We start from the raw sequence: 72,089 nt of genomic DNA on the forward strand, positions 1-72,089 counted from the left end.
TTGTGTCTTTGATCTTCATTTATTGTCCAATAAGCCATATGTTTAGAAGAAAGAGTTGTTGAAGCTTGTCATACTTTGTTCAGTGAAATATTTCAAAATGTCATCATTAGTTTACTTGGAACTCCCTCTTCTTAAAAAAATAATGTCCTCAGCTTTAAATCCCATGTATTAGTTAAGACTGTTTGCAGAAACCCACTCAAACTAGTTTAGGCAAGAAAGATATGTATAGGCTCACTTCATATGGGGAGTTCGGTGAAGAGTCATGTTTTATACATGTGGTCGAATGGTGTTTTTAAGAATCTTTCTTCATACCATTATTTATTGCCTCTTGACTTAGCTTTGGCTGCTATAACAAAATACCATAGATGGGGTACCTTAAACAACAAGCATTTATTTCTCCCAGTTTTGGAGGCTGGGAAGTCCAATATCATGGTGACAGCTGATACGGTTCCTCATGAGAGCCTCTTGCTGGATTGCAGATGGAATCCTTCTTGCTGTGTCCTCACATGGAGGAGAAAGAAAGCTCTGGTGTCTCTCCTATTCTTATAAGGGCAGTAATCCCATTATGGGGGCTCCAATCTCATCTGAACCAATTACCTCCCCAAAACCCCACATCCTAACACCATCACTTTTGAGATTAGGGCTTCAACATATGAATTAAAGGGAAATAAACTTTCAATCCATAACACCTCTCCTTGCTTTCTTCTCTCGGATCCCTATTGTAGACAAGCTTCCTTAATGGGGCATGGCATGATGACCAGTGGCCTATGTGTATGTATCTATAGCTTTTAAACTGTCCTGTAGAAATGATGCTGACACATAACTTTACTAATGTCATATAGTGTAAATATAAAATAGGGTTTATTGGAAAATTATAAATTATACCCAACTCCCTTAACTCTCTTTATGCCAAGCATATCTGAGAATAAGACAAGCTCTAACCAAAGGATCCCACCTCCTGAACCACTCTATATTTATAAGGAAAGGGAGGCAGGACACATCTAGTTGAATGTATTAACTGGGAACTTACTGGTCAAGGAGAACCTTTGGAACTGAAATCCTGAAATGATCTGCTCCTCACTTGAGATAGCTGAGACTTGTTGAGAGACAGCTTCTTCTTGATGAACTTTCAGATTCATCTTATCTCATAAACCAAAAGGAAGAGCTTTGTCTCCATGCCAATTATTTAGTTCTTGTCTCTCAGCAGTTCCAACCTTACCCTTCTGTATTCTGCTTTGTGGGGCTGAGACTCTGCAAACCACATTTTTGCTTTGTCAGCTGGCTCCCTGTTAAGCTCTGTCAATGACGGGCACCAGAGAGAGACAGCAGAGCTGGAAGACAAAGGACTTACTCTTTTCTGTTTGTTCCTTGTGGGCTCCTGGGCTACTTCCTGTTCCTGTAAGCATCATCCCAACAGTACTTCCCAGCAGTAGCAAGCCTTTCCCATTGCAGCAGCTAAATCCAGTTTGCAGTTTTCTCAACACTTGCAAACCCAGCTTCATCACCTGCCTCTCGTAAATATTGATATCATCTGCCAGTGCCCTTTCCTCAGAGGCCCCATCTTAGACCCAAGGACATTCATCCAAACTCAGAGATACCAGCACCAGTGGGGAGAAGCCTCCTTTTCAGTAGTGCAAGTTTCAACTCTTGGGCTCCTCCTATAAGTTTTTATGTTTTAATAATTCCAGACTCTTCCTTTTGTTCCTTTGGCCCTAAGGGTGATAGCTGCTTTCTCTGTCATTACATCCATGATACCTTAGAGCTATCTTTTTACCCTTTCAGTTACTTAGTTAACAATATTTTTTACAGGAAATGCTCCTATCTGATGACCAGCATGGCTTTTTCTTTTGACTGGATTCTGTCTGATACAGTCTCTAAAATAAATTCATAAAAGCTCAGAATAGGATTCTAGGTGCTCAGGCACAGGTCATGTTTCTCCCTCTATGCCTTTGGCTGTGTGTGATACAGTGGGACTATGACTGACCTATTCTGGGTCAAATATTCAAACCTGTTTCTGAGATGAGGGGACACCATGGCCAATAGTCTCAGCAGGACCATATGGCGGTATAGAGAAATTCTCCAAAGAAACAGATTACTACCACTAAAATAATGGGAAGGGGAATGCCTGCTGGAGTGGAGTGAAGAGTTTTAGCTACCACAGATAGATAGCATAACACTGCTCATCCACTTATAAGTGTACTAGTTTATTAAGTGTTCAAAATTAATAAATCATAAACATGACATTTTATTTGTTTGTTTATTTATTTTACTCCAGTCATTTCAAACATATTCTGCAAAACATTTTGTTAGCCCTAAAACAATATTGGGTGGATTTCAGAACTTCCTGTCACTTTCAATTACTACAAATCTATGTGGTTTTAGTTTTGAACTTCATCTTCAATTCAAGTTTCCCCCTCCTCTGCCATCTGAAAATATTGTTTCTCTTCCCTTCAAATCCAGAGCTGAAAGAGAGAGATACATCTGTCTTTGAGACATGTCATCTCCCTATCTCCTCTAAATTCTGTGTCCTGCAGTGTATCAGGATGCACCGATGGGAGAGCAAAAGTTACACATGCTTTTTTATTAACAGGTTCTATTGTAGATTTCTTTCTTGGTTGGTCGCAACAGCTTTTCTGGCCAACAGACATATTCTCTGTGTGGTGAGTGTGCCAGTGATCTGGAGCACATGTATAAGTTCTGGAGGCGCTATGGGTCCTCCTCATGGCACAGTTCCCTGATTCGTGAGATCTAGCTCAGACATTCTTGGTAGTATAACCTACTGTGCCTATTACAGTGATATTTTACATAGTGAGACAATTTCTCATGAGGATACCACAAAGTGGTTCAAATACAACTACTTCTAATTTCCCTTTACTGACAGGAAATTCACACATACATTTGGAGTGAACATAGTCAATGCTACTGCTTCCTCCTCCTGGCATCCAAATGGAGAAGACTTGACCGTACCCTTCATTATTGTGGTAAGAAGTTTGATGGTCAATTTTATGTGCCAACTTGGCTGCCCAGATATATAGTCAAACATTACTCTGCATGTTTCTGTGAGAGTGTTTTTGGATGAGATTTGCATTTAAATCCATGGACTTTGAGTAAAGCAGATTGCTCTTCGTAATGTGGGGAGACCTCATCCAATCAGTTAAAGACCTGAAAAGAATAAAAGATTGGCCTCCCACCGGAAGAAGGAATTCTGCAGCAGATGGCCTTTGGGCTTGAACTACAGCATCAGCTCTTCCCTGGGTCTCTAGCTAGGCTGCCTATCCTACAGATTTTAGACATACCAGCCTCCAAAAATCATGTAATCTAATTCCTTAAAAATCCCCCCCATCTAACTCTGTCTATGTGTGTGTGTATTCTTTATACACATTATTAATTCTGTTTCTCTGGAGAGCCTGACTAATACAGAAATATTAATAAGCTGAGATTACTCTCCTGCAAGTCTACAATAATGGTCTTGGTTACTAGGAGGTGGGGTAGATCTTTTACCCTTGTGGTCTACATTAGCAAATGCATAAATCCTCTTGTTTCCTCGACTTTGGTCCCAAAGACATTTTTCTTTTCCTCTGCTCAGGCCAGATCAGTATATTTGGGGCATGTTCAGTAGAATAATGAAATGCCAGTTATTGTGTTTGTTAGACACCCTTAATCTCTACAAGCTAATATTTTAGATACCTCCTCACTTGTCTTAGAGCTAGGTGAGTAGGAACACGGTGATGCCAGGGAGTATTCACCTCACATACACTCCTCCTGACCATTTCCAGGCTAAAAATCAGAATGTTGAGGAGATTCCTTGTGATAGCATGACTGGTTATGCCCCCCTTTTAGCAAGCCGTAAAGGAGTTTTTTGCCTCCAACTGTTCCCATTTTTCATTAGAAAGTGGGGTATTTTGCATCTCTTTGATCTGGGTTTTGGTGATTTATGCAACAGAAAAAGTTCCATTCAACCTCCTTTTACCCACAACTGTTTTAATTTTGTAGTCCTGTAGAGAGTAATTTCATTTTACTGGAATATCTTACCATTTAGATGAAATTTTTATAGCTGATTCTTCTCTATTTGGATACTACACCTGTCATAATGGCTACCTGGATTCCTGCCCATGGAAACATGCATGCATTTCCCTCATTGTGAAAGCAGAGCAGAAAAATGTGGGTAGCTGCCTGGCTAAAAAGCTGGCTTGACCTTTGATACAGGAGCAAACGTTAGCAGGATTATTGGCTTCCATATGTTTCTGGGGAAAACTCAACCTGTGTAATTTCTTCCTTTGCTATGTGGGCAGCTACTAGGAAACAGGAGGTTGGCACAATGACTGATGTGGGCATAAGGGCAAATAGAGGCCATGCTGATGCTTTAGAAATACAAACTCCTCCATAGACTTTTTTTCAGCAGATTTCTGCATTTGGACAACACACATATACAACCATTAATATACCACTATTAGAAAGGTTGAGGAATCTATTCAGTGTTGTATTTCTTAAAGTCTTTAATCGATGTATACCTTTGTTTAAGAGAATCACATATCAGGATAGCTCAAATAACCTTATCTGATGCTTTTAAAAAGTGTAAAACGTATTGATAAACTAATGAGAAAATTTTGAAGTAGCAAAATTGATTGTATACTTCATTGCTTGGCATATAGGTTGTGGAGTGTTCATAATTAACTTCAAAATTATATCCTGTAGGAAGTTATATAAGGGCATGAAAATTATGAATTACGAAAAAATCAGTAAAATAGGTATGATTTTGGAAAATGAATTAAAATTATTCCTAGCATTTTCAAAAACAAATGAAATGTATATATGTCTTCATCAAAGAGTAGGAGTGCATTTGGAACTATTATCCTTACATGCCAAATGACATAAATCAAGATGTATTGAAAAAATTCACAAGATGGCAGAGGAGAAGACCTTGAGCTCACCTCCTCCCTGCAGAATACCCAAATCACAGCTAACTGCTAAACAACCATCAATAAAAGAGATTGGCATCTACAAAGAAAAGATATTCTATATCCAAAGACAAAGAAGAAATCACAACCAGATGGTAGGAGGGATGCACTCTTGCGATATAATCAAATCCCATACCCCCTGGGGCAGGTGACCCACAAACTGGAGAATTATTATACTGCAGAAGTTCTCTCATGAGAGTGAGAGTTCTGAGCCCCATGTCAGGCTTGCCAGTCTAAAGGTCTGACATTGGGAGGAGGAGCCCCCAGATCATTTGGTTTTGAAGGCCAGAGGGTCTTGATTGCAGGAGTACCACAGGACTGGAGGAAACAGAGACTCCACTCTTGGAGGGTGAACACAAGTTCCTGTGCACACTGGGTCCCAGCGCAAAAGCAGTGACTCCATAAGATCCGGGACCAGATCTACCTGCTGGTCTTGGAGGGCCTCCTAGGGAGGCTGGGGTGGGGGTGATGTGGCTCTCTCTTTGGATATAAAAGCTGGTAGGGAACATATCCAGGAGTACTCATCTGAAGACTAATATCTTGCTTGGGACATTAGCACCAAGAGCTCACCTAACAGCCTGTAGGCTCCAGTGCTGGGATGCTTCAGGCCAAACAACCAACAGGGCAGGAACATAGTCCCACCCATCAACAGACAGGCTGCCTAAAGACTTTCTGAGCCCACTTTTGCCTTGAGACATGACCGTTGACATGGCCTGGCACACCAGAGGGCCAAGACCCAACCCCACCCACCAGTGGGCAGGCACTGGCCCTTCCCACAAGGAAGCCTGCACAAACCTCTAGACCACACTCATCCATGAAGGGACAGACACGAGAAGGAAGGAAACTACAGTCCTGAAGCTTGCAATACTGAGTCTGCAAACACAGGTCAGAACCAACCCTGGGACCAGCTGGATCCTGGTCCTTGGGTGATGAGAGGGGAGTGTACTGTTGGGACACATAGGACATCCCAAAATAAAGGCCACTTCTCCAAGGTCAAGAAATGTAAATAAGCTATTACGTAAAAATACAGATAGAAACTTAAACAAAATGAGATGGCAAAGGAATATGTTCCAGACGAAGGAACAAGAAAGCCTCAGTAAATTTAAGAAAACTGAAATTTTATCAAGAACCTTTGCTGACAACAATGCTATGAAATTAGATATCAACTACAAGAAAAATCTGCAAAACCCACAAACACAGGGAGGCTAAACAATATGCTACTAAACAATCAGTGGATCACTGAAGTCAAAGACAAAATAAAAAAAAAAAAACCTAGAGAAATATGAAAACAAAAACAAGAGGATCCAAAACTTATGGGATGCAGCAAAAGCTGTTCTAAGAGGAAAGTTTATAGCAATACAATCTTAACTCAGGAAACAAGAAAAACCTCAAATAAACAACCTAACCTTACACCTAAAGCAACTAAAGAAAGAACGAACAAAACCCAAATTAGAAGAAGGAAAGAAATCATAAAGATCAAAGCAGAAATAAATGAGATAGAGACTAAGAAAACAATAGAAAAGATCAATGGAACTAAAAGCTGGTTCTTTGAAAAGATAAACAGAATTGATAAACCTTTAGCCAGACTCATCAAGAAAAAAAGGGAGAGCACTCAAATCAATAAAATTAGAAATGAAAAAGGAAAAGTTACAGCCAACACCACAAAGATACAGAGGACCATAAGAGACTACTACAAGCAAATATATGCCAATAAAATTGAAAACCTAGAAGAAATGGACAAATTCTTAGAAAGGTACAATCTCCTACGACTAAATCAGAAAGTAATAGAAAATACAAGCAGACCAATTACAAGCACTGAAATTGAATCTGTGATTAAAAAACTCCCCAAAAACAAAACTACAGGACCAGATGGCCTCACAGGTGAATTCTATCAAACATTTAGAGAAGAGGTAACACTTATCCTTCTGAAACTATTCCAGAAAATTGCAGAGGAATGAACACTTCCAAACTCATTCTATGAGGCTACCATCATCTTGATACCAAAACCAGACAAAGATACCACACAAAAAGAAAATTATAGTCCAATATCACCGATGAACACACACATAAAAATCCTCATCAAAATACTAGCAAACTGAATCCAACAATATATTAAAAGGATCATACACCATGATCAAGTGGGATTTATCCCAGGGATGCAAGGATTTTTGAATATCAGCAAATCAATCAGTGTGATACACAATATTAACAAACTGAATAAAAACCATATGATCATCTCAGTAGATGCAGAAAAAACTTTTGATAAAATTCAACATCCATTTATGTTAAAAACTCTCCAGAATGTGGGCATAGAGGGAACCTAACTCAACATAATAAAGCCCATATATGACAAACCCACTGCTAACCTCATACTCAGTGGTGAAAAGCTGAAAGCATTTCCTATAAGATCAGGAACAAGACAAGGATGTCCACTCTCACCGCCTTTATTCAACATAGTTTTGGAAGTCCTAGCTATAGCAATCAGAGAAGAAAAATAGATAAAGGAATTCAAATTGGAAAAGAAGAAGGAAAACTGTCACTGTTTGCAGATAACATGATACTATACATAGAAAATTCTAAAGATGCTACCAGAAAACTACTAGAGCTCATCAATGAATTTGGTAACGTTGCTGGATACAAAATTAATACACAGAAATCTGTTGCATTTCTATACACTAACAACAAAAGGTCAGAAAGAGAAATTAAGGAAACAATCCCATTTACCATTGCATCCAAAGAATAAAATACCTAGGAATAAATCTACCTGAGAAGGCAAAACACCTGTACTCAGAAACTATAAGATACTGATGAAAGAAATCGAAAAGACACAAACACATGGATAGATATACCATATTCTTGTATTTGAAGAACCTATTGTTAAAATGACTATGCTACCCAAAGCAATCTACAGATTCATTGCAATTCATATCAAATCACCAATGGCATGTCTCAGAGAACTAGGACAAAATATTTAAAATGTGTATAGAAACCCAAAAGACATTGAATAGCCAAGCAATCTTGAGAAAGGAAAAGAGCACTGGAGGAATCAGGCTCCCTGACTTCAGACTATATTACAAAGCTACAATAATCAAAACAGTATGGTATGGGCACAAAAACAAAAATATGGATCTATGGAACAGGCTAGAAAGCGGAAATAAACCCATGCACTTACGGTCAATTAATCTATGACAAAGGAGGCAAGAATATACAATGGAAAAAAGAGAGTCTCTTCAATAAATGGTGCTGGGAATACTGGACAGCTACATGTAAAAGAATGAAATTAGAACATTCTCTGATAGCATACACAAAAATAAACTCAAAATAGATTAAAGACCTAAATGTAAGACAGCATAGAGGGAAAAAATAGGCAGAACACTCTTTGACATAAATTTCAGCAATATCTATCTGGATCTGTCTCCTAGATTGATGGAAATAAAAACAAAAATAAACATATGGGACCTAATTAAACTTAAAAGCTTTTGCACAGAAAAGGAAACCATAAACAAGACAAAAGGACAACCTACAGAAAGGGAGAAAATATTTGCAAATGATACAACCAACAAAGCATTAATCTCTAAAATCTACAAATAACTCATACAGTGCAATATCAAAAAAATAAATATCCCAATCAAAAAATGGGCAGAAGATCTAAATAGACATTTCGCCAGTGAAGGCATAGAGTTGGCCAGTGTATACATGAAAAGATGCTCAACATTGCTAATTATTAGAGAAATGCAAATCAAAACTACAATGAGGTATCATCTCACCCCAGTCAGAATGGGCATGATCAAAAAGTCTACAAATAAGAAATGCTGAAGAGGGTGTGGAGAAAAAGGAACTCTCCTAAACTATTGTTGGGAATGTGAATTGGTACAGCCACTATGGAGAACAGTATGGAGGTTCCTTAGAAAACTGAAAATAGAATTACCATATGATCCAGCAATCTCACTCCTGGGCATGTATTCAGAGAAAACTCTAACTCAAAAAGATACATGCACCCCAATGTTCATGGCAGCACTATTTACAATAGCCAAGACATGGAAGTGGCCTATGTGTCCATCGAAAGATGAATGGGTAAAGAAGATGTAGTATATATACATAATGGAATTTTAGTCAGCCATAAAAATCAATGGAATAATGCCATTTGCAGCAACATGGATGGACCTAGAGATTATCATACTAAGTGAAGTAAACCAGACAGAAAAAGGCAAATATCATATGATACCACTTCTATGTGGACTCTAAAAAGAGGATATAAATGAACTTATTTTCAAAACTGAAATAGACTCACAGACATAGAAAACAAACTTATGGTTACCAAAGGGAAGGAGAAAGAGGGATAAATTAGGAGTTTGGTATTAAAATATACACGCTACTATATATAAAATAGATAACCAACAAGGACCTACTGTATAGCACAGGGAACTAAATATCTTGCAATAACCTATAATAGAAGGGAATGTAAAAAATGAATATATATGTGTGTGTGTGTGTGTGTGTGTGTGTGTGTATATATATATATATATATATATCTGAATCACTTTACACCTGAAACTAACACAACATTGTAAATCAACTATATTTCAATAAAGATTAAAAAAATAAAACAAGATACGTTAATGCCAAAGAGTTTAACAGTAGTTAAAATAATCTGTAGCGACTATTAATACCCTTCCTGTTAATGTTGTGAGAGTTGTGAAAATGAAGTACCGCTCTCAAAATTGTTTCTCTCGAAATATGTATTTTCTTCAGAAAAATATATGTACAAAGAAAAATAATGTAAATATAAATATCTGGAGTCATAAATTTCGAGGATATTTACATTAATGTTCCAGCTTTCTGTTACTACTATATTACATTGAGAAAGACCTATTTTAGAACATTTTAATTGTTGGCGTAATAAGATTAGGTAACTGGATAAAGTGTCCTACAGAATAGTAAGATATTTAAACATATAGCAATAACCAAGGGGGAAAATATCTGATTAGTGTCTCAATTCTGTGATCTTTTCAGTGGTACATGAGTTAGTTGATTCTGGGTTTTAACAAGAAACAGAGAGGGCTATTCAAATATAGATGCTGATATTGTATATTGCATTATTATTTGAAAAGGTAGATTTTTAGGTTAAATTAAATGATTTTTTGTAGGCTAGTAAAACACAATATAAATTTGAGAACATAGGAAGTTTTAAAAATTTAACAAACAAAAATGGTTTATAAATTATTATCTTAGTGAGAAAATCTACAAAAACATTCAGCAATGATATGCTTTTTAACATATTAATAAATAAGTTAGTGGTCTGATATATGTGTGGACAACTTTATTACAATTCTTGGAACTCTGCATTCCCCAAAATTGTACCGAAGTAATTTGTTGGTAACTTACTTTAATCGACATTTTGCATTATGCACTGAAAGGGCCAGAATACTTTTGCAAACATATTTTAAAAACAGGTCTGATGGAAAATGCACAACTTTAAGAGTCAGAATCCTGATGTCGCTCTTTGCCTCTTGTCACCTTAAGCAAGTGCCATTTAATTTCTTGGAGCCAGTTTATTGCTCCAGAACAAATGAAATAATATATGTAAAGTGCTTTGTGCATTATAAAATGCAATATAGGATTAAGTTGAACATAGGATTTTAGCTTCTCTTCTGGAAAATATGCCCAACCAAGGGGGTTATTAGAATATGGGTGGGGGGAGGATGAAGGGAATGTCTGCAAATATTAGAATATGACTTGATTAGAAAAAAAGTACCATATTTTATAATAAAAACATTAGAGTGTGGATTTTATATTCTCATGAAAGGTCATGAGTTTAACTCTTTGAGCATCATGGATTTAATATTTAATGTTATATTCTAATTTTTAGAAAAAAATGTACATTTATAGAGTAAAATTCATTCAGTTAGGTAACACAAGTTAATCAACATATTATATTCTACACTAATGATTGTTTTCTATAGGTAAACATTTAACTTCAGAGAAAAGAACACTGAATATTTATCTGATAATTCAATGGACACATTAATTCAGTCATCTAATTAACATGTTTTATGTTATAATATTAGAAATCAGGACAGTGATCTTGGGCTATCTTAAACTGTAATAAGAGGGAGAAATATGTTTAGCAGAATTCCAGGTGTGGGCTGCTCCCTGTGAGAAGAGCTGTGACAGAGAGATAAGGACGGTATTTCAGAGGGCTCTGTTTGGCAGGGACAGTCCATTTTCCAGAACGTGGGTTTTGGCATACGTGTAAGGAAAGGGGTGCTTGAACAGCAGTGCTGAGATTTCAGGCGAATGCAAGAGAGGAACATTTTAGTGAGTGACTGCAAGGGAAAAGAAAAATGAAGACTTTGGCAGATTTCATGACAGACTGTTCTACTCAGGGTGACGTCTAAAGAGAAATTTTAGTCAGGTTCACTAGAATATGCAGTGGGAGATACCCACCATGTCTATAAGAAATCTAGTATGAAGATATATACTATAATTCTTTAAGGATTTTGGATTTAAATTTAGGGAAATGATGATTTGTTTTAAAGCAGTAGAAATATCAGACTGGCCCCAAAGTGACCCACATTATATTTAAAGTCAAAAAAGAAAAATAGGTGTATATTTCACAGCACACTACTTAATTGCAGTATAATATACGTCTTTTCTGTAGTTAACACAGTTGAAAGCAGTTCCATTAACTGTATGTGTCCACTCCTACAGGACACTAAATACTGGGTTTAACATCCAAGTATATATATAACGGGTTGGCCAAAAAGTTTGTTTAGGTTTTCCATAACATCTTATGGAATACATTTAATAATTTTCTATGTTTAATCATATCTTCCTCAAAGTTATAATATCACACCAATATTTGTTGCATAGGAAATATGTCTTATGAAAATTTTCTGTTTTTCAATTTTCAGTTTATCTAGCCGTTATAAAAGTTTTACAAGTAGTTTTATCTTGTTCATAGCACATTTTTTGATCAACTAATCAATATTTTTTAAAACACCGTGTGTGTTTTTGGTATATTAAAAAATAAATTTCAATAATATTTACTTAATCAATGGTAGATTATACAGAAAGATTGAGGCAAAAATCTTCTGTAGTAAACCTTAACAAAAGATCTATGAATTAATTTTTAATCTGTATTATAATTACAAAATCATCTTTAAATTATTATTGTTTTTTCCATTAACAGGCTTTATTTATTTAGAGCAGTTTTAAGTTCACAGAGTACCATATTGTACAGAGATTTTGCATATGCCCAGCACATGCATAGCCTTCCTAATTATCACTATTCCCCCACCAGAATGGTACATTTGTTACAACTGATGAACCTACATTGATACAGCATTATCGCTCACAGTTCACAGTTTACATTACAGTTCACTTTTGGTCTTTTACGTTCTAAGAGTTTAGACAAACATATAATGGCTTCACACATAGTAGTTTCACTGCCCTAAAAATCCTCTCTGCTCTGTCTATTCCTGCCTCCCTCTCCCCAACTCCTGGCAACCACTCATCTTTTCACTCTCCATAGTTTGCCTTTTCCAGAATGTCATGTAGTTGGAATGATGAAGTATGTAACCTTTTCAAATTGGCTTCCTTCATTTAATAATATGCATTTAAGTTTCTTCCCTGTCTTTTCATGGCTTGATAACTTTGGTTTCTTTTTAATGCTGAATGATATTCCATTGTCAGGATGTACCACAATTAATTTATCCATTGACATACTAAAGGAAATCTTTGTTGATTCCAAGTTTTGGCAAATATGAATAAAGCTGCTATCAAAATTGTGAGTTTTTGTGTGGACATACATTTTCAACACCTTTGGGTATATACCAAGGAGTGTTTTTGCTGGATTTTATGGTAAGTGTATGTTTAATTTTGTAAGTAACTGCCAAACTGCCTTTCCAAGTGGCTGTACCATTTTGCGTTCCTACCTGCAATGAATGAGAGTTCCTGTTGCTCTTACACCTCAACAACATTTGATGTTGTAATGTTCTGGATTTTGACCATTCTAATAGGTGTATTGGTATCTAACTGCTGTTATATTTTGAATTTCCCTGATGATCTACATGCTGTGGAGCACCCTTTCTTTTGCTTGTTTGCATTTGTATATCTTCTTTGGTGAGGTGTCTGTTCAGGGCTTTCTCCCATTTTTAAATCAGATTTTTTTTTTTTATTGTTTAGTTTAAGAGTTTTTTGTATATTTTGCATAACAGTTCTTTTTCAGATGTGTGTTTTGCAAACATTATCTTCCAGTACCTGGCTTGTCTTTTCATTTTCTTGACAATGTCTTACAAAAGGCAGAAATTTTTAATTTTAATAAAGCCCAGCTTATCAATTCTTTCATAAATTGTGCTTTTAGTGTGTAATTATTTTTATACATTGTTGGATTTTATTTGCTAATATTTTGTTGAGGGATATGTTTTGAGAGATATTGGTCTTCAATTTTCTTTTAATGCCATTGTCTAGGGTAATGCTGGCCTCACAGAATGACTTAGGATAGTCCCTTGGCTTCTATTTTCTGAAAAAGATTTATGGTAATTATTATGATTTCTTCCTTAAATATTTGGTAGAATTCACCAGAGAACCCATCTGGGTCTGGTGCTTTCTATCTTGGAAGGTTATTAATTGTTGATTAAGTTTCTTTAATAGGCCTATTCAGATTGGCTACTTTTATGTGAGTTTTTGCAGATTGTATCTTTCAAGAGATTGGTCCATTTCACTGAGGCTGTCAAATCTGTGAACATTGCATTGTTCATAGTATTCCTTTATTATCCTTTTACTGTAAATGGAAAGTGTGGTGATCTCAATTTCATTTCTGATATTAGTAGTTTTTTGTCCTTTCTCTTTTTCCTTAGCATGACTAGAGGCTTATCAATTTTATTGATCTTTTCTAACTCTCAGTTTTTGGTTTCATTGATATCTTAATATTGATTTTTTATTTTCAATTTCACTCATTTCTGCTCTAATTCTTTTTTTTTTCTTTTGTTTACTTCAGATTTAATTTTCTCTTCTTGTTCTGACTTCCTAAAATGGAAGCTTAGATGATTGATTTTAGTTCTTTTTTTTCTTTTCTAACATGTGCATTCAGTGCTATAAATTCTCTATAAGTACTGTTTTTGCTGCATCTCACAAATTTTGATGTTGTGGTTTCATTTTTATTTAGTTCAGATACTTCAAAATTTTTCTTGATTTTTTTTTTTTTTTGACCCATGTGTTATTCATAAATGTGTTGTTTGATCTCCAAGTATTTTGGAATTTTCCAGCTATCTCTCTGCTATTGACTGCTAGTTAATTCCATTGTAGTCTGTGGCAGGTGTGTTTTTGATGTGTTTTATGGCCCAGAAATTGGTCTATCTTGGTTCCATGTGAGTTTGAGAAGAACGTGTATTCTGCTCTTCTTGGGTGGAGTAGTCTCTAGATATCCATTATATCTGGTAGGTTAATGGTGTTGTTGAGGTCAACTATGTCCTTACTGATTTTCTGTCCATTTCTGATAAAAAGGTGTTGAGATCTCCAACAATAATATTGTATTCATCTATTTCTCCTTTGTAGTTCTATCAGCTTTTGCCTCACATATTTTGATGCTCTGTTTTTAGGCACCTACACCTTGAGGATTATTATGTCTTCTTGGAGAACTGATCTCTTTTACAGTACCTAATGCCCCTTTTTATCCTTGATAACTTTCCTTTCTGTGAAGTCTGCTCTGTCTGAAATTAATATAGCTATTCCCACTTTATTTTGATAAATGTCAGCATGGTATATCTTTCTCCCTTCCTTTACTTTTAATTCAAATCTTTAGAGGGTTTTTTATAGACAACATAGAGTTGGGTCCTGTTTTTTGATCCATCTTTGTCTTTTAATTGGTACATTTAGACCATTGGCATTTGAAGCCATGATTGATATACTGGTTTAATATCTACCATATTGGTTACTGTTTTCTATTTGTTGCCATTGTTCTTTGTTTTTATTTTAACTTTCCAGTCTTTTCTGCCTTTTGTTATTTTAATTGAGCATTTTATATAATTCCATTTTCTCCTTTCTTAGCTTGTCAGTTATACTTTTTTTAAAAAAAGTGGTTACCCTAGAGCTTGCAGTATACATTTATGAAACTAATACAAGTCCACTTTCAAATAACACAGTATCACTTCACAGGTAGAGCAAGTACCTTATAATAATACAGAATTTCTAATTCTTCCCTCCCTTTCCTTGTATCATTGCTGTTATTCATTTCACTTATATATAAGAAAATATAAACATATAATTATAAAAAAAATATTAAAATATAAATATATATAAATATAAGGTATATATATATTTATACATATATAAAACTATATACAATTAAAATTCACTGTCATTATTTTGAACATACAATTTTCTCTTTGATCAATTAAGTATTTTACCTTAATTTATTCCTTCTCTGATGATTTTTCTTTCTTTATGTAGATCTTAGTTTTTACTGGCAACAAATTTCCTAAATTTTTGTTTGTTTGAGAAAATTTTATTGATCCTTTACTTTTGAAGGATTATTTTGCAGGGTATAGAATTCTAGGTTGGTGGGTTTTTTCTCTCAACACTTTAAATATTTCAGTGCATTCTCTTCTTTTTTTAAAAATTTTTATTGGAGTATAGTTGATTTACAATGTTGTATTAGTTTCAGGTGTAAATCAAAGTGAATCAGTTATACATATGTATTCTTTTCTTGATTCCATGGTTTCTGAGGAGAAGTTGGATGTAATTATTATCTTTGCTCCCGTATATGTAAGGGGTTTTTTTCCTCTAGCTTTTTTTCAGAAATCTTATTATATTTTATTTTCTGTATTTTGAAAATGATAGGTTTTGCTGTACTTTATTTGGTTTTTTAATTTTTTTTATTTTTTGGGGGGACATTTATCCTGCTTGATGTTCTCTGAGTTTCTGTGATGTTCTCTGGGTCTGGTGGATTGGTGTCTGACATTAATTTGTGGAAATTCTCGGTCATTATTATTTCAAACATTTCTTTCATTCCTTTCTTTCTTATCCTTCTGGTATTCCCATTATGCAAATGTTTTACCATTTATAGTTGTCCCACAGTTTTTGGATATTCTATTCTCTTTTTGTCAGTCTTTTTTATTTTTTCTCTTTGCATTTCAGGTATCCTCAAACTCAGAAATTTTTTCCTCAGCCATGACCAGTTACTAATAAACCCATCAAAGGCATTCTTCATTTCTGTTACAGTGTTTTTTTATCTCTATCATTTATTTTTTGTTTTTTTCTTAGAATTTTCATCTTTCTGCTTATATTGCCCATCAATTGTTGCATGCTGCCTACTTTATCTATTAAAGCCCTTGGCATATTAATCCTAGTTATTTTAAATTCTTGTTCTGCTAATTCCAACATCCCTGTCATATCTGTGTCTTGTTCTGGTGCTTGCTATGTCTCTTCAAACTGTGTTTTTTGCCTTTTAGTATGCCTTGTAATTTTTTGTTGATGGTGAATATGATGTACTGGATAAAAGAAACTGCAGTAAATGGGTCGTTAGTAATGTAGTGTTAAGGTGTGTGGGAAGGGAAAGTGACTGTAGTCCTATGATTAGGTCTCAGTCTTTTAATAGCCTGTGCTTCTTGATTGTGAATTTCATACATACTTCTCAGTCTCCCCCTTCTCCCTTTATATGGGGCAGGATACCTAGAGTGGACTGGAGTTGGATATTTCCCTTATTTTACATGAAAGGTGAGAGTTGTCTAGGGGTGGGCATTTCCTTTCCTTCAGGTAAGTTGGGCTCTGATAAGACCCCCGAAGGTTATGCTCCAGTTAAATAGTTTCACATGAGGGCAGACCATGTTAAGAAGAACAGAACAATCTGGCATATTTCAGAATGGTTCCTTTTTTCCTCACCCTGATGAAAGCACAAGGGGATTTCTCTCTGATATTCACTGTAATAATTTGTTAGAGCTTCAGAAGGTAAAACTCACAGAAGTGTGGATGTCTCCCAAACTACTGTGCCCTCCTGGAGTTTTTCTCTCTCAGGGTTTTCCACACTGAGCCTCCAGTAATTCATTACTTACAGTTCAGGATTCCCTGCCCTAGCACTGGCTTCCATGAAAATTTCCTGTCCTGATTTCTGCTTCAGTAAGTTGTGATTCTCTTGGTTTGTCTGTTAATCTCTCCAGTTTTGAGGCAGCAGTTTGTCCTGTGACCTTATTTCTCTGAGGAATGTAAGAAAAGTTTATTTTTCAGTTGTTCAGCTTATCTCCTGTTGTTAGGTGGAGTGACAACTTCCAAGCCTGTTATATGCTGGGCCATAATCAAAATCATTTTTATAAGGCAAAATTGATTTCTTGATTCCAGAAAAGTCATCCCTTTTTCTTTACCTGTAAAACCATACTACCTTGTTTTCATCATTGTACAACTACTAATCCTTTTCCTTCCAAATTATGATAAACATTTGTAAAGAGTAATATCTTCATAATACTGAAGGCAAAATTAGTTTTGGTAAGTTTTGAAATATTGCATTTTGGCTTGAAAATAAATTTAAGCAAAATATTATTTAGTCATACCAATTCCATGCTTAATATTCTCAGCTGACCTCTCTTACCAGTATTTTGGCAACGGTTTTAAGCACTTACCAACCTTGAGTAGCTGTGACGAAGATACCAAGAAAACTAATTTAATTAATTTCACAAATATGCTCTGCCTTTTTTCTTCCATATATTTATACATGGTAGCTTTTCTGGCTTTACTGCCTTTCCAAACTATAACTTCCTGTTACCTGTTTTAATTATGCATTATGGTTTAGTTTAAATGCTACCTCCTACATGACTCTTTTTTGTTATTTCAGTCTGCATTGATTGACTTTGCCCTCATAATGTTATGTAAGTAGTCTTTTCAGTCATGTTCAACAGTTTACAATCTTACCTTCTCTACTTGATTATGCATAGACCTTTGAATATAAGTATCAATTTTTGTTGAAAAAAAATAAACCATATGGAGAGGCAAAAGTGAAATTTCACTAAGGTATCAGTATAAGGAAGATCTGTCATTCCTATGAGCATTGGGTATATTTTTAATTCATAGACGTTAACCCTTATAATAGACACTATTTTCTTTTGTTAGAAGCTCAGCACCAAATCTGCACCTCATATCTTGGAATTGTAGAGCATCTTATGGCCTTTTTAAAAAATGAATCTATTAACTTCCTATTGTTTTCATTTTTTATTCTAATTCCCTTTGTCCTGATAGCTTTTATTTATTTTTTAATCTTGATATTCTTAAAACATCTATGTAAACCACCTCAAAATATCTTTATATCAAAGAGTAGCATAAATAAATAAATGAACAATAAACTGTGTGAAAATAGTTCGCTTTATCTGGAGAATTAATTCCAAAATAGAAGTGCACAAGAAGTAATTTGAATCATTTTTTATTTTTAAAAGTAAGCAAAGGATAACTTCAGAAATATTTAATATACAAATTAAAGAAGTACATGTATGTCATTTAAAAATACACACACTATGTGTGTGTCTGTGTCTCCCTCTTTCAGCACTGAAGGTCCTATACCACCACATGCTAGGACCATGACCAATCGACAACAGAGGGCTCTCAGACTATTGCTGGAATTGCCCTTAGCTGAAGAATAGGTTCACTTGCTCCAACTCAGTACAACTCTGCAGTACCATCCCAGCCTTAGAGTTCCCTGTGGAGTAAGTTGGTACTTTTGCCATGACTGCCTCATAGTCCACTTCTTCTGCTCAGTCCTACTTCTTCACATCTCTTATAGTTGTATATCCTGAGAACACTTTCTGATAAACATCCTGCCAACTAATCTCCATCTCAGAATCTGCTTCTCAAGGAGGTCAACCTGTAGAGATGGCTGAATACACAAATAGATAGATGATAGATGAATCATGGACAGACAGATAAAGTAAATAGATCAATGAATCATAAATAGATAGACTCATAGATCAATTGATTGATACATGAATCATTGATACATAGACAGATAGATAATAGATACATACATACATGTATACATAGAGTGATTGACAGAGTGGCCTGACATCTGCCTACAGTACAAGGTAAATAACTACAACTGAACAAAGTGGACAAATCTCCATGACACTTGGAAATAACCTAAAAATCTCCAGTTCTAAGCTATTGGTTCTTATTTTCATAGGAATACATTTAATCTTTTCATGTTACTTTGTGGTTGAGGGCTAAATTTCATCCAGCTGATAAAAGAGCTGATCTTTCTAACTGGGAGGAAACAGTTATGGCCCCTAGAGCCAGCTGTTTGCGTTGAATCTCAGTTCCTCCACTTATTAAATGTGTGACCATGGGGCAGTTATTTACACTCTCTGGGCCTCAGTTTCCTTATTTGTAACATGATCATAATAAGAATGTGTCACAGGATTGTTGGGACAGTACAGTGACATAGTTTAAAGTGCTTGGAAAAAAGTCTAACAAATATAAGTGTTAGCTATAATCATAATAAAAAATAGTTGAAGTCTGTACCTAATTCTGTACACTAAGCACTCTGGGGGTATTATCTTAACTAGCTGTTCCATATAGCCTATATAGATAACACTCTAGTGAAAAGTAACTTAGAGCATTATATAATTAGTGGCAATGAAAAGATAGACATGTGAATTGTCTCTTTGTCATTTAAGTATTATAAGAAAAATATTAAAATCTAAGGTACTTGAAAATTATAACATACTATGTTTAGGTTATTACCTTACGGTCATATTTCAAAAGATGTTCTGGGTAATTTGGCCTCCAAATTAGATGGGACTACTGTGGTGATTTAAAACAAGTCTGTAAATTCATTTTTTCCAGCTTTATTGAGATATAATTATTTTATTGAGTTATAATTGAGATATAACTGAGATATTGAGATATAATTTTATTGAGATATAATTGACATCGTGTAAATTTAGGGTGTGCAACGTAATGATTCAACATATGTATATATTGTGAAATGATTACCCCGTAGGGTTAGTTAACAAATCCATCATCTCATATAGTTCCAATTTTGTGTATGTGTGTGGTCAGAACTTTTCAAATCTACACTCTTAACAACTTCCAAATAAATAATACAGTATTGTTAACAATAGTCACCTTGCTGTGCATTACATCTTCAGAATTTATTCATCTTATAACTGGAAGTTTGTACCCTTTGACCACCTTCACTCATTTTTCCCATTGCTCACTTCCTGCCTCTGGAAACCACCTACTTATTCCGTTTTTATGAGTTCGTTATTTTTAGATTCCACATATAAGTGAGATCATGCAGTATTTGTCTTTTTCTGCCTAACTTATTTCACTTAGCATAATACCTTCCAGATCCATTCATGTTGTTGCAAATGGCAGGATCTCTTTTTTAAAGGCTATTGTGTATGTGCATAATATATCACAGTTTTTTTTTTATCCATTTATCAATGGACACGTAGGTTGTTTCCAGGTCTTGGCTATTGTAAATAATGTTGCAATGAACATGAGCGCAGATACCTCTTTGAGACAGTGATTTTATTTCTTCAGATATATACCCAGAAGTGGAATTGATGGATCATTTGGTAGTTCTATTTTTAATTTCTTGAGAAACCTCCATACTGATTTCCATAGTGACTGCACCAATTTACATTCTGACCAACAGCGTACAAGCGTCCCCTTTTCTCCACACGCTTGCCAACATTTATCTCTTTTCTTCTTGATAAAAGCCATTATTCCAACTTTCTCTGCAGAAGTAAGGTGTTCTGACTATTCTTGCTTAAAATTGAGCAATTGAAATAGGAATGGTATCAAATCACAACATTTTTGGTCATTTCGGGTCATGAGCAACTCACCACCTAGTCTCTAATAGAATTATTATGAAGTAGTGAGTATGCATAATATTTCAAGGCAGAAAGAAAGAGATATGAATTTTCTAGTATAATCTGTACTTTCATGTTCTCCATTGCTGTAACTTATAAAAATTATCTTTTTGGAATAAAACAGTCTTGTGATTCCAATGAAGCAGGAACACTACTGACAATTTATGAATCCAGTTCCTTCTCGGAGGGAAGAGGGACAGACCATGGCTCATGGCCAAGAGGCTTGGTGTGCAAGCTCAGAATTTCCCAAGGGGGCCCTGGCTCAATAAAATTTCTGTTTTCTAATGGAACTGTGTATAGATTTTTAGATGCTAGGATAAGCATTTGATATTATACATTATATTGATACTTTCTATAGCAATTTATAAAGCAATTGGACCTATTACTTTCTGGATAGGAGAGGCTGAACTATTGGCATATTTTCTTTCCAAATCTTTTTTTGCATATACATTCTCAGTGTACTTTAGAAAGATGCTGTTTTAATGAATGTACAATGCTTGATTGGTTGTTCATTTAAACAATAGAGGTTGGAAAATAAAGAGATTATTAAGGGAATATTAATTTTGAACTGTAAAACTTGTTTTCATTATAGGTGAGCACATCTTTATAAATAAATTTAAAAATACAATTCTGTAAGGCATTTGGAAGCAGATATTAATGCTCTGAAGTCTCTACTGAAATTTGATTTGTTGCCTATGGAAAACTAATTCTGAGTTAGTAGTACAGATTAGTCATTCTGGCCTTGACTGAATTACAGTTGTTCAGGCTTCACTAGAACCTTCCCCATCTTCTGACACCTGCGTGTTGTACATATCACCTGTGACCACAAACTGAACCTGAACCAATGGTACTGAGTTGCCCAGAATGGAAACACTTAAGTTGGCAGTTGAGGGAAGGACTCTCAGAGGAGGCCCAAGTTAACATGACAACTCCACTGAAGCGAATCACCACTAAAGGAAAGACTCTAGCATATGCAAGCTGGTTTTCATATTATGCAGAATTTCTAGAGGAGAATAATATTAAGAGGTTCTTCATAACATAGGATACTTTTTTCCTCAGTATTCCTTCTAGCAAGTTAGCTAAAAGAAACAATGTGAGTGTTCTGAAAATCCAGTGGTTTTATGTGCACTCAAAAATCCTAGTATCCAGTTACATTAATGTCACAAGAGGGGACAGAGATGCTTGTCTTAAAAGGAGTAACAGCATTCTATTCAAAATTGTGTCGAGTATTAATATGTCTTCTGACCCAGATTCAAGGTAACAGCTAAACATAGACAAACAAACATAGGAGTAGCTCTTTTCATATCAGTGTTTAGCTTAATTCTTTCCTCTTTAGAAACAAAATTTACATTTTCTTGAAAAAAATGGAGTTTTCCATATCTTGCTCTCCTACTTTGTATTTTCCCTATTCATTTGTTAAGGCCTCAGACTAGGAATATTGCCAAATTAATTGTATCATGATAAAAAATTAAGTGAATTTATTATCTATTTGGGGGTAAAAAATGTCTAAGTTTTCTTTGGAATGCAGCACCCATATTTACTGAGGCAAAAGCTCTATAAAGATATTTATGTGCCAAAGAAAATTAAGTATCATTGGTCTTTACTTCATTCATCATCTCTCTCATTTCTGAATATATATGTGTGTATATATATATATATATATTTTTTTTTTTCTTCATATGTGGGTGTGGCTTGGGGGTAGGTGTTAAGAATAGTTTTGTTTCCTCCACATGTACATATGTGAAAACTCGTTTAAAGCCTAGGAAGGACAGTATCATGCTTCTGTACTAATGAGAACACAGTCGTCAATACTCACTTGTAGCAATAAAATACACCAAAAAGAGAGAGATGAAAGCATACACCATTTATAAAAACGTTTTAGAAATAGAACCAGGTTCTTGAACTTTAACGTGTATTCCATTAGGTGATTTGATTTTCTAAAGCTGAGAGGATGGATCATAAAGAATTGTCTACATGTTTCTACCTAGGTTCTTTGGTCTTTCTGGTGACTGCAAAACTTTTCCAAAAGCATTTTGGAAGAATATTTCTTATATTTCCAACAGATTCTTCAGCTGCTTTAAAAAATATTGATTAACTTATTCTTTGGTCATAACTAATACTGTAAAGAAAGTTATCAAAAATATAGTTACACTCAAAAGATTTTGACTTTTCTGAATAAAGAAATAATACATAGTACTTGACATTGCACCTGTAACTTTATACCTCAGTGATTTTAATATAATGAATAACATATATGTAATTTCACCTTTCAACTCTAGTAAGAGAAGGATTTACCTCTGTCACTTGGAATTTAGATTCATATCTTTTAGCTCATTCAGGAGAGTTCCCATATAGGAGTATTTCAGTCATCAAAATGTTCACATTTGTTTGTAATTGCTTTGACTTTTTTCCATTTGAAGTGGTTGTTAATTGTTGGTTATATATCGTTCCAAAGAAATTCTGTGTACAGATTGATTGAGAGAAGTTCAGTTTAATACAAAAAAATTAAAATAAGCATTTTTCTTTAATTCTATTAAATGCTCATTATCTCCATAAGCAGTAGTTCTCAAAGTGTGGTCCCCAGAACAGTAGCAGCAGCACTATCTGTGAATTTGTTACAAATGAAAATTCTCAGATCTTATCCAGAAATACTGATTCAGGAACTCTAGGGGTGGGACTCAGCAATATAAGTTTTAATGAGATCTTCATATGATGCTGATATGTTGTCAAGTTTGGGAGTCACTCGTTATAATAAAAAAGTGAGTAGGATTTAAAACAAAATATATAAAAAGCCAGATAGACTTGATGGTCTGATAAGTAGGGCAATAATGCAGTAAGAGGAGGTACAAGGGAAATAAAGTCACCATCACATGTGCCATGTTAACTGACTTCAGAAAATTGGTTAGAGTAATAATAGTTTATAAATTTGTAGTAAATTGAAGCTATAAAATTGTTTTCAGATATTACATCATACTGATTTCTCATATTAACCTTCTACATTAGATAGTAGAAACAGAATGTTGGTCCCAATCTACAAATAAGAAAACTCAAAATTTTGTCAAAGGTCACCCAGTTGGAGATACTATTAGAATTCATCTTCTTTCTTTGGGACTTCTTGTAACATATGTTAAAACAAGACCCCTATGAAAAGATACTGATTAAAATATGGTACATTTTAATCATTCTATATCAATAATGTTTCTAATTTTGGTTATTACTCTTAATATTAAGTAATATATTAAAGTGTATCAGATGAAAGATCTTCACTTATTAGAACTTTCATGATCTGCGTGGTGTGGTTTATTGAGAAACATTTACCCTCCGGTACAAGTTACATTTAAAGTTCATCTATTGTATTGGTTAGATATTGTTATATTTCAAAATTTATAATAAAATACAAATATTTGAAGAACGTTTTTTTCTTTAGGTTTCTTTCTATCTCATACTAAAACTTTGGTCAAGTTATCACTATTTTCTTCACACATGAGGCATTTTTTGAGTGCCTACTTTATAGCATGTGCTTTTCTAGGCATTAGAAAAATAAATATATGTCCTAAGTCTTACACTCCCAGAGCTTCCTTTATCTAGAAATAAAACAAAACTTAGAAAAGGCCAAGCCACCATCACATAGCCTGAAGTATAGCAATAGCCTCCTCAATGCTTTCCCTGCATACACTCTTTTCCCTGCCACAATAGACAATGAATCTTCTCAAACATAATTGGTTTTATATCATTTCTCTGCCCAAAACTGTCTAGAAGCTTCTCATTATAGTTAATGAATAAAATCCTAAGTATTTTCCATAGGTGACAAGGCCCTACATTATCTGACCCCGTTGTGAGCCTCTGAGTTACTGTGTTTTAACTCTCTTTTTATTGTTCCTTCAGTATGGTAAGTATATGCCTAACCTAGATCCTTTGAACCTGCTGGTCATTTGGTCTGGAACACTTTTGCCCTAAACATTTACATGTCTCGTTTTGTCATTTTATTCTGGTCTCTTTCAAATGTTACCTTCTTACCTCCTTCTCTGACTGACAACTCTATGTAAAATAGTCCCACACACCCAATCTAGTCATTTTCAAATCCCCTCGTTTTGCCATATTTCTTGTTCAAAGTGTGATCACATTATATACCTGACAGTATATCATATATTATATATGAATTTTATGTTTCTTGCTTAACATTTTCTATTATAAAGAATGTACCAATAATTAGATATTAATTATATTTTGTTTATAATTAGTTTCTTTCTGTAGTATTTGCATTACTTGAAGGTAGAATTTTTTGTCATTTTGTTCAACACTATATCCTTGACACTAAGACTTAAAAGTTATAACATACAACAAACTATGCTTTAAAAATAATCAGGTCACTTTATAATGGGAAATTTTCATTAATGATGAAAAGTAGCACGTAGCATAATTATGCCTTAAATAACATTACTACCAGGTATCATGTACAAGATAAATAGATAGATTTGAAGTAGGAAATAGACATAAAAAGATAGCAGGAGAGTTCTTCTATCCATTGTAAGATGCATACTGCTCTAGAAAATAGGCATAATGAAACATATGAGAGGTGAAAATATGATAAATTTTGTAGAACTTTTAAAAGAACCAAGTAACACAAGGAGAGACAGTCTCACCTCATCCACTGATTTTTATATACATTGATTATCTGATAGGAAAAATAAAACTTTATGAGAAATTCAAATGTTTTTGATTTTTTTCATATTCTGTAACTGAGTAAGTGATAAATTTTGTTAAACTATATGTTAAAGAAAGATGGGAACTTTCTACTTTTTACATAAAATCTATGGTGGAGTATGTATATGTTTGTGATTTCTCCCACAACACAAGTTCATGGAGATAGGACTTTTTTCTTATTTGTCATTAAGTCTCCACAAAATATAATGAAATATTTTTAGATAATAGGTTCTTAATATATAAATGAAAGAATAGCATGAATCTATGCTTTTATTTCCAAATAACCGAGAGCTCTTTTTCTCTTTGCTATTTGAGGTCAGCTACTGGCTATCCTTTTTTAGAGGTAAGGCATTTTTCACTTTAATTTAGTGTAAATCCTTACTTTGTGGTGCTGTCAGCCTGTAGGTAGTGTTTTCATTTATCATCCATCATTTTCCTCTTCCTAGTTATACAGGTCTGATGTGTAGCCTGCAAGATTCTGTACAAGAAAAATGCCCATTATAAGTAAGGCACCAATCTTTTGGAACAATTGCACTAGTGAATGATGACCTTTATAAAATGGTGGGCAATTAAAAAACCTCCAAAATATATTTGGAAGCATAAAGCATCTTAACTAAGTTCCTATAAGTAAATCTAATATCTTGAAAAGAAATAAGGCAATGATTCCCAATATTCAGTATTCATGAATCAATGTGAAGAATTTGACTGGTTTTTAAGATACAAAGTGCTATTTTTAATGTTTCTTCTTTGGGTATGAATATAGATGAGAAGTAAATTTATAATATTTTTGGAAATCCTGCCTCAGTGGGAAATATTAATAATTAATAAATCATTATGATTTATGGTTGATAACAAAAAATGTTACTCCTGGTTTATCTCAAAGGGAAAATTAGTGCACATGTATTTGAAGAGAAATCAGGGAGCTCTACATACTTTGAAGGTGAGGGTGGAGAGATGGACTCAAACAATTAAGTAGACTTGTTTCCCTTGTAGAGGGACTTAAATAGATACTATTTCTTATTGTTTCTTTTCTGCTCCTAGTCACTTTCAGAAATATTCTTTAAGGATTCAAAATTCACAGTGGTAAAATAAAATACATATTTAAAAGTGTGAAGTAATGATATAAAATATTGGTGATAGCATATTAGTACAAAGTGTTAATAAGTAATGGTAGTAGTTGTGTGGTAAATGTTACTTCCTGTAGGTGGATTTCAGATACACATCTGTTGACATAACTTTAGCATACCTACCATTGTTGAAATTTAGATATGGACTCTCTTTTTGATTTAAATTTCCTGTTATGTAGTACATGAAATTATTTTCCTTCTCCCAACCCCATGGAGTTAACAAATAATAAACCAAAGAAATGTAGTTTGCAGCAACAAAGAAATTTGAAAAGTCATTATAATAGTCTTTGATGGACATTATAATAGTTTTATCATCTACCTGAAGTATAATTTTCAGGAAGATTTGTCAATATCATCTTTATGGTTTGTGGCATGTAAACATAATGACTTGTTTGAAAATGTTTGCTATTAACAATAATAGTCTCCATTATTGAATGCATATTATGTATTTATCATTATACTAAGCTTCTTACATATGTTATTTCATTATTCCTCACAATATTGCTGTGAGATAATTAATAACATTCCTATTTTACCAATGATATTTTACTGGGTTTGTAGTGATTTTACTAGGGCTTCAAAGGGCAAGTCAGTATCCTAAGAGAAAGGAGAAGAAAGAATTTTAAACATGATATGTCTGACTCCAAATCCCTTGTTTGTTTTTTTTCCACATTGTTAAAATGAAGGTCTCTGTAAATGTTGGCTATTGGGTGGGTATTGTTGCTATACTTCCCATGTTTCACTGAGGGATTAGTAGTACCATAAAAATACAAAGAATCTCCTTGCTTGTCATTGGAGACAATAAGGAAGACATTAAAGCTATTGCTCTACGTAGTCATTTTGCAAGAGGATGGGAGTGGGTAATAGCAGAGCTCTATGGAACCAAATGGACAATGGCAGCTGGAAGGAAGCTGGTTGAGCATCTTGTTCTTGTAGAATTGATGGAGCTAGTATAGGGCTGAGCAAGAGCTGCCTGAATGAGAAATTAAATAGCTCATATTGTTCCTAAACTCTACTGTGGTCAACTGAGCTGGAATTTGCTCCTCAAGCACTTAGAAATTTTGTTTCAGTTGGATGTAGACTCAAAGTTAACTATACAAAAATTGATGTATGTTTGATGACTAAAGCTGTTGAAGCAAAAGTGTGAAACACTCAAATTTTTTTTTTGGCCTTGCTACTCAGCTTGTGGAATCTCAGTTCCCCAACCAGAGATCGAACCCTGGCCCTCGGGAGTGAAATCGCTGAGTCCTAACCACTGGACCACCAGGGAATTCCCTGAAACACTCAATTTTGATGGATAAAATATCTCAACAATATCTTGAAGCAGATGCTATTGAAATTCCACCCTGTAACCCTTTGCCCACCTGAATTCCCTAAGTCTCTGATAGACAGTTTCCTGCATTTTGAAAAATTCTCATCTCAGGCACCATTATTTCTCTTCTACCAAAGGATATTAAGGAAGTTGCCCAGCCACAAGCCAGGTATTACCTGGAAGTAGAGGAAAATTTGTACCCCCCAGGAACAACTGTCACCCAATGGAGAGTGGTAGACAATGGACAAAATTCTTTAGCTTTTCTGTTGTCTGACTGTCTTGTGTAGTGATTCTATTTCAGATTTCGAATGGTTTCTCAGAGGGTCCTCAGTGGAACTAAGCTGCAGTTATTTATGGCAGTAACTCATGCACATCTTTAATTGGCTTTTCTTGCTTTGCTATCTCAATTTCCTACTTCTTCACATGTACCTCCTGGTATCATGTCCCAAATAAACTACATGTACTGAAGTCCTTCTCTCAGTGTCTCCCTTTGGTGAACCCAATCTAAGACTGTTCTCTAAAGAATTCCCTTAAAACTGGAGACATTGCTCCAATAAGTGTTTTTACATGATCACATTTAATGCTATCAATTGTTTAAACTTTGTTCTTCCTAATAGACTACAAACTCTGAGTACTGCGTCTGTTTTCTTATCTCTTCTCCCCACCTCTCCCTTTTTTTTCTCATAGCTAGTTTCCCCTTGTACCTAGCACAGTAGGTGGCACGTATTAGGTATTTCATAAATATTTGCTGATTACCTGAAGTTCCTACCATGACTATGTGTGATTGGTGTTATTGTATTATTTTATAAATGGAGTTAACTTGCCCAGTGTTACATTGACAATTGACAGAGACAAGATTCTAATTCAGGTCTCTGTGTAGAAAACCCATGCTCTTTCCACTATGTGATCTTCTCCAACAGCCTAGACCAGGGAAAAAATGGTCACATTATAATAGTCCTTTTTGAGATTCTATTTTACTGGCTACCAAAGAGAAGAATGATTAAATCTGAAAACTTTCAGATTCTGTAGTAAACCTCAGTAGTATTTCATAAGTTTATGGGAACATCATGGTCATAAAATGCTTTTATGCAGTTTACTTGTGATCTGCCACCCATGTATATGCCCTGGAAATTAGCGATTATCATGTATACAATTTAATATGAATGGTAACATAGCAAAAAAAAAAAGGGGGTGGGGATTCACATTTGAGCCATTTCTCACTCTCATTTCCTTCCCCTACAATTATTCCTTTATGTTTGAAGAGTGTTATACATTCAGTATTTTTGTAGAAGATGTGGAATTGAATAAAATTTATGTTCTACTTTCATTTTACAAACCATGACAAGTTTATCAATCCAAATAGTGAAAGCACTAAGGAGGGAACATCTTTTGGAAACCAAACATTTGCCTATGACAAAAGTATCAGGAGATTTTCAGGATATTCCTATTAAATATTTTCATTCATGTCAAGTTTAATTACATATGCTTTAAAGTATTTTATGTGCTCATATATAAGACAACCTGATTTTCTAATTGTGACGAACCAGCCAGAACTAAATTTTATCTAGTAAGATTATAGAAATATATATTAAATAAATGCATTTAGCAATTTAAATATATACTTATAATATTCAATTTAATAATATAAGCATTTAAAATTGTATGTATAAAATATTAAATTAATTTAGAAAAGTAACTTGTCAATCTCACAATACACTTATAATTTTTTAAAACCATCACATGCACTTTCAGTATCAGTCTTCATTACCTCTAGAAGCATATATTGAGTCATCAAACTTCCAATTTCATCTTTATTTCTAAGTTATTTGAGATATAACACTTTTGGTCCAATGGGAATTGTATCCCAAGTCAGGATATCATTTACATAGCATGAGGACAATTTCTGTCTCTCCCTCCCTCCCTCCCTCCCTCCCTCCTTTCCTTCCTTCCTTCCTTCCTTCCTTCCTTCCTTCCTGTATAATTGTGATCTTTCAACATCACTCATGCATGCATCCTCTATCCATTTCTAAAAGGCCTTTTTTTTTTTTTTTTTTTTTTTAAAGAAATCAGCACCACAGAGTTAATGAGTTTTTAATTTAGCCCAATCTCCTCTCTGGGCACTTTTTAAATTTTATTTATTTATTTATTTATGGCTGTGTTGGGTCTTCGTTTCTGTGCGAGGGCTTCCTCTAGTTGTGGCCACTCTTCATCGCGGTGCGCGGGCCTCTCACTATCGCGGCCTCTCTTGTTGCGGAGCACAGGCTCCAGACGCGCAGGCTCAGTAGTTGTGGCTCACGGGCCCAGGCTGCTCTGCGGCATGTGGGATCTTCCCAGACCAGGGCTCGAACCCGTGTCCCCTGCATTGGCAGGCAGACTCTCAACCACTGTGCCACCAGGGAAGCCCCCAGGCCTTCTTTTTAAAGACATCTCACACTTATAACTGTGAATTAATTTCTCTATAAATAGCTATTAATCCTCTATGTTTATTTTCCTCTTTTTTTACTGTATTCTATGAGATTCAAAACTAGCATTAATTGAGGTCATTTCTGGCTGTTGTGCCTTTCCCAAACAAAACATTGCTGTTCAGTAATTTAGAGTGGCCTTTAAATAGCAAATATTTTAAGAACATAAAAAGGCAGTTCTGCCTTTTATAAAGAAAAAATTTGGTAAAAAGTTATCCTCATATTTGAGTATGTTGACAAATTAGTTTGCTATCTAGAGCAGTCTCTTGGCCCAGTTTTCCTGCATTCATAGTGAATAAGGCATTTCTCCATTTTTAACAAAAAATTTAAGTGCTGGCATTGTTCTCAAATGTAGAAACTTTTATACTTTTTATTTTTAAAGATGGATTTTACAGTTATTTTTGCTTTAACTACATATGATATATATGTATATGCCCATATATATGGATATATGTGTGAATGTATATGTATATGTATGTTTGTGTATATGTATTTGTAGGAGCAGTGGTAGCCATTTTTAAGAGATTTTTGAAAGATATTTAGCTCAAATGAAATAGTCTATGAAACTACATAAAAACAGTAATGATGATATAACTAACATAATAGGCTAATGTTTATTTAATGTTTACTTTGTATTAGAAATAGCTCTAGGTACAATATATAAATTATTTAGCATATACATGTTTTACCACAGGTGAGGTTAGCTAAGTAGAGAATAAAATCATGTTTCTCTAATGCACTTAACCCAGTCTACTATGTTTTTATTCATTAATTATTCAGTTGTCCTCCTAGAGATAAGGCTTGATCATTTTTGTATTTTAATTATGGCAACCCCCTTTGGGGTAAAGTTGTTGCCAAGGAAGAAGAGGTAACTAAATGGTGCCTGTCAAAAACTTGTGCCATCGAGGTCTTCATTTATAATATTCAGAAGCAGAAGCATTAAGGTCAATAGCAATAAGACTGGCCATTGATACTATGGATGTATGCTTATCCCATGTGTGGGTAGCTCTTTTGTCGATGCCATAACTAATTATGCACACAGACTAGAAATTCTAATTCCATTTATATAATATATAGATTCATTTAACAGTAATAATCTGTATTTGCTTTTTCATTGTTTTTTGTTTTAATGAATCACTTGGTCAGCCTGCTCCTTCCAAAAATAAATGAATACACCTAATGAACAAAACAGAACAATATGGGTCAAATTTTTGCAACTCTTGACCCTGAAGCAAAACAGATTTCCAGATAGTATCACAGACAGCAAAGCCATTTAATGCTTTTATTTCCTCCTGTTTCTCTGCCATTCCCCATCTAAATGAAGAAGAACTGATAAGAATGGTGTCATTCCATGAAAAACCTATTGTATAATGTTTTTTATTAGCTATGCTTCACTTTTTTGGATCCACTCAGTAAAAATCATGACAAAATCTAATCAAAAGAATATTAGAAATAAATTGTCATACTCCTTTCCGTAAAATGTAAAACAATTGCTAGTGTTTGTTCTGCAATGATTTACTGTATATATAAGTGAATGGGCACACAGAAAAGCAGTTATCTGATGAGTAGGGATGATAAATATTCATAAATATAGTTAATACTAAAACATTTTCTTCTCTACTACTTATTCTACTTTACTTATTTCCATTTGCTGGAGTGGTACATATATTAAAATATTAATTTTCCGCTTTACTGGAATGATTTCAGAGTCAAGTGCCATTAAAATTCTGAATATAAATATGAAAAAAGAGGATATGGCTCACTCTACTCTTCATTGGGCTCTTAAACTATTTATTTGCTTTTTTTAAAACAAGCTACTATTTCTAAAATTTTTATTGCTTTGCAGACTTATGCAGAGGCTAGAAAAGGTGTCACAATCTTGTGAAATATTGCCTGTAATTCAGAAAGCATTGGATAGTCCCCTACCATAAGCTTGTAAAACAAAGGGCAGCTTTTTGGAGACAGGCAACATGTGATGGTCAAGGCCACGTTTCACTGCCATAAAGGGCACTTCTTCTGCACTCTTCTCTTTTTTAAGCTATTATATATTTCAATTATAGGGATAAGTTGAAAAATGCCACACAGGGCACCTCTATGTGTGTAAAGCAATAGTGAAACCTTAACAGGCTTAGAGCACTGGCCAAAAGTAGGGTGAAAAATCCTGATGAAAAGTTTGTCATTGTTACTGTCCAAAGGGGATCATAAACATTGGATTATGAATTTAACCTGATGCGAAGGAGATGTCATGATTTCCATCTCTTTTTTAATTATCCCTTATGATTTTTCTTTTCTTCACTGCTAAATCTAACTCAGTTGGCTTGTTGGATATAAGACCACGTAGAATCTATTACCAACCCTCCACCCCACTCCTCCATCAGAGGCACTTATTAGAGGTAAATGACTATACTGAAGCTAATTTAATAAATGTTATTTTTAAAAATCAGCACCCTTTCCCAATATTCATTAGGTTACCAGTTCTAAGACCTGTTCCCTCAGTGGCCATGCCACCTTAGGGCCCTCGTATATCATACCTGGTATATCATACCTGGTATACCCAAGAATATTTACCTATTGACCACCAACGGCTTGTGAGTCTTCTGCTCTATGGGAAATAACCATGTTCTGAACTGAACCTGACTCTGAAGAAAACTTTACCAGAGGTTGACAAAGGAGTTCCCACGCAATATGATAACAGCACCCAAATCTTTTGTTTCCCATCTGCATATCTCAATACAACCCATGTTCTACTAATAACAAATAGCTAAACTTTTTTGAACCAAGCACATTTCTAAGCACTTTACATACATTAACTAATTAATACCTACAACCACCTTGTGAGTTGTTATTTCCATTTAACAGATTTTAGGTAATTATCCCAAGGTCACATAGCTAATAAGAAACAGAGAAGGAATCCAAACCCAAGCAGCCTGACTTCAGCACTCCTGCATTTAACACCAGTGATGTACATCCTTGCCTTAATGTGGAAAAAAGAAGAGATACTCCTTATAATTTGTTTCTGATATCATAGACACTTATCTCAGAATTTTTTGCTTTTGATTATCACATTATTTAAATTTAATGTCATTTTAGAGGGCCAAAAAATACTGATGATAAACTAGATGAAGATTAGGTGGGAAAACAAAAGTGACAAAGGAACTTCATTATGACAATGTTAAGACTTTCCAAGTTATTTACCTGTTTGGAGATAATGGCAGTTTCCTGATATGAACACAGAAAAAGGTGCTCAAACTTATTTTATTTAATTAACTAATTAATTAATTTGCCTCTTTTTGGATATTGTACTTGTGAATGTTAGACATGGTTATGAATAATATTAGGTGTCTATAGCATCAGATTTGCATAGCATTTTATTAGTTCTCTTGCATGTTATAATAATGCTCAAAATTTCTCTATAATAGAAATTATTATAGTTAATTTTTGGAGCAAAAAATATGTCATATAAATAAACTTTGAAGAAATTTGAAAAAAAATGTGTTTCTAGGAAACATTAAAGTTGCTTGCTGCATGTCATAAGATACTGATTTCAGACACTGACATTTGTTAAACAATACTCTGACGTCAGTGATCTAGCTCTAATTAACTCAATATAGTTCATACTAGTTCTACTTAAATCTGTATGGATTCTATTTGTATTGGGATTAGAGCTAAGGGTACCTACATTCACAGTATAGGCACTCTTATCTCAAACTATTTGTACATTTTAAACGTTTCATAAAGTAATTCTTACCTTTCTCCTTACATAATTTTTCATCTTCCTAGAATGCTAATTCACTTATTTATTCAGAAAATTCCTAAATATTCTTTAAAACTTAATCCAAGTATCAACTTACAATGACTTCCTCACCCAGCTTTCCAAATTTTATAAAACCCCCTTTGTGATATCGATGAAACTTTACTATACCTCAGCCATATCATTTATCAGGTTAATTGTTGACTTAGTTATTCTTCATCACCAAAGTGTATGCTTTAGGAGAACATGAATCATATTTTACATCTGTTTGTTGTGTATATATTTATTTACTCATTTTTTCCTCTCATTCTAAACACTAAAAACCTCTTAGGTAGTCCATAACATCTTTTTGTCAAAGTTATTTCTCACTAATAATAATGTATTAATATTACATGTGAAAGAGTACTACTTAGAGATTGATGAATATTTTCTTCCTTCTAAGTTTAGAGTTAAAATACAAACTATGGAAATAAAATAAATGAAATTCGACACAAAAATACATTTCTAATACAGTCATCTGATATTAAAAGATTACCAAGATTTGTAACATTTCCCTTTCTGTAAATATTTGAAATAAAATTGGTAAGATTTTTTTAATCCGAAGAAAGGTGATTAAATGAACACTTTTAAATGTCCCCTTAGCTTTAGAGGTTTTTAACTACTGTAGGAGCACGGCAAACAACCTACTAATGCTTTACTAACACCTTTTAAGAATGTAATAAACAGAATTAAATTTTTAGTAACATCTATAGTATTTTATATGCTTTATATGATCATATTAAAAGGTAGTATTGAGAAGTAATTTGCTGGTCTGAAATTTAGAAAACCTTTAGGAAAGAGCATAACAGTATTTATGAACATGTCATTGGCATAATAAATAGTTGTGTTGAATTTAAGTTCTACCAATCAGTTGTGTGATTTGGGTTAGATATTTCACTTCTCAAACCTTATGTTTCTCTACAAAATGGGTATAATTAATATCCATATAAAAGAGATCTGCAAGTAAATTACTTATTAGGATAATTGCTTCACAAATGGTATCAATTTACTATTTCATACATTTCATTTTTTTCACATTCTATCCATTTATCCTTTACTTTCCACATTTGTAAGAGAAAAATAAAATCTGCAATATTTATTTCTAACTTATGATTATTAGATAATATTTGAAGGGAATTTGGAAATATGAAATAAATGCTCTCAAAATGACAATTATTGCATTATTTCTTATCTAGAAAATTTAAATATGTCTAAATGATGCTGTATACACAGTTTGGTCTATATAATACTTTGCTTGTTTTAGAAGATGAATACAAACTAGATAGAGTAACTTAAGTTGTGTATTTTTGGAATAAAGTGAAATTGAGGAGGAAAACTAAATACAATTGGTATAAAAATAGAAATTTCAGTGGCTTTCAAAAATTTTTGAACTTTACTTGCCAAAAGAAACATACAACTTAACCAAGTATATACTCACATATATGCAACAGACATGAAAGTTTCATGAAATAATATTTAATTTCTTGGCAGACTACAAATGCCCACAGATTTTTAGACATTTCTCCTAGAATTCCATTTATGCAGAGGTGAGCTCCATATCCCTGTTCTTGAATTTTGGCTGACTCTAACCGGTTTAACTGATGGAATATAAGTAGAAGTGATATTGTGCTTCTTTTCTGGCCCAGGCTTTGAGAGACTAACAGCTTTTACTTCATGGCCCTTGGAACATTTGTCCTTGGAGTCTGACACATAAGAAGGCCAACTATCCCAAGCCGCCAAGCTGTGAAGAAACCCAAACTATGTGAGAAGTCCATGTGCGAGGTTGGGTGGGGGGCAGAAAGGTGAAGAGAGAGACCTGACCAGTCCCCAGGTATTCCAATCAACAGCCTTTTGAAGCATCCCTGCTAAGATTCCAGCTTACCTGGAGCAGAAACAACTGTTCCCCAAGGTTTTTCTGTCTGAATTCTGGGCTCATAGAACCAATAAAACACTAGTGATTACTTTTCCTAATCACTAAATTTTAGAGTAGTTTGTTATATGGCACTTGGCGATCACAAGTCTTATTGTTATTACACAATTTGCATTCAGTTAATCTCAAAAAATTGGTCTTGATTTCATGACCTACTGAGGGATTTTAACCTATAGTATGAAAAACACTGCTCTAGATTTTCTAATAAACAAAGCAGAAACATGTAACTTAAAAAAAATCAAACTCCTTGCTTCTTTGTAGTAGTTTTCCAATGGGGGCAAAACAAAAAAAGAAATCCTAAATCTGAAATCTAGTGTAGTTTAGTGGAGAGTTTATGGCTTTTATTGTCAACTTAAAAAAAAAATGGCCTTAGTCCAGTCCCCGGTTCTTGACAAAATTCTTTTACCTTTCTGACCTTTAATTTTCTTTTCTGTATTATAAAAAAGTAATTCTTACATAAAGTTTTTTAACAGCATGATATGATATAGAAAACCAGAAAACACCCCATGCCATAAATTAGTATGAAAACATGTATATAAGTTGCCATATTTATCACTCCATCTAAAAATAATGGATAATAAAAACAAAGCTAATACATTTTTACAATTCAGTGTAAGTAAAAACAATACCACAAAAGCCACAGCCTTGAAATATGCCTGTGCTGTTTGAGGCAATTATTAGTGACTCTAGCTTTGTTGGTGAAAATCTTATGGTTAAGTGAAAATTACTTTACCATCTCTCTGATCTTCACATGTGAACACAGTTTCGGGTAAAGAAGGCTAAAACTATACCAAAACAAACTTGACTTTGGCTTCTGCAAATTGGATTTCTTTGACTTTTTTCCTTCTGAGTTAGAATTTCTCTGGTACTTTAAGATGACCTACCTGGTTATCTCAGAGCCTCTAACTCTCTTCTTTTCAACTACGAAAATTTCTTAAGCCAACCATTTGCACTTGTAACTGATGATACCTGGGTGTGAATAACATTGCACACTATGTTGCCCCCAGGCTATCTCCTTTAGCTCTAAAGGTGGAGTGAAAGTTTGATTCTTTTATGATTTTCACTATGAACAAGAGAGAAAAAGGACTTTGAAGGCCTTGGGTATAGGCATGGACTAACATTATACTTCATTTTCTCACAAGGCTGATCAGATGATGACTGTGGTTGACGAACAGAAGGGAAAGCCTTTAGATGATTCTGCTTCTCTAGAGAGGACAAGCTCCCTTGCTCCTTTGTGGAGGGCGGTTTATGAGCTCTCTTGTAGGGAAAGCATGTGCCATTTTTACTCTCTTTTTCCAGTTCTTCTAATAATGGCACAATAGGACATCATCCAAATCTTTCCTGAAGCCCACCTCAGCCTTGTGTAGAAAATACATTGTTAGAGTTAGGAGTATGAGCTTTTAAAGTCAGATATACCAGGTTTCAATTTATTCCCCTTCCCCCTTATTTGCTGACTGACCCTGGACTTCACTTTTATGACACTCAGATCTTTCATCTGTAAAATTGAGCTAATAATGCTAATCACATAGAATCATATTTTTCAATTTAATGAAATAACATTTATAAAGCATCTCTCATATAATATGCAGAAGATGCATATTAAATCCCAGCTATCATCATCCTTATAATTCAGTACATAATTGAGATCCAGTTCTTTTCCTTTATTCCCTAATCTGAGCAAGGGATTGGAAATAATATTAAATACCTACAATAAGGTAGGCATCATTTTTAACAAATTAGATAAGTTATTTAGGCATCGTAACAAGTCCATAAAGTACATTTTATTATTTCAAATTTTTATATGAGGAAATTGAGGTGCAAATAAATCACATAGCTAAATAGGTAAATAAATCAGGCCCTTTAATTAAAATATGTGACTTCAAAACCCCTGCTCTTCCACACCATGCTGTCCTTCCCCCCATCTTCTCCCAATATGCATTTCTAAGACTAGATGTATTTTGTGCTTTGAAGAGCAATTTACATAATTCCAAACTGTATATATGGGACTTTTATCACCATTCTTTTCTTCACTTATTTTGCCACTTAAGAAAACATCTGTATTTCTCCAGTGATGTTTTTACTGCTGGTAAGTATGTTTATTTACTTTTTAATGAAGAACTAAGGTGTTAAATGTATCTTTATGTAATAAAGGAATTCAGGTGAACTAATATTTATGTGGTTGTTTTTAAACTCTTTCAAAGAACATCTCATCTATCATTTTATCTAATCCTCATATCCATCCTATATAATAGGCCCAGCAGATGTTATTCAGCTTTTAAGAGTGGGATTGAGAAAAACAAGAGTCAATAAATAGACTCATTGGATCTACGTAATTCAAGGCTTACTGAGAATCGGTGTGAAAGCAAACATTTATTGCACCCTGGTCTTTATATGGATTAACTTGTACGAGTGTATTAGAGGTGTTCTTCCTGAGGAAGCATGTGCCAAGGGTACACGGGCACACCCTAACAGCAGCCTTCTCCTGCTTTTCAGATATGAGGGTTATCTAAGTTATTAGTCTAGATTCTCCAGGAAACAGAAACTAAGAAGGAAGTATTTGTGCAAAAGAGAAAATTAGGGAGGGAACTGGAGAAGCCTGGGAAAAATCACGACTCTGCAATGCTGTTTGACCCCTATGAAGGAGAGGGGGAAGGCAGGAAGGAAGGAGAGTGGTAGACTACAGTACTTCTAAGAATGTTTGGACCAACCTGGAAAAGGAATCTGTCAAGTCAAAGTCTCCCATTAGAAGAGCCTTCTATCTCCTAGAAACAGGCCTGACATTTTTTTTTATTATCCTGTTCAGTCATTGGCTGGAGCAGGCCTGGAAAAGCATGGCCTTGGTTTAAATAAGGAAATAGATTTTAGAGCACAATACGTGGTACCGGCAATCACTTATGCGCCCCACACTAGGGAATCTGAGAAGTAGATTTCATGGTCATCACATGGAGGATGCCCTCTGTATTAGAAATCACCCTATTTTCCTTGCTTGCTTGTAGTAAAGAGCTTTTGGACTCAAACTGATATGAACTTTAATCCTATTTGCCAGTTTTCTACTTTTGTGTCTTTGAGCAATTTCCTAACCATTCTATTCCAGTTGATAACAATCTGGAGAGGATATTATGGCTTCTATCTTTATATCTTTCAAGTGTGTATAATAAAATATACCCTCTAGGGTTGTGTCAATCAAAGAGATAATGTGTATTAAGGACTTAATACTCATTAGGTAAGTAAATAATAAATAGCTGTCATTATTATTACAATAGAAGCCCTCATAACTTAAACTTGTTCATTATTTCTAAGACAAAAAATACTGTTTTTATGAAAGTAATTAATGTTTTGGAAGTCATCTAAAAAGGTGTCTCTAAAAATTGATTTTGAATTAGACATGAGCAAGAAAAGTGAAAAGATTTGAGACAAATGAATGAAAACCCAGGATTATGAATTTTGAATGCTTCACAACTTCTCACTCTGGCATAGCAAATAAAAATCATGTCATTGCATTTTAGTTGTCTTTGTGAGACAGAACTTGAGGAAATTAAAATAAGTAGACCCATGCTCAAAAAAGAAAAGCCCTTTTTTCCCAATAATGAATGTATCCTAATATGTTTTCAGTTAAAACCAAGTGTTTAATGCATGTATATGCTATTTATACTATTTTCATGATTGTCTGCTTTGACTTGTAAACAGTAATAAACAGTAACCTTTATGATCTTGTTGATATATTGTAAAGGGGCTTCTATTCTATTACAGCTAGACTGAGAACTGTCATTTATAAAAGAGGATTAATAACATCCACCTGCCTCAGGTGGTTAAGATTAATTGAGATTGCTTATTTAAGAGCACTAAGTACAGTATATAGGGCAGAGAATATGCACAGTACCTATTAACCTTGACCCTTCCTTTAATTCTTCCCTTGCTCTTACTCTTCCTTTTTACTTATTCTATCCCTCTTTATCCCATCATAACTTTCTTTCTTTCCTATGATCTCATACTGTTATGACCAAGAATATTAATTTCAAAAGTTTAGTTTCTGTTTTAATTTAGTTTCCTACTAGAATGGTTGCAATCAGATGGAAGTGCTGATCGGATTAAATCAGAAATGTGGTCTTCCATTTAAATTAAATATCACATAAAAGTACAGCCACTTATTCATTTTCTAATGAAGATTCAATACCTTCAAAATAATGTAGGAAATTTTTGGTGCTTCTTGATGGATTTAGGGAAGAGGGGTTTATAACACCAATTAGCTTCATTATTTTCCTTTTAAAGTTATGTAATTTTCAAAGAACAACTTATCCTTATAAATCCAATTTTCTAACTTAAAGTATTTCTTTTGAAAAACTGTTTAAAATTAATAAAAGTTGGATTTATAAAAAAAAAATCAGGAGTTGAAACACATTCATTGTACAATTCATTAGCTTAAAAAAATTCAGGTCCATTAATGATCTTGTGAGATATGTGGGTAGGGGGAAGCTGACCTTTAACAAATTCAGCCTAATCAGTATTAAAGTATTTTGTAAATATCTTGTTAAAATTGAGGTATCTGGGAAGAACACAAATATATGGATCAAATGCAAAAAAGTTAATTTGTGCCATAGTCACATAACTGAAATTTATTTTGTTGTAAAATGCTTTGAATGGGATCAAAGATCATATTTCTAATGCACACAGGAGAGGTCTTTGCTGAAACTTGATATAATTAATTATGCTAAATATCTTAATATTTTATGTGCTAAGAATATATGAATTTTATGAATTATTAAAATGTATATATATAGCTTACTTGATTGCATTAAAACATTTCTTATGGTAGTAACTTTTGTTCTTTTGAGGAGAAATTCCTAAACAATGATATTATCCACAGAAGTGAGAAGTCATCAGTTTTAACTTCCAGTGTGTTGAGTTTATATTGCATTGTGCCATTAAAAAGTCATTTTCTCTCTGTGATTCTGTGCCTCCTAATAGGCAGATATTAGGGTATTTATCTACCTGGCAATATTCTCAGCCAGTATTTGTCAGTTTTACTCTGCACAGTTACAGCAGAAAAGGATTGGAAAGGAAGGGAATAAAGAAGAATAGACCACTAAGAAAGCAAATATGTATACTACAAATGGGTTAATGTTTTCACTTTTCTATACTTTTTTACTCATTCCATGTATTTTTCACAGGGTGAAATTTCTTAAAGACAACCACATAGTTTCTTCACCTATACGCAGAATTGTTTTTTGAAAGGCAGCTTTCATCTCTCCTTGTGACAGGAAAATAGAATAAGAATATTTTAAAAACCTATTTGAATATAGGATTTCTTGATTTGAAAATTTATCTTCTCTCTTAAAAAAAACTTTATGAACAGAAGGATGCTTAGATGAGTGGAAGGGCGGTAAAATAAGTCAACTTGGGTATGTCTTTCAGAACTTTCTCCTGTGGTTTTAAAATTTTAACTACTGATTCCCCATATCCTAAGGCCATGGAAAGAGAAATATCCATGATGGTAATCAAGGTCCATGCTATTAGCTGTAGGAAATCTTTTACAGTCATAAACATCATTGAACAGACTGGTAGAATAGCTCAGAGTAGATGTTACAAAGAGAACAAATATAACCAAGATGATGACATGCCAAAATCTATTCATTTGAAGACATCTAATATAGTAGTTATTTCTCAAATAGGAGAATCAGAATGTAAACAAAACAAAACAAAAGCAAAACCCACATAAGTATTTTCCCATGCTGAAAGATTTAGTTCATAATATAAAATAAAACTGTCTAAACTGTAATAAAAGAGTTTGTAGATTTAGTAAAGTAAATGACCATTTCAAGGGAAATAAAAAATATTTGAATTAGTCAGATTGATGTCCAAGTACAATCCACAGGACAATGAAAAAGTTCTAGACATTGATATAAAATCCTATAATACTTCTCAATATAATAGATATTTATGCTAAGGTTAATATGTAGTAAAATATACAAGACTTATTTTTCTTTTTAATTTATTTTGTAAGAATATGATTTAGTTAAATGCAATGACCTTTGGAAACAGTTTTATATTTGGAATTGTTTATATAAGTTGAAGCCTAAGATATTAAGTAGTCTATACCACTATTACAAATAAACATACAATGTAATGACTCAACAACATAGAAATATAATTGTCACAAACAAAACAGCCCTGGGCCATACCACAAATGCAGGGATAAGGGTATTATTGGAGGGCAGTGGAGGTGGGCTGTTGCATGTAGTCTATAGGGAATCCTTTGTGATTCTTCCATCTTCAAGACTTGACTTCAGGGTTGTTCTTGACATCTCTATCTCAGTCAGCCAGCAAGGAAACCAAGCATATAAGAAAATTTTTATGATCAAAGTCTATAAGTGACTCATATTACATTCCATTGGTTGTATATCATTCAAATAGCTGCCACTAACTTTGAGGGAAGCAGAAGACAACATCCAGTTCAATGTGCAGAATTTCTATGTGATGCATAGTCTTCTTCTTAGGTCAAGGTGTAGTTACTTCTGGTTTCAAGACGTGTGAACTCAAATGATAAGGCATCTACACTTTCAAACTCAATATACAACAGTAGATTGAGGTAAAGATATCTATACAAAACAAAACAGAAAAGTGGGAAATAAGAAAGCCCTGAAATTGCAAGGATGAAGAAAATAATGATTCTATTTTGTAGGGAGGCATTGTTAAGAATCCTACCCTGGCAATGAAGGAAATTCTTTGATTAGAAACTAAATGTTCTCTCAAAGAAAAACCTCAGTGTTCACAATGGCTCCAACTTTGCCTTCTTGGGAATTATTCCTTGCTTATTAATTTCCATGCCCACTTTTGTAGTGAGTGTTGAGAATCTAATTTGCTTAGGGTATATAGTGCAGCTTTTATTTCCTACTTCCTGCTTTGTATAACCTTGGAGGCCTAAGGTTTATTTACAGTTGAGACAATTAAAGACATTTGGGGAGCTGCCTTCTCATTTCCTTGGCTGTATAATTTCCCTTAAAATCATGATAGGCTACTGATCTATTTCCTAGTAGTCATTTCCAGGTGCAGGAAAGTGCACCCAAAGTTCTCTCTTACACATAGTTCTTAAGCCTTCTTTATTTTTATTGTTTCTTGACCCCATCATTTTCTCAGACTCTCTACTTAATGGTAATCACCACGAGATCATTTAAAATAAAAGTGTTTATTGGGAAGATAAACACTTTGTATTATATTGCCACAGATCTAAATGGGTGTTAAGATGTCTTAGTGGGAGTTTGTCGTCCAAAGCCTTTTTCAGCCCAATCTTATATTCTTTAGGGTTCAGAAACAGTTGTTTCCTCCAGCCTATTAATGGGCTTAATTTTTGCTTTTACCAATGAATAACTGTTTCCCTGAGCTCATCTCTATCTTGTAATACCATACCAAAAGGAATAAGGAGTATCTATACCTATGAATAGTTGATTTTTTCCAACCATTTTCTTTAGAGCTGTAGGTCTATTGACTGACTTTCCTGTTTTTTCAGGTGGCAATTTTACAAAATATTTTGCCATTGCATAAAATAGGTTTCCAGATTTCTAGCCTATAGTTTTTTTCCCCTTGCTGTCTGCTTCCTAATCATTATGACAAGACCACATATTTTACATTTTTTACAGCAGCATTCCACTTTATAGTCTCAAAACAGACTCCAAATGTAATGGCTAAATAAAATAGAAGCATATTTCTTGCTTGCTAATCCAGGACAATTCCAGGGCATGGTGGTATGGGGCCACTTACCTATTAGAAGTTATTCAGAGACCCAGTTTAATGGCATCTTTATTATCTTAAATTGTGATTTTGGCATCATAATAATTAACACTATTTCAATAAACTGGAAGGGTTAAGATCATGGAGGGCTTCTCATGGAAAATTTTCTGGGCCATACATGAAAATGGCACATAAAAATTTCACTCACATTCTATAGAGTAGCATGCAGTCACATGACCACACCTACCTACAAGGGAATCTGGGAAATATAGTCATTGTACCCCCCAAAAAAGAGAATGTTTTTGTGGAAAGCTAGCAGTTTCTGTAATACCAGTTTTATCAAGTGAAAATTAGAATTGAAGTAACTAATTTGAGAAATGTTTCTATGGTTAGATATAATGTATGTTAAGCATGTAGCATTATTAAGTTTTCAAGTAATATTGTGTTTAATAATATTATGATTTATATTATTGACTATCACATTCAATCGAGGCTTTAATCAAGTCCCAAATTAGTGAATTCTGAAATTCACTGTTCTTATGTATCATATGTAGATATGAAATGCTTAATTATCACATTCAAATTTCTTTTGTGCATTAAATAGGGAGAGGAGTTTGGATGATTCAATGACAGATTATAATGGAAACATGATTATTTGGAAACAGCATACAACTTTTTTCCTCTCCTTATGCCATATACCAATAATTCCAAATCAATCAAACACTTAATTTAAAGTAAAAATATGTTAACTCTTTTATTAGAAAATATGGGTAAATATTTTTGGAATATTGAGAGAACTCTTCTGAGCATATGTGAAATTTGTACTAGACAAACATAAAAAACATTTATATTGAGGAGAAGTCAACGGATATTATCAAGTCTGACAAACGGAAAAGAGGACTGCATAAAAATGAAGAGCCTGAGAAATCTGTGGGACCTCCTCAAGCATACAAACATTTACGTAATGGGAGATCTCAAAGAAAATAAAAAAAGGGACTGAATGAATATTTTATGAAATAACACAGACTTCCCAAATTTGATGAAAAGCATTAATCCTCACATCCAAGAAGCTCCATAAACTCCATAGAGTATAAACTCAAAGGGATCCACACCTTTGACATATCATATCAAACTGTCAGAAGTCAAAGACAAGAAAAGCTGAAAAGCAGCAAAAGAAAAGTAACTTACCACTTGAAAAGTATCTTTGACAAGATGAACACTTTTTTTATTTTCTTTTTTAATTGGAAAAAATGTGCACCCGAAGGAACTGGAATAATACATTCAAAGTACTGAAAGATAAAGACTCTCAACTAAGAATTCTATATCCAGCAAAACTATCCATTAAAGACAAATAGAAATTAAGATTGAGATTAAAAATACTGAGAGAATTCATCACTAGCAGGACTATACTAGAAGAAATATTTAAAGGTGTCCTTCAGACTGTAATGACATGACACTAGATGATAATTTAAATCCACACAGAGAAATAAAAAGCATCACTAAAGGTAACTACATAGGTATATATTTTTAAAAAGTATAAATGTATTTTTGTTAGTAACTATTCTTATTTAAAAATAACTGCATAAAATAATGATTATAAAATTTGTTGATCAATTTATGAGGTGTAAAGATAAAATTTATATGATAAAAGATGAGGAGTGAATCAAGATATGTTGAAGCAAACTCTTATAATCTATTGCAATTAATATCTTAAAAAGCTGAAGTAGATTATTTTAAGTTAATATGATCATTGTAATTCCCAGAGAAAATACTAAGAAAACATCTCAAAAAATAGATTAAAAAATAAAATTAAAATGGCAGCTACAAAATATCTATTTAACACAAAAGAAGACTATACTGGAGGAATGGATAAACAGAAAGGATATAAGACACATAAACATGACAAAATATCAGAGGTAAATACTGTATTATCAGTAATTATATTAAATATAAATGACTAAACATTCAAATCAAAAGGAATGAATGGAATAATACATTAAAAATTAATGATCAAACTTTGCTGTCTAAAAGAGACACACTAGATTAAAAGACACAAGTAGTTTGAAAGTAAAAGAATGGAAAAAGATATTCCATTCAAACTGTAACTAAAAGTTAGAGTAGCTATAGTAGGCAAAACAGAATTTAAGACAAAAATGTTACTAGAGATAATAAAAGGCATTTTATAATAATAAATACAAATATATATATACACCTAACAAAAAGGCCCAATATACATGAAGAAAAACATACGATAGATGGGAAAGACAGATAAATCAAAGATAACAGTTGGAGATTTCAATATCCATATTCAATAATGAACAGAGCAAAAAGATGTCTTCTATTTCTTTGTTGCTCTTACGTGAACAACATTACATACCAACTACACCTCATAAACATTTATAGAACACTAAGCCCCAAAACAGTACAATACACATTCTTCTCAAGTACACAAAGAATGTTGTCCACGATAGACCTATGTTAGGCCACAAAACAAATGTTAATAAATTTAGAAAAATTGAAGTAATATGAAAATATTCTCTGATCACAATGGAATAAAATTATAAATCAATAACAATAATTAAGATATTCACAAATATGTGGAAATTTCATAGCACATGCCTCAATAAACAATGGGTCAATGACAAAATCTCAAGGGAAAGTAGGAAATACATTGAGATGAATAGAAACAAAACAACACTAGCACTTAGGGGATGCAGCAAAAGTAGTACTTAGTAGAAAATTTACACCTGCCAAGACCTATATTCAAAAGGAAAAACGATCTCAATTTAATAATGTAACCTTCTTCCTTAAGAGAGAAGAAAAAGAAAACTAAATCAGAAGCAAGCCTAAAGTAAATAATAATAGAGATTAGAGTGAAAATAAATGAAATAGAAAACAGAAAAACAATAAAGAGTCAAAGAAACCAAACATTAGTTCTTGAAGTTCAACAAAATTGACAAACCTTTAGCTAGACTGGCCAAGAAAAGAGGACAGAAGACTCAAATTGCTAAAATTAGGAGTGAAACATGGGATATCACTATTGAAGTTACAGAGGTACAAAGCAAAATAAGGATAACATAGATGATTGCATACCAACAAATTGTATAACCTAGATGAAATGGATGCATCCCTAAAAACACACAAATTATTGAAACTGACTCAAAAGGAAATAGAAAATCTGAATAAGCCTGTAGCAAGTAAAAATATCTAATTAGTAATCAAGCAGACACACACACACACACACACATAACACCCCAATATACAGTTCCAAATGGTTTTATGGGTGAATTTTATCCAACATTTAAAAAAGAATAGCAATCTTTCACAAATTCTTTCAAAAACTAGAAGAGCTAATATGTCTCAATTCATTCTATAAATTTCTATTTATTCATTTCCATCTATTAATACCAAAACTAGACAAAGACATCACAAGAAAAGAAAAATGCAGACCAATATACTTTATGAATATGGTTGCAAAATCCTCAACAAACTGCTAGAAAACCTATGCCAGCAACATCTACAAAGGATTATATACCATTACCTAGTGGGATTTATCTCAGCAAAGTTGATTTAACATATGAAAATCAATGTAACAGACCATTTTAACAAGGAACAAAAATCACATACCACCTCAATAGACGCAAAAAAATCATTTGACATACTCCAAGATGCTTTCATTATAAAAACATGCAACTAATTAGGAATAGAGGAGCACATTCTCAATGTAATTTGGGCCATCTACAAAAAAACTCACGGCAAATATCGTACTTAGAGGTGAAAGACTGAACGATTTCTCTCTAGGATTAGAAATAAGACAAGGATGTGTCCTTTCACCACTTCTTTTTCAATAGTGTATTGGAGGTTCTATCCATGCTAATTAGGCAAGAATAAGAAATAAAAAAGACATCCACATTGAAGAGGAAGAAATAAAACTCTCAATTCACAGACGACATGATCTTGTATATAGAAAGTCCTAAGGAACACACACACACACATTCATAAGCCTATAACACTATTAGAACTTATAAATTTAGAGTTTAGTAAGGCTAAAAGTTTCAATATCAATATTCAAAAATCAGTTGTATTTCTATGTAATAGCAATGAACAATTCAAAAGTGAAATTAAGAAAACAATTCCCTTTACAACAGTATCGAAAATAATGAAATACTCAGGAATAAATGTAACAAATTAACAAGAGAAGTGTAATATTTGTACGTGGAAACTATCAAACATTATTTAAAGACATTAAAGAAGTCCAAAATAAATGGAAATATTTTCCATGTACATGGATTAATAGAAGTAATACTGTTAAGATGGCAATACTCCCCAAAATGATCTATTGATTTAATGCAATTCTTTGTCTAAATTCCATCCTCCTTTTTAATTTTTTGAAAATTAAGAAGATGATCCTACAATTCATATGGAAATGCAAGAGGCCCAGAATGGCCAAAACAATCTTTAAAAAGAACAACAAACTTGAGGAATTCACACTTCAAAACTCACTAGTAGGCTACAGTAATCAAAACAGTATGGTACTGGCAGAAGGATAGACATATAGATTAATGGAACATAATTGAAGATCCTCTAATAACCACATATAGTTAGAGTCAATTGATTTTTTTCAAGGGTGCTTGTAGAATTCAGTGGGGGAGATAGTAGTCATTTTGACAGTGGTTCAAATGCACATGAATGAAGTTAAACCCCAACATCACACCGTATACAAAATTTAACTCAAAATATATTATAGTTGTAAATTGAGTCAAAGCTAAAAATCTCTTAGAAGTAACTCTTAGACTAACATAAAATGGGGAAAAAAAAACATTTGAATATTTTCCAGTGATGACATACACATGGCCAATAAGCACATGAAAAGATGCTAAACACATTAATCATTTGGGAATTGCAAGTCAAAAGCACAATTAGATGCCCCTTCATACCCCCTAAGATGGAAATAACAAGTGGCAAGGATGTGGAAAATTTGGAACTCTCATACATTCCTGGTAAGAAATCCAAAATGTTACCATCACTTTGGAAAACAGTTTCTCAGTTTTTCAAAATATAAAAATAAAGTTGCCATATGACCCAACAATTTCATCTCTAGTAATTTACACAAGAGAATTTAAAACATATATATACGTAAAACTTGTTCATGAATGTTCATAATAACATTATTCATAATAGACAAAGGTCCATCAACTAATGAATTTAAAACAAATTATGGCATATCCATACAATGGAATATTATTTAGTCTTCAAAAAGAATAATGTACTGATAGATACTGCACAATGGATGATGGAAAAATGATGTTAATTTAAATAGACCAGACACAAAAGACCATACACTGTAGTATTCTGTTTACATAAAATGTATATAATAGGAAACTCCATGGAGACAGAATTAGATTTGTCTTTGCTAGGGACTAGGGAGAGTCTGAATGGAAAATAACTGATCTCATGTCAAATAATTTCATCTTTATCGTCCTCATTTCATTCTGTTTTGTATTTATATCACTTTGTCAGAGAGACTAGGCTCTTTCCCAATTTCATTTTCATTTTCGTTGTAACATTCATTATCACCTATAATTTTATTTTTTACTACTTTTCTCCCCCTACAAGAAGAAAGCTCTTTGAGGGACACAAACTTGGCCTCTTTTGCTAATTTCTGTGTTTTTGATATGTAGTACAGTATTAATGCTGAATTTATTATTGAAAAAGAAAAGAATGTTATCTAAACTTGCTTAGTGCATCTCTCAATTTAGATACTGACATATTTGTATTTTTACTGTTTTGGAATTGTTGTAACTACATTGTAAAATTTTGTGCTGTGTAAGAACTTGCAGCATGATTTATACAAGTATTGTGCCCCTATATATTTTTTTTATAGAAGTATTTATTTTTGTATTTATTTTTGGCTGCATTTGGTCTTCATTGCTGCGCAGAGGCTTTCTCTAGTTGTGACGAGAGGCAGCTACTCTTCTTTGTGGTGTGCAGGCCTCTCACTGAAGTGGCTTCTCTTGTTGTGGAGCACGGGCTCTAGGCAATTGGGCTTCGGTACTTGTGGCATGCAGGCTCAGTAGTTGTGGCTTGTGGGCCCTAGAGCACAGGCTCAGTAGTTGTGGTGCACAGTCTTAGTTGCTCCATGGCATGTGGGATCTTCCTGGACCAGGGCTTGAACCCAAGTCCCCTGCATTGGCAGGCGGATTCTTAACCACTGTGCCAGAAGGGAAGCACCCTGTGGCCCTACATTTAACATCCTATATGTGTATGAGCTTCTAAATAATTACTAGCTAAAATTAGTCATAATAGAATACATTGATGACAAGTACTCTAAACAATGTCTATAAATACCTGTAAAAGGAGCCAATCATTATTTTTAATTGTAATCTTTGATTTATAAAATTAGTTTTTAAATTTGTTGGTGACAGTATTTGTTCATAATTCCAACTACAAAGTAAATATGAGGGTGTAAGTAACTCTGTACAAAGCACAATTTCTTTTTTTTTAAAAAACTTTATTGGGGTATAATTGATTTACATTTTTGTGTTAGTTTCTGCTGTATAACAAAGTGAATCAGCTATACGTATACTTATATCCCCATATTCCCTCCCTCTTGCGTCTCCCTCCCACCCTTCTTATCCCACCCCTCTAGGTGGTCACAAAGCACGGAGCTGATCTCCCTGTGCTATGCAGCTGCTTCTCACTAGCTATCTATTTCACATTTGGTAGTGTATATACGTCAATGCCACTCTCTCACTTCGTCCAAGCTTACACTTCCCTCTCCCTGTGTCCTTAAGTCCATTCTCTAGGTCTCATTTTTATTCCTGCTCTGCCCCTAGGTTCTTCAGGACTTTTTTTTTTTTTTTTAAGATTCCATATATATGTGTTAGCATATGGTATTTGTTTTTCTCTATCTGACTTACTTCATTCTGTATGACATTTTCTAGGTCCATCCACCTAACTACAAATAACTCAATTTCATTTCTTTTGATGGCTGAATAATTTTCCATTGCATATAGGTGCTACATCTTCTTTATCCATTCATCTGTTGATGGACACTTAGGTTGCTTCCATGTCCTGGCTATTGTAGATAGTGCTGCAATGAACATTGTGGTGCATGACTCTTTTTGAATTATGGTTTTCTCAGGGTATATGCCTAGTAGTGGGATTGCTAGGTCACATGGTAGTTCTATTTTTAGTTTTTTAAGGAACCTCCATAATGTTCTCCATAGTGGCTGTATCAATTTGCATTCCCACCAACAGCACAAGAGAGTTCTCTTTTCTCCACACCCTCTCCAGCATTTATTGTTTGTAGATTTTTTGATGATGACCATTCTGACTGGTGTGAGGTAATACCTCATTGTAATTTTATTTTATTTTTTTTAACATTTTTATTGGAGTATAATTGCATTACCATGGTGTGTTAGTTTCTGCTTTATAACAAAGTGAATCAGCTATACATATATATATATATATATATATATATATATATATCCCCATATCTCCTCCCTCTTGCGTCTCCCTCCCACCCTCCCTATCCCACTCCTCTAGGTGGTCACAAAGCACCAAGCTGATCTCCCTGTACTAATGTGGCTGCTTCCCACTAGCTATCTATTTTACATTCGGTAGTGTATATATGTCCATGCCACTCTCTCACTTCGTCCCAGCTTACCCTTCCCCCTCCCCGTGTCCTCAAGTCCATTTGCTACGTCTGCGTCTTTATTACTGTCCTGCCCCTAGGGTTCTCAGAACCATGTTTTTTTTTTGTTTGTTTGTTTGTTTTTAGATTCCATATATATGACCTAGAGTCTGTCATACAGAGGGACGTAAGTCAGAAAGAGAAAAACAAATACCGTATGCTAACACATATATATGGAACATCATTGTAATTTTGATTTGCATTTCTCTAATGATTAGTGATGTTGAGCATCCTTTCATGTGTTTGTTGGCAATCTGTATATCTTTTTTGGAGAAATGTCTATTTAGGTCTTCTGCCCATTTTTGGATTGGGTTGTTTGCTTTTTTGATATTGAGGTGCATGAGCTGCTTGTATATTTTGGAGATTAATCCTTTGTCAGTTGCATCGTTTGCAAATATTTTCTCAGATTCTGAGGGTTGTCTTTTCATCTTGTTTATGGTTTCCTTTGCTATGCAAAAGCTTTTAAGTTTCATTAGGTCCCATTTGTTTATTCTTGTTTTTATTTCCATTTCTCTAGGAGGTGGGTCAAAAAGGTTCTTGCTGTGATTTATGTCATAGAGTGTTCTGCCTATGTTTTCCACTAAGAATTTTATAGTGTCTGGCCTTACATTTAGGTCTTTAATCCATTTTGAGTTTATTTTTGTGTATAGTGTTAGGGAGTGTTCTAATTTCTTACTTTTACATGTACCTGTCCAATTTTCCCAGCACCACTTATTGAAGAGGCTGTCTTTTCTCCACTGTATATGCTTGCCTCCTTTATCAAAGATAAGGTGACCATATGTGCGTGGGTTTATCTCTGGGCTTTCTATCCTGTTCCATTGATCTATATTTCTGTTTTTGTGCCAGTACCAAACTGTCTTGATTACTGTAGCTTTGTAGTATAGTCTGATGTCCGGGGGCCTGATTCCTCCAGCTCTGATTTTCTTTCTCAAGACTACTTTGGCTATTCAGGGTCTTTTGTGTTTCCATACAAATTGTGAAATTTTTTGTTCTAGTTCTGTGAAAAATGCCATTGGTAGTTTGATAGGGATTGCATTAAATCTGTAGATTGCTTTCGGTTGTATAGTCCTTTTCACAATGTTGATTCTTCCAATCTAAGAACATGGTATATCTCTCCATCTGTTTGTATCATCTTTAATTTCTTTCATCGGTGTCTTACAGTTTTCTGCATACAGGTCTTTTGTCTCCTTGGGTAGGTTTATTCCTAGGTATTTTATTCTTTTTGTTGCAATGGTAAATTGGAGTGTTTCCTAATTTCTCTTTCAGATATTTTCATCATTAGTGTATAGGAATGCAAGAGATTTCCGTGCATTAATTTTTTATCCTGCTTCTTTACCAGATTCATTGATGAGCTCTAGTAGTTTTCTGGTAGCACCTTTAGGATTCTCAATGTATAGTATGTCATCTGCAAACAGTGACAGATTTATTTCTTCTTTTCCAATTTGGATTCCTCTTATTTCTTTTTCTTCGCTGTTTGCTATTGGTAAAACTTCCAAAACTATGTTGAATAATAACGGTGAGAATGGAAAACCTTGTCTTGTTCCTGATCTTAGAGGAAAAGCTTTCAGTTTTTCACCATTGAGAACAATGTTGGCTGTGGGTTTGCCATATATGGCCTATATTATGTTGAGGTAAGGTCCCTCTATGCCTACTTTCTGGAGGGTTTTTATCATAAATAGGTGTTGAATTTTGTCAAAAGCTTTTTTCTGCATCTATTGAGATGATCATATGGTTTTTTTCCTTCAATTTGTTACGGTGCCTTATCCCATTGATTGATTTGCATATATTGAAGAATCCTTGCATTCCTGGGATAAACCCCACTTGATCATGGTGTATAATCCTTTTAATGTGTTGTTGGATTCTGTTTGCTAGTATTTTGTTGAGGATTTTTGCATCTATGTTCATCAGTGATATTGGCCTATAGTTTTCTTTTTTTGTGACATCTTTGTCTGGTTTTGGTATCAGGGTCGGTGACCTCATAGAATGATTTTGGGAGTGTTCCTCCCTCTGCTATATTTTGGAAGAGTTTGAGAAGGATAGGTGTTAGCTCTTCTCTAAATATTTGATAGGATTCGCCTGTGAAGCAATCTGATCTTGAGCTTTTGTTTGTTGGAAGATTTTTAATCATGGTCTCAATTTCAGTGTTTGTGATTGGTCTATTTATGTTTTCTATTTCCTCCTGGTTCAGTCTCGGAATGTTATGCTTTTCTACGAATTTGTCCATTTCTTCCAGGTTGTCCATTTTATTGGCATACAGTTGCTTGTAGTTATCTCTCATGATCCTTTGTATTTCTGCAGTGTCAGTTGTTACTTCTCCTTTTTCATTTCTAATTCTATTGATTTGAGTCTTCTCCCTTTTTTTTCTTGATGAGTCTGGCTAATGGTTTATCAATTTTGTTTATCTTCTCAAAGAACCAGCTTTTAGTTTTATTGATCTTTGCTGTCGTTTCCTTCATTTCTTTTTCATTTATTTCTGATCTGATCTTTATGATTTCTTTCCTTCTTCTAGCTTTGGAGTTTTTTGTTCTTCTTTCTCTAATTGCTTCAGGTGCAAGGTTAGGTTGTTTATTCGAGATGTTTCCTGTTTCTTGAGGTAGGCTTGTATTGCTATAAACTTCCCTCTTAGAACTGCTTTTGCTGCATCCCAAAGGTTTTCAGTCGTCGTGTTTTCATTGTCATTTGTTTCTAAGTAGTTTTTGATATCCTCTTTGATTTCTTCACTGATCTCTTGGTTATTTAGTAGCATATTGTTTAACCTCCATGTGTTTGTATTTTTTACAGTTTTTTTCTTGTAATTGATAGCTAGTCTCATAGCGTTGTGGTCGGAAAAGACACTTGATATGATTTCAATTTTCTTAAATTTACCAAGGCTTGATTTGTGACCCAAGATATGATCTAACCTGGAGAATGTTCCATGAGCACTTGAGAAGAAAGTATATTCTGTTGTTTGGAATGGAATGTTCTATAAATATCAATTAAGTCCATCTTGTTTAATGTGTCATTTAAAGCTTGTGTTTCCTTATTTATTTTCATTTTGGATGATCTGTCCATTGGTGAAAGTAGGGTGTTAAAGTTCCCTCCTATGATTGTGTTACTGTCAATTTCCCCTTTTATGGCTGTTAGCATTTTCCTTATGTACTGAGGTGCTCCTGTTGGGTGCATAAATATTTACAATTGTTCTATCTTCTTCTTGGTTGATCCCTTGATCATTATGTAGTGTCCTTTTTGTCTCACATAATAGTCTTTATTTTAAAGTCTATTTTGTCTGATATGAGACCTGCTACTCCAGCTTTCTTTTGATTTCTATTTGCATGGAATATCTTTTTCCATCCCCTCACTTTCAGTCTGTATGTGTCCCTAGGTCTGAAGTGAGTCTCTTGTAGACAGCGTATATATAGGTCTTGTTTTTGTGTCCATTCAGCCAGTCTATGTCTTTTGGTTGGAGCATTTAATCCATTCACATTTATGGTAGTTATCAATATGTGTGTTTCTATTACCATTTTCTTAGTTGTTTGGGGTTCGTTATTGTAGGTATCTTCCTTCTCTTGTGTTTCCTACCTAGAGAAGTTCCGTTAGCATTTGTTGTAAAGCTGGTTTGGTGCTGCTGAATTCTCTTAGATTTTGCTTGTCTGTAAAGATTTTAATTTCTCCATCGAATCTGAATGAGATCCTTGCTGGGTAGAGTAATCTTGGTTGTAGGTCCTGCTACTCCCTTCTGGCTTGCAGAGTTTCTGCTGAAAGATCAGCTGTTAATCTTATGGGGATTCCCTTGTATGTTATTTGTTGTTTTTCCTTTGCTGCTTTCAGTATTTTTTCTTTGTGTTTAATTTTTGATAGTTTTATTAATATGCGTCTTATCGTGTTTCTCCTTTGATTTATCCTGTATGGGACTCTGCACTCCCTGGACTTGACTGACTATTTCCTTTCCCATATTAGGGAAGTTTTCAACTATAATCTCTTCAAATATTTTCTCTGTCCCTTTATTTTTTTCTTCTTCTTCTGGGACCCCTATTATTGGAATGTTTGTGCTTTTAATATTGTCCTGTAGGTCTCTGAGACTGTCCTCAATTCTTTTCATACTTTTTTCTTTGTTTTGTTCTGCAGTAGTTATTTCCAGTATTTTATCTTCCAGGTCACTTATCCGTTCTTCTGCCTCAGTTATTCTGCTATTGATTACTTCTAGAAAATTTTTAATTTCATTTATTGTGTTGTTCATCATTCTTTCTTTGCTCTTTTGTTCTTCTAGGTCCTTGTTAAACGTTTCTTGTATTTTCTCCATTCTATTTCCAAGATTTTGGATCATCTTTACTATCATTACTCTGAATTATTTTTCAGGTAGACTGCCTATTTCCTTTTCATTTGTTTGGTCTGTTGGGTTTTTACTTTATTCCTTCCTCTGCTGTGTATTTCTCTGTCTTCTCATTTGGCTTAACTCACTATGTTTGGGGTCTCCTTTTCACAGGCTGCAGGTATGTAGTTCCTGTTGTTTTTGGTGTCTGCCTCCAGTGGGTAAGGTTGGTTCAGTGGGTTGTGTAGGCTTCCTGGTGGAAGGGACTGGTGCCTGTGTTCTGGTGGATGAGGCTGGATCTTTTCTGTCTGTTGGGCAGGACTGAGTCCAGTAGTGTGTCTTGGGGTGTCTGTGAAATTATTATGACTTTAGGCAGCCTGTCTGCTAATGGGTGGGGTTGTGTTCCTGTCTTGCTAGTTGTTTGGCATGGGGTTTCTAGCACTGGAGCTTACTGGCCGTTGTGTGGGCTGGGTCTTAGCATTGAGACGGAGATCTCTGGGAGAGCTCTCGCCAATTGATATTACGTGGGCCTGGGAGGTGTCTGGTGTTCCAGTGTCTTGAACTCAGCTCTCCCACCTCAGAGGCTCAGGCCTGACACCCAACCAGTGCACCAAGACTGTGTTAGCCACATGAATCAGAAGAAAAGGGAGAAAAAAAAAAGAGGGAAAGAAAAAAAAATAATAAAATAAATAAAGTTATTAAAATAAAAAATTAAAAAAATGTTATTAAAATGAAAAAATAAAAAGGTAACCAAAAAAACGGAAGAGAGCAACTAAACCAATAACCAAATCCACCAATGATAACAAGCATTAAAAACTAAACTAAAATAAACATAAAAATTAGAAGCTGGTTAGTCTCATCCAGCAAACCCCAAGTCTACAGTTGCTCCCAAAGTCCACTGCCTCAATTTTGGGATGATTCATTGTCTATTCACATATTCCACAGATGCAGGGTACATCAAGTTGATTGCGGAGATTTAACCCGCAGCTCCTGAGGTTGCACGAATTAATTTCCCTTTCTCTTTTTTGTTCTCTCAGCTCCTGGGGTTCAGCTTTGGATTTGGCCCTGCCTCTGCATGTCGGTCACTCTCTGGCATCTGTTCTTAGTCCAGACAGGAGGGGGTCAAAGGAGCAGCTGATTAGGGGGCTCTGGCTCACACCAGCCGGGGGGAGGGAGGGGTACAGAATGTGGGGCGAGCCTGTGGCAGCAGAGGCCAGCATGACTTTGCAACAGCCTGATGCGTGCTGTGTGTTCTCCAGGGGAAGTTGTCCCTGGATTACGGGACCATTGCAGTGGTGGGCTGCACAGGCTCGTGGGAGGGGCATTGTGGATAGTGACCTGTGCTTGCATACAGGCTTCTTGATGGCTTCAGCAGCAACGTTAGTGTTTCATATCTGTTTCTGGTGTCCACGCTGATAACCGTGGCTCACGACCGTCTCTGAAGCTCATTTAGTTGGTGTTCGGAATTTCCTTTCCTCACACGCCCTCACACAATGGTCTCTTGACTCTTAGGCAGTTCCAGACATTTTCCTGGACTCCCTCCAGTTTAGCTGTGGCACACTAGCCCCCTTCAGGCTGTGTTCACACAGCCAACCCCAGTCCTCTCCCTGGGCTCTGACTTCTGAAGCCCGAGCCTCAGCTCCCAGCCCCCACCTGCCCCAGTGTGTGAGCAGACAAGCCTCTCGGGCTGGTGAGTGCTGCTCAGCACTGATCCTCTTTGCAGGAATCTCTCTGCTTTGCCCTCTGCACCCCTGTTGCTGCGCTCTCCTCCGTGGCTCCAAAGCTTTCCCCCACCACCCACCCCCAGTCTCTGCCCGTGAAGGGGTTTCCTAGTGTGTGGAAACCTTTCCTCCTTCACAGCTCCCTCCCACTGGTGCAGGTCCCATCCCTATTCTTTTGTCTCTGTTTTTTCTTTTTTCTTTTGCCCTACCCAGGTACGTGGGGAGTTTCTTGCCTTTTGGGAGGTCCGAGGTCTTCTGCCAGCGTTCAGTAGGTGTTCTGTAGGAGTTGTTCCACATGTAGATGTAGTTTTGATGTATTTGTGGGGAGAAAGGTGATCTCCACATCTTACTCTTCTGCCATCTTGAAGGTCCTCCCACAATTTCTTTACTTATCAATGTGACATTTCAAGGAGGGTCTGGAGTAAATATGACATTGTTCAGGGAAAATTTTATTTATTAATAGTATGAATGTTTGAAGAGAGTTGTGATTATTAATGAATTAATGTATTACATATGCTCAAGTAGCTTACCAATTCCTATTTTAGTGAGCAAGTATACTTATTTATTTATAAATTATTTTCATCAAAAATCTATTTTTCACTGTTTTGTCTGACTTAGTGGGTTTGCAGTACAAGTCTTTAATTCTGACTTTAATATCCCAAACCTACTGTACCTTTTCCCAAATTTATCTTAGCCAACTGAGGCTTTGGATAGATTACAATGTGGGTTTCAGCCATATCCACAGTGAAATTCAGTAGGTTCATAGAGTGCTTTATTTATTTACTTTCTCAAATTAAATGTCTTCAGATGGAGCTTGAACTCTCTGATTTGCCCTTCACCTCATTATATTTATTATATTCTCATATTACTTGGCTTATTTTTTTACATTTGTTGTCTGCCTCCTGCAGAAGTTTGGATTTTGATACCTTCTAGAGTAATCTTTAAATAAAAAGCCTTGCTAAAATCTGACTTTATGTCAAATGAGCACTGATCTTAGATGTTGTGGTCCCTTGTATATGTTTTCCTACTATCATGTGTTTTCTTACTTTAAGAAAAGTTTTACTACAAAAGTCACCTAACAAATTAATAGAAACCCATTACAGGTTAGAAATGTAGTAATATTATAACTTGTTTAGATTATTTTTGAATTTATTTTCTTTCTTTTACACATTGCAAGACAATCACTTTATTGCTGACAAGAATATATAGCAAATTGCACAAATATTTCAGAAATTTGTAAATGCACTGCTTATATTATTTCTTTAAAAAAAATCTTGTAAAATTTTTTCTGGTACTGGAATGGAAGCCAGCAATCTAGAGATTGAATTTTGTCTTATTTTCCTTTAATCAGAGATAGTTTCAGTTCTTAGGAGGGAAAAATAATGAAACAAGCAATGAACTTAATAATGAAACTATATATTTATCTACTTATCTATTTTTTATTTTTTTAATTTATTTTTTTTTACTTATCTATTTTTAAAATAATGGAGCTTATTATTTAGCTCTTAAATGGAAAAAATTCATTAAGGGAGAGATATATATAAAATATTATATTATTACTTATATACATTATAAATTTATATTATAGATAGTATTGTATCATGTATATTATTTACATATTTCTTATTTATATTTACTGAGCATAAAGCGAAATCAAAATGTAGAAACCTTTCTAAAGAAAATTCAAAGCTATAAAAATATTTCCCTAATTTTTAGATGTTCTCAAGCAGAGTGAAAAACATGTTAGTTTATAGACAGTAACAAATATTTTAGTATTCTGTTCCTTTCACATCCATTTTTCATGCTTTAGTAAAGTGAAATTTTCTAATCAGAGTAAAGTGGCATGGTGAAGGTGTAGATAATATATTTGGATGAAGGTTTTTAATGAATGTGGTATTTATTAAGACACAATCCATTAAAAGAAGACTTGCATGGTTGTCTCACATTATTTCATTGATTTTTACTTCATGCATGATTCAAGGTGAGAATTATTCTTTATGAGAAGTACTCTCATTTCTAATCTTTAATCTGATAATACAGTCCTTTTTATTTGTATAGTTTGGAATATTTCTCATGTATAAGCTTTACATGCCCTAAAAACTATAAGTTTGAAATGGAGAATCAGAATTAGCATAATCGTAGATATTTAAGGGGTTCAGTATATAAAAATTATTTTTTTTTCTGGTAATTTACTTATTTCCAAAATTTGGTTTTCTGACAGAAAATAATAGGCTAGATTTTTTTTTTAATAGAAGATTTGAAGATCTGAACATGTCAACATCAAGTATGTCATTGGTAATGACATTACAAGGATTTAAAATGGAATACAAGATTAAACTTTCCCATGTAATTTGAGAATCATTTTACAGGCTTACCAAAGTTTATGCCCCTGTATTAGTAGAATTGTTTAAAACACACACGTATACATACACAAGTTCTATGGTAGTAATAAGATTCTTACATATAAGAAGTAAAATAGAGAATTAAGACAATTTTCTGGGTAATGCAATCCTAAATAACAACCTTAATTGTCCAGAGAATTGTCTCAATTTTCCACCTCACTTTGTGTGTGAGTCTACACCTCAAATAACAGCCTTAGAAGGGAAACCTGTCACCGAGTTTGCAATTTTTGTAAGGTCAGACTGTGAAAATCCCACCTTATCAGGTAAATCAGAGACACAAAGCAATTGCCCTTTAGAATTACCTGGTACCTAGTTCATTGTGTGCAAATGTAGATTGATTGTTAATGAAAATGACATATACTGTGCCATATTAGTATGAAAAGGAATAATTGCCTACAACATAATGTTTTGTAGTTTTCTAGTATTTTTCTTTCCCCTTTCTAGGCCATGAAATAATGACCTTATTAATCTCTTCATCCTTGGTTCCTTGAATAGTTTGAATACAGACCAACTTTAAAAAATAATACTTTTAATGATGAATATATGAGAGAAAAAATTACATGTAGAAAAAACAGCTTTAAAGCATTGACATCACTAGACTTTGTTGATACTAACTAAATTGTATTCCTGAGCCTCTGTTGATAAACTGTACAAGAATAATTAACATCTTTCCTGTGAAGATTTCAGTAATGTAAATATATAGTCATATCCTTAAATAGACTGAATCGATCAGCAATCATATTGAAAGGAGGGCATACTGACCATTTCACATCTAAAAATGGTAACTTTAAACTGTATGTAAAATTGATAATAGTAGAAATGAAAACAATATTAAAATAATTAGGGATCCAATGTGCATCATTTACATTAATTATCAGTAAATAAGACAGACTATACTTCTTGCTATTGTTGATTTTAATGACTTTTAGTTCACTAACCACACGTCATAGTTTAATATATACATATTTAAATATCATTTTGCAATAGTGAATCAAAAGAACAAATGACAATAAGCAGAAAGTTAATAAATCTATTTATCTCAAACCTACCTGTTCAACAGTATTTCTAATAAGCTGGCAGCTTTTTTATTGTAAAACACACCAAGAAATCCTACACTCTAAACTGCTTTTACAACTCTGCATTTTTCAATCTCAACATTCTTACATGGACAACAGAAACTACCAACAAGGATATAAACAGTTTCACAGCTCTAATTTTGAGTAAAACATAATATAGTTGTTTTCTAATCACAAAATAGTACATCTCCATTGTAGAAAATTCTTAACATTAAAGATAACAAAGGAAATAAATATCATCCACTATTAAAAAATAAATAAGCACTGTTAGCAATAGAAATATAAATGCACAGAAACATACTAACACATACGTATATCTTAAATAAAACTAATATGAGGCATGACTGATTTGAAAATATATATAGTTTTATCACTTGAAAATATATATAGTTTGCTTCCAATTAAGATGGAGTAAAAGAGACTGGTTTTACGCTCCCATCTTAAACAGCTAAAAAAACAGACAAAATAAATGAAACGATGACGTTCAATTTGTTGGCCATCAGACAATGAAGCACAGTCGTCCCTGAGAGACAAAAACCAGACAGGGCCCTGAGATTTACTGTACTTAATGCCTAGAAAAGATTCCAGATTGCAGTGCAAGGAGAAGAAACCCAGTCAGGGCCCAGCAGTCTTCATGAGTTGAGGAAATAGATCTGGATGTTGGAGAAGACAAGGCTTCTAGTATTTGAAGATCAGAGTACCAGAGAGGAGAGAGCTGCACAGAAGAGAAAACTCTGAGATCTGCTGAGGATCCCCCTTGAATTTTCAGTTGAGTACCAACCAGTTGATACATGTGAGAAAGCTATCCAAGCCTAAGGAAAGAATCACTTGAAATGATAAGAGGAAACAGTGTCTGCAGTGCTGTTGTATTCTAGGGCTGGAATTAGTGCCTGTTCCCTTCAACCAAAGTGGAGGACCTCACAATTCATGGGGAATTGGTTTATAGTGCCTCAGAAGTGGGCAAAAATCAGCCCTATATCTTTTTTTTTTTTTAATTAATTAATTAATTAATTTTTGGCTGTGTTGGGTTTTCGTTTCTGTGCGTGTGCTTTCTCTAGTTGCGGCGAGCAGGGGCTACTCTTCATCGCGGTGCGCGGGCTTCTCATTGTCGTGGCTTCTCTTGTTGCGGAGGACAGGCTCTAGACACGCAGGCTCAGTAGTTGTGCCTCACGGGCTTAGTTGCTCGGCGGCATGTGGGATCTTCCCAGACCAGGGCTCGAACCCGTGTCCCCTGCATTGGCAGGCAGATTCTTAACCACTGCGCCACCAGGGAAGCCCCCAGTCCTATATCTTTTGATCCTATCAAAAATTTTAAAAAGCAAGACCCAAAAGGAACAAATAATTTTCAAGAAACCATTGTATCCCAAAACAAAGCTGAAGATTATGGAATACAAAAATATCCAGGACATGAGATAAAATTCAGGATGCTTGGCATCTAATAAAATCACCCAATGTGAAGAATATACATGAGGAGAAAGATCAGTCATAACTAACCCAGAATTGATACAGATGCAATTTGTAAACAAGAACATTACGTTATTATGACTCTACTCCCTGTGGTCAAAAGCCTAGAGGAAAGGTTACAGTGGAAACAGAATATATAGAACATGATCAAATGGAAATTTCAGAGATGAAAACTGTAATGCCTGAGATAAAAATTACAGTGGATGGTAGTATCAGTAGATTCGATAGTGCAGAAGAAAATATTAGTGTACATGAAGACATAGTAATAGAAACTATTCAAAATGAAGCACAGAAAGAAAAAAGACTGCAGAAAATTAACAATTCATGAACTTTGGAGCAATTTCAAGAAGTCAAATAAATGTGTAGTTGTAGTCTCTAAAGGAGAGAAGGTAAAGGGGAAACTAAAAATATTTGAAGAAATAATGGTTGAAGATATTCAATATTAGATGGAAACCATAACCCCACAGATCCCAGAAGTTAAACAAACAAAAAGACCCCTAAGCACTAGAAGTATGAAAAAAAAAAAAAAAGAAACTACAGAAAAACCTATCAACATGACATTGCTAAAAATGAGTTATAATGAGAAAATCTTAAAAGAAGCCAGAGGAAAGACACATTATGTATATAGAGCCAAAGGATGACAGCACTTTTCTCATTGGAAACAGTGCAAGTAAGAAGACAATAGAATAACATCTTTAAAGTACAGAAAGAAAAAAAAAATCTGTCAACATAGAGTACTAAACCTGTTGAAAGTGTCTTTCAAAATTGAAGGGGAAATAAAGAATTTTTCAGACACACAATAGCTGGAATTCATCATCAGAAGTCCTGCAATATAAGAAATGTTAAAGGAAGTCCTTCAAGCAGAAGCACAGTGTATAAAAGGGAAATCTGAATCTACACAGAGGAATAAAGAAATGGTAACACCATTTGTAAATATGAGACTATTTTCATTATTACTTAATTCACTTTAGAAGATAATTGAATGTTGAATATAAGAATAATGGCAATGTATTGAAAAGTTTATAACATGTGTAGAAGTAAAATGTATGATGGAAGTAGCTCAAAATCCAGAAGGGGAGAAATTGAAGTATACTGTGGTAAAGTTCTTATACAATGTGTGAAGTAATTTAGTTTAATTTAAATTAGAGATTGATAAGTCAAACAATAAAATATAAATCCTAAAACGATATCAAAAGAACAAAAGCAAAAACAGAGTAATAGCTAATAAGTCAACAAAGGCACTATAACATTTATTTTTAAAAATCACTTAATTCAAAAATAGGTGGAAGAACAACAATGAAAAGGAACAGGCAACTGTTAGAATATAGAAAATATATAATAGCAAGATAGATTTGAGTCAGTTATATTAAATAATCACATTAAGTGAAAACGGTCAAAGTATTCCAATTCCTTTAAATGCCAATGATTGAAAAACTTGTTTTAAATCCTCCTAACACATTTGGAGTTTTAAAAATTTGTTTTACTATTTATGATATTTTCATTTATAATTTGCATTCTTTGTTATCTAGAGCATTATAATTTCATGATAGAGTGCTATTGATTGAACTATTCATTTTTTAACCTTTTTACATAAACATACAGTAGAATACTTGCTGATGTACATTCTATGAATTTTAATACAGGTATAGACTTATATACCCACCATCATAAGCAGGATCCAGAATAGTTTCATCACCCAGAAAACTCCCTTATGTTATCTACCTTTAATCTAAATCTTCCATCTTCCACCATGCTTAACCTCAGACAACTATTGATCTATTATCATTCTAAATAAAGATTATTTAGAAGACAAATAATAAAGTATGAAAGTATTTATATATTTGTAATACCACCTATTGCAACATAGTTTTGTTGTTGTTTTTTGTTTTCTTTTGCTGTTGTTGTTATTGTGGTTTGGAATAATCTGGTGTGGAGAATAAAACTGGTGATACATAAGAGATAAGTGATGGGAGAGAGAAAAAGGGGAGATATGCAGAAGGGAGGTGTGACAATTGCTGGAGTAGGTTAGATGGGTTTTTATTGAGTGGGCCAAAGGTTCGTTTGGTTTTCTTCCATAAGATGGCTCTAGTAGCACTTAATTGTCTTTAACTTGATTCAAAACAATTTTGTTAGATTGTGACAGCTGCCATATCCGTGTTCATTAAAAAAAAGAATTATCAAAACTGGTGAATTTTTGTGTAACCATTTTAACATTAAAGATGGAAGAAAAAAGCAACATCTTCAGCATATTATGCTTTATTATTTCAAGAAAGGTAAAAACGCAACTGAAACGTGAAAAAAAAAAAGATTTGTGCAGTGTACGGAGAAGGTGCTGTGACTGATCAAGCATGTCAAAAGTGGTTTGTGAAGTTTCATGCTGGAGATTTCTCGCCAGACGATGCATGGTCAGGTAGACCAGTTGAAGTTGACAGCGATCAAATCGAGAGATTAATTGAGAACAATCAATGTTATACCACGTGGGAGATAGCCGACATATTCAAAATATCCAAATCAAGTGCTGAAAATCATTGCACCAACTTGGTTATGTTAATCGCTTTGATGTTTGGATTCCACATAAGTTAAGCGAAAAAAACCTTCTTGTCTGTATTTCCGCACATGATTCTCTACTTAAACGTAATGAAAACGTTCTGTTTTTAAAACAAATTGTGATGGGTGATGAAAAGTAGTTACTGTACAATAATGTGGAATGGAAGAGATCGTGGGGCAAGCGAAATGAACCACCACCAACCACACCAAAGGCTGGTCTTCATACAAAGAAGGTGATGATGTGTATATGGTGGGATTAGAAGGGAGTCCTCTATTAAGAGCTCCTTCCAGAAAACCAAATGATTAATTCCAATAAGTTCTGCTCCCAGTTAGACCAACTGAAAGCAGCACTCGATGAAAAGCGTCCAAAATTAGTCAACAGAAAATGCATAATCTTCCATCAGGATAACACAAGACCGCATGTTTCCTTGATGACCAGGCAGAAACTGTTACAGCTTGGCTGGGAAGTTCTGATTCATCTGCCGTATTCACCAGACACTGCATCTTTGGATTTCCATTTATTTATGTCTTTACAAATTCTCTTAATGGAAAAATTTTCAATTCCCTGGAAGACTGTAAAAGGCACCTGGAACAGTTCTTTGCTTAAAAAGATAAAAAGTTTTGGGAAGATGGAATTATGAAGGTGCCTGAAAAATGGCAGAAGGTAGTGGAACAAAAGGGTGAATACGTTGTTCAATAAAGTTCTTGGTGAAAATGAAAAATATGTCTTTTATTTTTACTTAAAAGCCAAAGGCACTTTTTGGCCAACCCAATATCTAGGGAGCAAGCAGAGGGACAGACTTTAGCTATGTGCCTGGACAATTTATCCATAGTAGTAGAAAATAGTAGATATTTATGGACATAGTTTCAATGTCAATGTTCAATATCAATAAAAAATTATAATGAAATAACCTTGGTGGAGTCTCTTTCTAAGTGGAGGAATGTAGCACAACCTCCCACACCTAAATATCACTCCCATTTCTCAGCATCTGTTAAAAATAGGAAGTTTTAGGGGCTTCCCTGGTGGCGCAGTGGTTGAGAATCTGCCTGCCAATGCAGGGGACATGGGTTCGAGCCAAGTCTGGGAAGATCCCACATGCCGTGAAGCAACTAGGCCCGTGAGCCACAATTACTGAGCCTGCGCGTCTGGAGCCTGTGCTCCTCAACAAGAGAGGCCGCGATAGTGAGAGGCTCGCGCACCGCGATGGAGAGTGGCCCCCGCCTGCTGCAACTAGAGAAAGCCCTTGCATAGAAATGAAGACCCAACACAGCCATAAATAAATAAATTAATTAATTAAAAAACATAGGAAGTTTTATATGCATATTATTAATATAAATATAATTTTATTTATCTGTTATCTCTTTATATATTATACTTTCATCTATCTATTATACTTGGTCTAGATTTAACTGGTTTTTTGTATTCAACACATCAAAATTTGTATAATGTATCTGTTTATAAGTTTATTTGTTTCAGAGTCATCTCTCTCCTAGGTTCTATTATCCAGGAAATGTCCAACCCTGACTGTATTATTGACCTATATTTAATAAACTTTTTCACAATTCATACCTAGTAGTTGTATAAATGAGTAGATTACTTAGTATTAGACAACTTCATTGCTGAGAGATTAATTTTGGTTAACTTCTTAGTGGGCTGTAGTATGTATTTAAGCAAATACTTTTCTGAAAGTGTAATTTAGTAGTTTAGTGACCGATTCCTTGTAAGTCTGTAAAGAAACTTGTCTTTATAAATCATGGACAGCTTGTCTGTGTATACATAAACAATCTATGTTTAGATCTGTAGTAATTTCACAGGTCTAATCTGTGTTATCTATCAGTATTCACATCTCTGTTTTCTAGCTCTCCTGTTTTTTTAACAATCACCAGGTGAAATGCAGTAATAATTACAGTACCTTGCACTATCAGAGTTGTTTTCTCTGTCTACTTATAGCACTTTATCTCTGGGAAACATAGTGTATCCATTGCCTGTACCCTTCCCCTTTTTATCCCCACTGGGATCTGTAGTTATTAAGTAGCAGTAGAAGGCTGGAAGAAATATACTACCATTTCAAAAAGCACCGTCTGTAATCTGTGCAAGAGAGATTTTTGTTAGGTATAGGGCCTGTATCTCCCACAAAGTACTATGGGCATACTTCAGTGGGTAGGTACAGGATCATTCTATTCATCCAGGTGGGTGAGATTGCTTTGTTCACTGAGGTGAAGTTTGGATGGGCCACTGGTGATTTTTGTCAGTTCAGTTACAATGTCCTTTTTTTGATTTTTGTTATTGATATTCTTGGTGTAGTTGTCTTAATCCCAGCTTAGTGAGATTTGTGTGGATATTGAGAGAGGATTTGAATGAATTCTGACTATAGTTTGGTAGTAGGAAACAAATAAAGAGCTTGGTCATACTGATTAAACTAAAAATATTGGCGACGCATGTCAACCTTTAAAAAGTGTCATTTCAAGTTATAGTTCATTATGGAAAACAAAAGGAAATAAACTTTGTGATTTTTTTAAAATAGGGAATTGATGCCTAGAAGTTGATTTTAATAATAGAGTGAAGAATGTATTAGAGGGATAGAAAACTGTGTCACAAAAAAGTGTCTTGTTCTATGAGTCTATTTTATTAATTAAGGTTTATCTGCAAGCCATATATCTGCACCCCATGAATGATATGACACAGTTTAGCCTAATCTGTTTTATTTTTTTCATCTTGACTAGTGCCCAAAATCTCTGGCCTCAGAATCCTGAGATGGCAATTTGATTTAAACCATTGCCTTATCTACAAAGGCAGTATAGGATGCCATTTCACTGACTCTCTTTACTGCTAGATTACAATTTTTGCTCTCACTAAACACTTTCTGGGTGCTCGTACCAGCATCACATTTGTCCTGACCTTCACACCTCTCCATATCAATATTGTTCTCATAGAATTGGGGAGGATAGCATAGAATATTTCAGACAAGATTTCCCTACCAACAAAACACAAGGACCTAGGTAAAAATATCCTAAGGGGTTCATAATATAAACCTGACATTCAATGATGAAACAACATAAAGGCAGTAACACTAGATAGTAAACTATTGTGAATTAATAATTAATTGGACTTTGTGAAAGATCTACTAGGTGCAAAAAGTAAAATATTTGAAAATAAATTCAAACCTCACACTGGTCAGAATGGCCATCATTAAAAAGTCTACAAATAATAAATGCTGAAGAAGGGGTGGAGAAAAGGGAACCCTTCTACACTGTGGGTGGGAATGTAAATTGGTGTAGCCACTATGGAGAACAATTTGGAGGTTCCTCAAAAAAAACCAAAAATAGAGTTACCATAGGATCCAGCAATCCCACTCTTGGCCATATACCCAGGCAATACTATAATTAGAAAAGATACATGCACCCCTATGTTCATAGCAGCACTATTCCAAGACATGGAAACAACCTAAATGTCCATCGACAGATGAATGGATAAAGAAGATGTGGTATGTATGTATGTGTGTGTGTGTGTGTGTGTGTGTAATGAAATATTACTCAGCCATTAAAAAGAATGAAATAATGCCATTTGCAGCAACATGGATGGACCTAGAGATTATCATACTAAGTGAAGTTAGTCAAAAAGAGAAAGACAAATGCCATATGATATCACTTATATATGGAATCTAAAATACGACACAAATGAACATATCTATGAAAGAGAAACAGACTCACAGACATAGAGAACAGACTTGCCAAGGGGGATGGAGGTGGGGGAGGGAAGGTTTGGGAGTTTAGGATTATCAGATACAAACTAGTATCTAGAGGATGGACAAACAACAAGGCCCTACTGTACAGCACAGGGAACTATATTCAATATCCGTGATAAACCATAATGTAAAAGTATATATGTGTATAAGTGAAAAAAAAAAGAAAAAAAATTCAAGGATTTTTACTCAGAAATCATTGAAAGAAAATAATACCTTTTAATTGTTTGAGGGGATACTGCATCATTCAAATAAAAATTCTGTAAATATAGTACTAAATAAAGAATTGTATTAACATTGAGAAGTTAGAACTAGAGATGCAGGTTGGAATTACATATATTCCACAGAGTTGATTTGCGTTATTCAAGCTAGTTATGTTATATAAAGTTGTTGCATGTTTTCAACTAAATCCCAGAAAGAAAATGAAGAAAAATCAGAAAAGAGGAAAAGGTACATGTGAAAGACACACTGAAAAGTTCTAGAAATGAGTAATTGGAGTGCCTGAAAAAAAGAAGAGAGAATGGGTATGAACTAGTATTTGAATATTGTTAGATAAAATATCAAAGTGGGTGAAAGATGTTAATTCACTATTAAAATTTGGTGAAATAAAAGCAGGATAAATACAGTGTAAATCACGGACCTGAAGTGAAAGGCTTTCAAGTATTTACAGTTTGGTATAATATTTGCTGTATATATAAAATATCCATTTTTATAATTAGAAAGTTTCCTTCTATTTCCAGCTAGCAAAAAGTTTTTATCTGAATGGGTTTTGAATTTTATTGAATAATTTTCCCTGTCTCTTTAGACAATCACATGATTTTTCTCTTTTAATATATTTTTGTGCTGAATAGCACTGATTGATTTTTAAATGTTAAACCACCCTCGCATTTCTGGAATAAACACAAGTGAGTTGTGATGTGTCTCATTTTATATCTTTTTAGATTTGATTTCCTAATATTTTATATTGGAGTTCTTAATTTTTATTTATGTGAGAAATTGGTTTACAATTTTCCTTACTTATAATGTCTGTAAAATTTTGGTATTAATATCTTGCTGTTCATATTAAAAAGAATGCAAAGTGTTTCCACTTTGTCTCTCTTTTGAAAGAATTTGTGAGGTTGATATAATTTTTTCCTCAAATACTTACAAGATTTCATATATAAAACTGATGCAAAGAATTTTCTCTGTGAAAATTACTTATGGCAAACTTAATACTAATAGTAGACAAAGAATTTTTAAATATTCAAATTTTCTATTACATTTTGTACCTGTTTTGGTAAATCTAACTTTTCAAAAAATGTATTTTTTATGTAAAATGTCAAGTTTATTATCACATCTTTGTTATAAAATGGTCTAATTATATTCTTTTTTTAAAAAAATTATTTATTTATTTATTTATTTATTTGTCTATGGCTGTGTTGGGTCTTAGTTTCTGTGCAAGGGCTTTCTCTAGTTGTGGTAAGTGGTGACCACTCTTCATCGCGGTGCGTGGGCCTCTCACTATCGTGGCCTCTCTTGTTGCGGAGCACAGGCTCCAGACACACAGGCTCAGCAATTGTGGCTCATGGGCCTAGTCGCTCCGTGGCATGTGGGATCTTCCCAGACCAGGGCTCGAACCCGTGTCCCCTGCATTGGCAGGCAGATTCTCAACCACTGCGCCATCAGAGAAGCCCCCTATACTCTTAATTCCATACTTGCAATTTGTTTTTTCTATTTTTTTCCTGTCAGATAACCAAGTTAGCTGTATTGGTTTTAAAGCATGTTTTCTATTTCCTTGATTTTTACTCTTATCTTTGTTATTTCATTACTTCTATTTTCTTTGGAATGGGTTTCGCATTTCTTTTTCTGTCACATTGAGCTAGAAGCTTAACTACTAAGGTCCTTAGATCTCTAACATCTTTTTTTGTTTGTTTGTTTTTTAAAGGCATGCACTTCAAGCTAAACATTTCCCTTAAAACACTGCTCTAGCTGCATCCCAGAAGTCTGATGTGGCATTACCTTATTATAATTCTCTCAAAGTACATGCAGGTAGAGAGTGGGGAAGGAATATTTTCTCAGAGAATGTTTGAGGTGATATGACTGAACATAGAGTGAATAGAGGCTGGATAGCAACATCAACAGATACCTGTTAAAAGCATTTTGTAAATAGAAGACAGAGGCTACAACGCTAAAGGACACTTACAATTGAAAGGATGATGGCATTTAAAAGAGAAGGAAAAACAAAGAAATACTATTCTTTCCCGTATTATTATCTCACCTAAGATTTTGTAGCGCAATGTCTTTACAGAAATAGGCAATATACTAATTTTATTACAGTAGGTGCCAAGTCTATAACTTCCCATGTAGTTAATCATTTCCTTTTAATTGTATTCTGCTCTTTATTCTTTACTTTTAAGACTGTTTTCCATTTCATTTATGACATATATATTTGATATTTCACTTAATATTTGGACACAAACTGATTCATTGAGATTTTTAAAGCCCAGAAATAAGCCACATATTATTTTTATACAGAGTTTGTTCATGAATTTTTATGTTATACTGAAGGTTTTTTTTTATATCAGTAGCAAGAGAATTACATTTATGGACAATTATGTTGTGTAATATAAAACAAAACTTACCCAGTGGTAATTATTTTTATATTCCATTTCCATTACCCACTATCTCATGGACCTAGTCAAATGGAACTGGGTGAAATTTGTTTTTGTAGAAATGAATAAACTTAATCTGTATACTGTAACATTGTAAATCCTAATTACAATAATTTGAAAGCAAGGAGAGCAATCCAAAAGGATAATTTCAGTACTTTTAGAATTTATGGCAAATACGTTGAATACACAGGTTGAAAATTCTTATTTGTATAGCATTATTCAAGATGTAGGAAATTCTAGATCAAGAAAAAATGCACAAATTATTAGATAAACAGTGAGTAACTTAAATATCACAAATAAGAGATCTGGATTTACATAAGATATAGGACTTTGGTTTGAATTGCATTACACACACACACACACACACACACGTTACTTAATTCCATGAGGGCTTATTATTATGTTCCATAGACTAGTTACTCTGCTGTAATAACAGAACTAAAATAAACATGGAACTGACCCTGAAGAAAGTCAAAACTGCTCTATCTTGACTGGTTACATAACTTGAAATCTTACCTGGATCAAGATATAATTTTAAACTAATGAGTAAATGAGAACAAATTTATTATTAAGAAAATTATTATAGAGGTAGTTATGATTTCTTGTAGCGTATACTGTGATTTTGTGTGAATTACA

The sequence above is a fragment of the Balaenoptera acutorostrata genome, chromosome 1 (assembly GCF_949987535.1).
Source record: "Balaenoptera acutorostrata chromosome 1, mBalAcu1.1, whole genome shotgun sequence".
In the NCBI taxonomy this organism is placed as follows: Eukaryota; Metazoa; Chordata; class Mammalia; order Artiodactyla; family Balaenopteridae; genus Balaenoptera; species Balaenoptera acutorostrata.